The sequence below is a fragment of the Arachis hypogaea genome, chromosome 16, assembly GCF_003086295.3.
Source record: "Arachis hypogaea cultivar Tifrunner chromosome 16, arahy.Tifrunner.gnm2.J5K5, whole genome shotgun sequence".
Taxonomy (NCBI): Eukaryota; Viridiplantae; Streptophyta; class Magnoliopsida; order Fabales; family Fabaceae; genus Arachis; species Arachis hypogaea.
The window spans coordinates 24,327,986-24,400,074 of record NC_092051.1 but is presented as its reverse complement, the minus strand read 5'-3'; the positions used below and the strand labels follow the sequence as shown (position 1 = coordinate 24,400,074).

Here is a 72,089-nt window from a genome sequence, read left to right as displayed (position 1 = left end):
ATCAAATATATATTTATATTCAAGTACTGATATTGAGGTGGAAATCTGGATTTCTTCTGATTAGTTTTGCTGCTAGCATTCTTCTTGCTATATTATTTTCTGTTTTATACATGAATTTTTATTGAAGTTATTGGCTGGGTCCTATTAAGCGATTATTTCAGGGTCCTATTAAGCGATTATTTCATGTAATAGCCTTAACTTGCGAGAACTGTATGGTGAAGTCTAGATACTTGTATACTTTTTTACCTTAATTTAGTTTTCAGACATATTGAAGAAAGCTCAGCTTCTTTCCCCTCGTGCTGTTGATTCAATACAAACTCTTGATCCTATTAACACTGTTAGTAGTTTTATTTCAACTTTATTAACACTTTTCTTTTTCTATCATTTGCCAATGTCTTTGAATTTAACATTTTGTTTTGGTTTATGTATTCTCCAGTGGTCAGAGCAAAAGGTTAATTTGAATAATGCCGAGCATAAGTTAAAAGATCAAGGATGTCAACTAAAGGTTCAACAAAAAAGAATTGGTTCTACTAAAAAGATAATTCATGCTTTGTATAAAAAGTTGAATCCCCTACTTCCTTCAACTTTGTCTGATCCTGCAGAAGATGAGTTTGGGACAAGCTCTAGTGATGATGAGGATGATAACATAAGTGATTGAAGTTAGGAGTATATGTTTTTTCTGATTTAGATTAAGAAATTTTTAGGTGAATTAGTTAGTACATTTTATTTTATTCATGATATTTGACCTTTTTAAAGGCTTTTTTGTTTTAGTTTAAGTATTTTTTCTTATTTTAGTTTGATTACATTTATGGATAAAAGTATTTTAATAATAAATATTTTTTTTAACTCTTTTATGGTAATTAACTTTTTCATGACTTTATTATGTGTTTATAATTTCGATGATGTAATATGAAAAGAATGAGTATGGTGGTCTTAATATAGAAAGCAAATCGAATACAATTTATTTTCTAAAATATTTATATATTAAATAGCAAATTTTGTTTGAAAACTGTTTGAAATATTATATTAAATTTGTAGAAAATTTGTGCGAAAATAATTTTTTGTTTTGTATGAAATTTGTTTCAAATACGTCAATTCTTTTAAATTAAATTTGTCTGAAATTTAATTGAAAAGAGATATTTGATTTGTCTAAAATTTGTTTGAAAAAAATTTGTTATATTTGACTAAATTTCTTTAGAAATTTGTCTGAAATAAAATATATTTTTGTTTAAAATTTGTCTAAAATAAAATATTTTTACGTTTGAAATTTGTCTGAAATACATTATCTTTATGTTGGCTAATCTGTCTAAAATTCGTCTAAAATACATCATAATAGTTAGAAATGTAGCAGATAAATGCTTATTCGAAATCTGTCACAAAATCGTCTAAAAAAATTTCGGACGAAATTTCAGACAAAATGTAAATTAGCAACAAGGCTTTTTGGGACAAAATAAATTCGTCCCAATTTTGTTTGAAAAAAAAAATTTGTCTCTAATTTGTTCGAAATTTATTTCAATTTCGTCTCAAAATTCGTCCAAAAAAATTTATGTCCAATTGTGGAAACATGCTATTTTGTGCTTAATTTGATCAATTTTATTCCACTTTCATTCCATTCGATGCCTTGATATTTTGATGAGTGATTTCAGGGGTAATAGGTTGGAATGACTTGATAAGGGTGGAAGAGAAGCATGCGATTTGGGAGGCTTTTTGGCCCAATTTTGAAGGGTTTAAAGCTTATAAAGGAGGGGCTAGCAACCATACAACCTAAGAACTCATACCATACATAACACACTTAGGGTAGTTTTAGGTAGTTTTGTTTAGATTTTTCTCTCAATTTTTCTTAGGATGTAATTAGGGTTTATCTACAATTTTGCAATCTCCAATTTTGATTTTGTCTCTAGCTTATTTCCATTGTAAGTATTCCTTAATTTTCTCTTTTATTACACTACTTGTTCTACACTTTCTTATATTTTAATTTCCTTCATCAATACATATATACTTTTACAATTTTGAGTTTTGATTAATGAATTTGATGTTTAGTGATTTTTATATGTTTATTGAGTTGCCATTGTTGATTTTGTTCTTTTGTGGTTCATAGTTTTTTATCAATTTTTGAATTTCACCATGTTTTATGATTATGCCCACCATGTGTTTGATGAAAAGTCAATTTTGATTATAGGATAGATTTCCACCCCTTGACTTGGAAAAATGAGTATATGGAATACTAGAGTCATAATGTCCGACATTTAGTGATAATTCATGGGTTGTTAGTTGTTATTGTTTCCACTAATGCTAGTTTTTTACTAAGGTAATTAGTAAGTTAGCTAGGATTTGTGGATTAATAACAATTATACTCACTTGACTTACTCTTCAATGTTAAGGGTTGACTAAGTGAGATTAATCCATCATAATTATCATAGTTGTGGTTATGGCAAGGAAGGAATTCTATAACTCATCCCAAGTCAAGGCTTCCATTTATGTTTTGAACCACCTTTCCATCTTTTTAAGCTTTACTTGTTCATACAATATAGATAGTTCTTTAATTCCTTTATTAGTTTATTAATTACAATTTTGATCGTTCTTTAATTCCTTTAATCGTTTGACTCACTATTAAAAATCCCTTGATTTTCACAACTAAAATTGTGTGTTTGTTGTCACTAGTTTCTAGGAAAAACGACCCGAAATTTTATTACTCTCGGTTATTTTAATTTGAATTAAACTTTGATTAATGGGATTTTATTGCCGGTTTGGACTATGCTACCGATGAAGTGATTCTTGTTTTGAAAAATTTTAAACTGGCACAAAATCTCACTCATCAGTCAGCTATCTTTTGTGTGAAAAAAAAATTTATCTGTTTAGAGGAAAGTTTGTAATTTAATTCTGAAATATAAAAAATCTCAAATCTAAAAATGCAATAACGAGAGAAGTAATGTGAGTGAAAACATTGATTACTATTTATTATTAGGAAAATACTACTTTTTCTTTAAAGTTTATCCTTTACCCAACCTTTAAATCTAATTACTTTATTATATTATTTTTTAATTTTTATTTAATCATATTTCCTATATTTTAGGAATCACTAACACTTTTATTTAATTTAAATTTTAAAAATTTTAATGCTTAACACCGGTGAGTAACTACCTTTTCATATTTTACATTTTTTAGGAAGTTAGTCATTCAAGTTACTCAACAAAGAATTCAATGGTCCTAGAACGTTTAGACCATTAAATGGTGTCATAATAAGATATGTTTTTTAAAATTTTTAATAACTGCTAAATAGTCTATTTTTTATTTTAATTACAAATTAACCCTATATATTTTATTTAATCATAAAAATTATTTTTTATTTTATAAATTATTATTTTATTATTCATCTATTATGTTTATTAATAATAAAAAAAAACAATAACGAATTAGATCTTTCATTGATCGTAATAACTTTTTGGCAATTCCAATCGATTAAGAGTTTATATTTGATTCATTACATCCGTGGAGGATTTTAAAATCGTGTTTCTTAGAAAATCAATCATTTGGATTAACAAAACAATCGATTGAATTTCAGATTTCCCATAACTTAATCGGTTGGACTTCAGGTTACCACAAAACAATCGATTGAAAGTTGCAAGACAGTATGCTTTTCGCAAAAATCAATCGATTGATCATATTACCCAATCGATTGAACGATGACTAGAATGCGAATTTTTTATAATTCAATCGATTGAAGGCCGATATTAAAATGATATATGAAGGTTTAATCGATTGATATGATCATTCAATCAATTGAAATGTGACGTAAATAAGTTTTTTTCTGCATTCAATCGATTGGTAGGATAATCCAATCGATTGAATTTTGAATCGCGCCATGACTAATGGTTTATAAATCGATTGAGTTATGGGAAACCTGGAATTTAATTGATTGTTTTGTTAACCCAATCAATTGATTTTCTAAGAAATATGATTTCAAAATCCTCGACCGATGTAATGGATCAAAGATAAACTTTTAATCGATTGGAATTGCTAAAAAGTTATTACGATCAATGGAAGATCTAATTCGTTATTGTTTTTGTTTTTGATTATTAATAAACATAATAGATGAATAAGAAAATAATAATTTTTATAATTAAATAAAATATATGGGGTTAATTTGTAATTAAAATTAGAAACGGACTATTTAACAGTTATTGAAAAACTTAAAAAACATGTTTTTATTATGGGACCATTTAATGGTCTAAACGTTCTGAGACCGTCGAATCCGATGCCAAATTACTCCATTCATGTTATTTTATTTCCATGTGTGACTATTAGTGTTCGTAATTTTATTTTAGTTTTTCATTATTATGTGGTTCATGATTGTGATTCTTTATTCTTTTTTACAAGAAAAATAATCATTTATTTACATTTTTAGTTTTTTTTTCTTCATTTACTATTTTAATTTTTTTTACTTTTTATTATTGATGGAAATTTGGCATTTTTTATTCACAAAATCTACAACTTCAATTTTTTTATTCCTTAGTTTCATGAAGGACGTGTACCACCTAGGCAAGTTGATATTCAACATTACATTAACATTTCAAAGTTGCTGGTATGTCTCATGTGATTATTTTATTTATATTTTTTTATTATTTTATATATGTTCATAACATATCTAAAATAATAAGACAATATACAAAATACGCTCGAAAACACATTTAAAATTCGTTTAAATCTGTGTATATTTTTTTTACATAAATAATCTTTTAACACGTAAAAAATAATAAAATAACACAAAATACTTTTGATATACATTGGATTCGTTAATTTTGTACTTATATTTTCTTAGCATAAATATTTTTTTAACACAAATAATAAGAAAAAAGTGATTCTCTTTTGCAGCTTTGGTTTTGGAAACAGCTCAATATATATAGCACTTCTTCTGCATGCAGTAAAGTCAAAGAACGAGGTGTTAAACAAGTTTTTTGAGCCACGCTGACAAAACTAATGAAATAGAAATTTTCTTATACTCAAAGGAAAAAAAGATTGTCATAAAGCAAATGTAGTCGTCACTACTGTTAGGCTAATGTTCAACACTATTGTATACATTAAAAATACATCTAAAATTATAAAATTGCACACTAAATAATTTCTTGACACATTTAAAACTCATTCAAAAATAATTATGTTCATTACTCTTGTTAATTAGAACAAAAAAAATCATATATACCACCCTCTTAAAACCGAAAAAATTGATTTTGATAGTATTATTTTAAATTTTAATTTGGTTAGAGTTTAATTTTAGTTTGTTATTTTTGTTTTATTTGGTTTAAATTTAAATATTCTAACTTTAAGAAGATATAGTTTTGAATTTTGAATATATAAGAGAAGATTTGATATATAATTAAAAATAATTATTACAATAAATAATGACTGATTAAAGGATGAATTATGATGGATACCTAGTTGCACCGTAATAATGCTATATATCCAAATCTTTTTGTTAATCAAATCAAACTAAATTAGTCTAACATAACAAAATCAATTATAGTTAGCATTGTTAGAGCATCATGTTAGAGAATCATTATAATCAATTTAGATCAATTAGTATCGTCTATATTTATATAGTATATCTGTACATTAATTGTAGGATTCTATGTCTTTATTACTTTGATTCATTTAGCACCTATAAATACCCCTTGTATATTGTACCTCTGAACACAACTCAATAATACACTTTTCAGATTACTCTCTCAGTCTCTTGTTTCTAACATGGTATCAAGAGCTTAGGTCTTTTTTTTTTCAATGAATATTAGTTCATAACCGTACCCCATTGTTTTTTTTCCTTTCCAACAGTGTTCTTTGGCCTCTCTTTTCGTTCCCTTTTCGACGCTTTGGTTCGTCACCCCCGTAACCATCTTGTTCGTCTTGTCGCCATGATTCCAACGCAACCAGAACCGCCGCCATCCGCCGCCAGACGTGCCGCCACGCGCCGCTGAAAGACGCTGCCACGACCAGGTTGATCTTCCTTCCAGATTCCACATGTGCCTCTTTGCTCTCATTTTTCGATCTGTTTCTGACGCTTTGGTTCGTCACCTTCGGCATCATCGTGTTCTTCTCTTTGTTAGCTTTCCAACGCCGCCGAGAACGCCGCCATCAGCCACCGGACGCGCCGTCACACACCGCCGGAATCCTGCTGCCCGCCTCCATTGTTTCTCCTTCAGAAGGTTCAGCAGCCGTTGGATCTCGGCTCCAATCAGACGATCCTCGCACTGCCACGTGTCAACTGATCCTTGGCCGACCTGCGCGCGCACGCCCCTGACCCGCGCACGCCCGGCCCAACCCGCCTTTGACCCGCGCTTCCACCTGGCTGTCAGCGTGTCTCTCTCCCTCCTCTCAGGTGCCGCCACGTGTCCTTGTCTCGCTAACGTGGCGCTGATATGACTGCTGACGTGGCGCTGACGTGGTGGACAAATGAGACCCTCCCTAAGGTTTTTTGGTGAGCTCTTTTCGATTCTGCGCTCCGTTTTCTTGTTTTCTGCCCCGAATTTACAGTTTTCTTCTTCCCTTTGCTATTTCTTCTATTACTATAGAAAAATCAGATGTCTTTTAGCCTATCCCTATTATCCTTAATGGCTCGGGTTGAAGCTATGCGAGGATTTCTTAAAGGGCGAAAATTATGGTGATATGTGACTGGTGATATTGCTTGTCCTGTTAAGCCAACTATGACTGACAAATCCAAAGATGGTGCCTCTAAATCCAAGGAGGATGCTGAGAAGGAGAAGGACTATGCAAAGAAATTGGAAGATTGGGATAGTAAAAATCATCAGATTATCACTTGATTCCGCAACACTTCTACTCCTGGCATTTATTTACAGTTTGGGCATTTTGAAACTGCTAAAGAGGTATGGGATCATTTGGTGAAACGTTACACTATTTCTGATCTCTCTCATCAGTACCAACTGCTTAAGGAACTTCATAGCCTCAAGTAAGAACGTGGCCAAACAGTTTTTGATTTTCTTGCTCAGATGGAGATTATTTGGGATCAGTTGACCTCTTGTGAGCCTGTTCTTAAAGATCCCACTAATGCTAAGGCATATGAGGATTATAGGAACCGGACACGTCTCATCCAATTTTTGATGGCACTTACTGATGACTATGAGCCGGTCAGGGCTTCTCTTCTTCATCAGAATCCCTTGCCTAGTCTTGAAGATGCTCTTCCTCATCTCAAGTCTGAAGAAACGCGCTTGGGATTGCTTCGTTCTAGAAGTGAAACTATCTTTGCTGTCACTGACAGAAAGGGTAAAATCTATCGCAACTGTAACCGGCCTGGACATTCCTTCTCTGACTGTCCTTCTATTGAATGTCGTAAGTACAAACAAAAAGGCCACATTGGCTCCAACTGCCCGAAACTGTTCTGCCATTATTATAAGCTCTCGGGTCACTTGATTGCTACCTGTCCTACTCGACCACCACGTTCAGATCAGAACAAGTATCAACCTCGTCCCAACAACTCTCCGCATGTGCCTGCCTCTACTGCTGCTGCTGCTACTGAGTCCACCTCTTCCACATCTCTCAACACACCTTCTGTCTCTCCATCAGATATTGAAACCCTTCTTAAGTAACTTCTCTCTTTTTCTGGTAATACCCCCGCTACTCTTTCCACCCCTCCAGGATCGTCGGACGGGAAAGATCATCGGGACTAGCTGTAAGGTCGGACGCTTATTTGAGCTCGAGAACCTTCATGTTCCCTCTACAAATCTCTGTGCTGCTTCCTCTCCATCCACTTTTCACTTGTGGCACCATCGTCTTGCTCATAACTCCTTAGAAAAATTGCGTCCTCTTATATCTACAGGTGTTTTAGGTCAAGTTCAAAATGAGTCTTTAGATTGCATTTCTTGTCTCACTGCAAAACAACCTGCCTTATCCTTTAATAATAATTCCTCTATTGCATACTCTCCTTTTGATCTTATTCATTTTGATGTTTGGGGCCCCGCTTCCACCGCTTCTATGGGAGGGACTCGATATTTTGTCGTCTTTATTGATGATTATTCATGTTTTACTTGGGTTTATTTGATGACTAATCATTGTGAGTTGCCTCAGATTTACATTAACTTTGCTACTATGGTTCGAACTCAGTTTTCAAAGGTCATTAAAATTTTCAGATGTGATAATGCTATGGAATACCGTGACTCCAAACTTTTAAATTTCCTCGCTGAACAGGGTACTTTGTCTGAGTTTTCTTGTCCTGGTTCTTCTCAACAAAATGGCAGAGCTGAGCGTAAACACCGTCATATTCTTGACTCTGTCCGTGCGATGCTTATTTCCTCTTCCTGTCCTGAGCGTGCTTGGGGTGAAGCTGTTCTCACTGCTGTTCATGCTATCAATAGACTCCCTTCTTTTGTTCTTGGTAACACTACCTCCTTTGAGCGTCTTTATCGTACTTCTCCCAATTACAGTTCTCTCTGTGTTTTTGGTTGTGTCTGCTTTGTCCTTCTTCAGCCTCATGAACATAATAAACTTGAACCTCGGGCTCGCATGTGTTATTTTCTTGGTTATGCTTCTGAACATAAGGGTTATTGTTGTTGGGATCCTATCTCTCGCCGTATTCGTATATCTCGTCATGTTGTCTTCTGGGAGCATCACATGTTCTCTAGTTTTTCCTTTTTTGAGTCCATTCCTTATACTCCGTCACCGTTTTTTACTAACCCAAATGTTGATCTCTTTCCTAGTGATGATACTACAGGGTATACCCCAAGTCCACCCCTCGAGGCTCCTGCCCCTCCGCCTTCCCCATCTCCCGATGATTCCAGTCCGGACGGCGATCCCGCTCCTACCGTCATTCCTCCTCCTCCCACTCGTTCTTCTCGGGTAAGGAATCCACCTCCTCATCTTCTTGATTATCATTGATTTTCTACTATTCTTCATCAACATGAACCTAAGTCATTTAGAGAAGCCTCCACAAATCAAAATTGGCAAAAAGCAATGCAGAAAGAAATACAGGCACTTGAAAAAGCACATACTTAGGAGTTGGTTGATCCTCCTTCTGATCAGGAAGTTATGGGCAGTAGATGGGTATACAAGATCAAGACTCGCTCTGATGGCTCTATTGACCGTTCTAAGGCACGCTTGGTTGCTCAAGGTTGCACGCAAGAGTATGGTATTGATTATGAAGTGACTTTTGCTCCTGTCGATCGCCTTACATCTGTTAGAGCTCTCCTTGCCATTGCTGCGGTTAAAAAATGGTCTCTCAGTCAGATGGATGTGAAGAATGCATTTCTTAATGGGGACTTGAAAAAGAAAGTCTATATGAAACCCCCTCCGGGATATCCTTGTCCTTCTCGTAAGGTTTGTCTCCTTCGCAAGGCACTTTATGGACTTAAGCAAGCTCCTCGTGAATGGTTCGACAAGTTCAGCACTACCATATGCAGTCTTGGTTTTACTTCTAGTCCTCATGAGAATGCCCTCTTCATTCGTAAAAGCGAACGTGGAGTTGTCCTTCTACTTTTGTATGTTGATGACATGATCATTACTGGAGATGATGTTGATGGTATCTCTGATCTCAAGGCCTCACTTCATCGTACCTTTGAGATGAAAGATCTTGGTTCTCTCAACTATTTTCTTGGTCTCGATGTCATCTCCACAGATGATGGCATCTATCTCTCTCAGGCTAAGTATGCTTCAGATCTTCTTGCTCGCGATGGGATTACAGATAGTCGCACTGAGTCTACTCCTATTGAGCCTAATGTTCGATTTACCCCTATGGATGGCACTGTTTTGGATAATCCGACTCTCTATCGACAGTTAGTTGGCGGTCTCGTCTATTTGACTGTCACCCGACCAGACATTGCCTATCCAGTACATGTCCTCAGCCAGTTCTTGTCCGCTCCTCGTACGACTCACTAACACCACTGCTGAGGTTATCTCGGTTCGTTGTCCGCTCCTCGTCTATTTGAATACCGTGCTCTCGCTGACACCACTGCTGAGGTTATCTCGGTTCGTTGGCTTCTCGAAGATCTGGGTGCTCCTCAGTCGTCCCCTACTGATGTTTTTTGTGATAACCACAGTGCTATTCAGATTGCCCATAATAATGTGTTTCATGAACGCACCAAACATATTGAGATTGATTATCATTTTGTTCGGCAACGTATTCTTATTGATGCTGTTCGTCTCATTGCTGTTGGAACACTGGATCAGACTGCTGATATCTTCACGAAAGCTCATCACCCGACTCGTTTCCGGACTTTGTTATCCAAACTCAAGTTGGTCTCCTTAGCTTCCACTTGAGTTTGAGGGGGGATGTTAGAGAATCATGTTAGAGAATCATTAGAATCAATTTAAATCAATTAGTATCGTCTATATTTATATAGTATATCTGTACATTAATTGTAAGATTCTATGTCTTTATTACTTTGATTCATTTAGCACCTATAAATACCCCTTATATATTGTACTTCTGAACACAACTCAATAATACACTTTTCAGATTACTCTCTCAGTCTCTTGTTTCTAACAAGCATTATTCCAAATCTTATTGTTTAACTTGCTTTGACTTAGTTCATAAAAAAAATTAAGATGTATAGCATTATTCGTACCTTTATTATTAGCGGGAAATATTGGCAAGTTATTTTTGTTATGCGTGTCAAAATGTGAAGAAAGTAAATATTAAACATGTGTAAAAAATTATTTATTAAACATGTATAAGAACACAATTACAATTCTCATCCCCTTTCAAAAGCCTCTTTGTTGCCACTTAGACTTGAAGACAAGTGTCATGACATAGAATTGCAACTCCATTAATTCCAACCCTCCAAAAGTTTCAATTTCTTGCTCTTTGAGTTCGAACTAAACATATTGCAATAGAACAAAAACTTTTAGAATTTGTATAAATAAAAGTCTAACATACACAGATCTATTAGTTTTCAAATCAAAAGCAGGAAGTTAATATACAATTTCATTTATTATTAGCGTACAATTCACTAGATTACAACTTTCACCACAATCAATAATGTATAATTGACTATTCAATGAAACTCTGGTAGATGTTCTGGACACACCCTTCTTCTCTTCCTTTCCTATTCAATAAATCCTCTATGCTAACATAAGAAGGTAGCAAATAGGTTGGTTTGCACTCCAAATAAAATTTATTTAGTTGGTCAGCACATAACTTGTAGATCAAATTTGTTAATTAATTTAAATGTTAATTTTAATAGAAATTGTTGATTTTAAAACTATCTCTAAAAAAAGAACTCAATTACATATATATATATATATATATATATATATATAATGCAATTCTGGCCCTTCTCTCCTTAGAAACATAGTGCAACAACCAATATCATCAAAAGAGTTCTTAATTGAGGAACAATGCGGCAATTATTCGAAGAAAAATATGTAACAATAGCTTTTTATAAGTTCTTAATCAAGTCACTTACTCATGAGCAAGCCAATCACACACAAACTATGTTATTTCAACAAAATCAAACAAACACAAAACTAAAGATTATAACTGAAATAGAAAATCAGAAACCCTAGGCTAGAAAAAGTCAAAGATTCAGATTACCAGAAAATCGAAAATCAGACAAAAATCAGCAAAAATAAAAACCCTCCACATATAAGTTACATTTCATCATTGTCATTTGTCTGTCCTCCCTAGCTGAGGTTTCTTCATTGTTAGTGGTCTCGTCTTGGCTGAGCATTCCAGTGGCATCGTCCTTAGTGACGATAGTGATGGACAGTAGCGGCATCGGCGGTTCTTCTCTCTAATTTCGTCGGTGACTTACTCGATCCATCAGCGACAATGATCTCAACAGCCATTGCAACTTTGTGTTTGTCAGAAGACTCACTGTCGCCTTCCTCTGTCTCCACTATATGAAAGAAAAACACAGCGAACAAATAGAGTCAGCACTTACTTGGATGAAACCAACGCAATACGGTAAGGAACTCCTCCCTCAGGGGGGGTGCAAATTTCAAAACCATTGCCTTGCGACGGCAAGAATCTAAACCTAATTATGAACATCACCCATACTATCCAGAATAACCATCCGGGTACTAAGGATAATAAACATATCATCCGTTCACCAAAAATCGAACTCTTGACCTTTTGGATCTAGAGCTCTAATACCATGTCATGATACCACTCATCCTAAAAGCTTCAGCTGATAGGAAAAGATAACACTAATGGTTATATCTCTAATACTGAATCGGACATCCCTAAATCTCCATTGTACACATTGTACAAATATTCCATTGGCTCCCTATACTTTCTCTTTGATCAATCTAATTTTTCCTTTTACTTCTTTATTTGTTTTATTAATTTTTTATTTAATTTTCTTTTTATTTGTTAAATTCATCTACTAAATTAACACTCACTTAATAATTTACCATGTTTCATTAAGAGATTTACCCTACCTTTAACCTGGTCAAAATCTTGGTCAATTTCTATTATACCTTCCATGCCTTACTTCCATTGGTCTCCACCATATAGCCACTACAGAAGTTACCATATATATATATATATTCAAATTTAGACCTTCAAAATTAAAAATTTAACCTCAAAATATATAATAAATTAAAATAGTCACTACAAGAAAACGTTGAGTAACGATAAATTTACTGTCGAAAAAACGAATAAAATTTGACGGTACACAATTTATCGTCAAATTTTGCGTCGAAATTTATCCGACGGAACAAACCTCGTCGGTAACAAATTACCATCGGATTTATGTATCTGACAGTAATTTGGGTCAGATTTTGCGGCGAAATATGCATATCAAAAAAAGAAAATCTGTTGCAACTTACCGTCAGAAAATTTTCAATGGTAACATTGGCGCCAAAGCATACGGCTTCGCGCGCCCTTAATCCGACGATAAAAGCCAACGGAAATATTTTTTCTAAGTTTTTTTGGAAAATTACCTGGGCTGTTACCGTCGGTATATTTCGACAGTAGATTTTTCTTTTTAAATAATTTTTTCTGTCCATCTATAATGTACCCCGATAATTAATAATTGAAACAATGCTTTAAACTTGATGTGAAATATCAAATATACAAATTAAAAATACGGAATAATGGTATTTGGAATATCTGAAACAATGCTAATTATATTACATTCTTCTCAAAGTTTGGTATAGAAATACATAAGATAGAACTATATTTACATTAACCCTATTCAGATTCATCGTCGTCTTCCTCTAGTTCACCATCCACCTCTTTTAAAGTAGTTTCCTGATCATTGAACTCGTCTTCCTCTTCTTCGTCGCCATCGACCCCATCTTCTTCTTGAAGATCATCATCCTCTGGTGGTTGTGCGTCATCATCTATTTAAAGGTCAATGATATCATCATCCATAACAGGCAACCTAAAGGTGATTGGATCACCGGTATCAACCACCATTTTTGAAGGAGTTAGGTCATCAATCTGGCAAGCTTCTTGATCTCTGTCTCATCAGACTCGATGTGGCCTCTTTGCTTAGTCTTAACCACAATCATCCAACTAGACTTGCATGAACCTGAATAAGGCAAATAGTATATCTGTCGTACATTTTAAGGTAGAATAAAAGGATTTTAGTGCTTATATTTTCTTGTTATATTACCTTCAGTGATATTGTAGTCCTTGTGCTTTCGTGTTCTCTTGTTGTTACTATTCCAGGTCATGTGAGGGGCCGAACTCATCGATGTATACAATTGTTTCAACCTAGGGATTAAGGGTAAGTAGTGCATCTGTTTCATTGGAACTCTCTTTAACTGTTGTTTACCAATCTGTTCTCTCTTGACAAAATCTACATTCAGTTAGGTCTACATCCCTCTTGTAGTACAACATACAACAATTTAAACAACAATCAATTTTTAGACCCAATTTCGAAACTAACTTCTTTGCTTCGTACGGGCTCTTGGGGATGCTAGTGGTCCTGACAGGTACCAGTTTGTTGCAAAGGGTGGCCCACTTATCAAAAGACTCTTGGGTATGATTTGACTCTGACTCAATACTCATCATTCTAGCACATGCAAAAAACTTCGAATAAACGCACCCCTCGAACAAATGTGTCGTGGCAGATTCTAACAGATGATAAAATCTCTTTACCTCTGGGTTAGGCTCTTGTTCAACCTCTTCCATTTCTGTAACACCTATTGCATCAAACACCATCTCATTGTATCTCTCTTGGTTACACTCCCAATTCATTTCTTCCATGTTTAGTTCTCTCACCACCCGAACCCTCATTGATCGACCATCGGACCTATTTAAATTCGAGGGAGACCGGTTAATTTCCTACTCGTCCACTTCTTCATGTTCTGTCCACATCTAATACCCATCCTTGAACCCATTACGGTAGAGGTGGAGCGTTATATCGAAGGTCCTAACCACTTAGTCAGCCGACACCTATAACACAAACATCTGGATACCCCTTCAGACCTAAACGGTTCCATGTTGAAGACATGCGCAACAAATGCGTCCCCCTCAGAGAATTCAAGTTTTAAACCCCCTCCACTATTATCCCTATCTACATCCATAGACAATGACTTGAAATCATATTGCAACACACACTCTAGAATTAAACCAACAACACAACTTATTAAAAGTTTTAGAAAATTTGGTAGAGTGTACCTTATAATTAGAATCTCTCGCCAAAAAGAGACCAGTAGTTTTATCCATTCTTTTTAGTTAAAGAAACCGATGGTGATTGAGTCGATGTTAAAGATACAAAAGTTCCAATTACAGAGTTCCATTTTGGGATTATTGCATCTTCAATCTGTTATTGTGTGTTATCTTGTTTAGGAAACATTTCAGTTATTGATTGAAATGCTTGCTTAGCGGGCCGTAGTTGCTAGCATGAGTTCCTTGGGAAAGTATCTCGTGATTCTTGGGGGTGTCACACCTTCTTGTAGGAATATCTGGGTAGACTATTTCCTGTGCAAGCAAATACAAAATTCAAACAGAAATATTGTTGTATTTATAAGGCTAACGTAGAAAGATAAAATTCAAATACAAAAATAGTTTGCACTGCAGAAGTGGCCATTTGCTAGTCTTTCAAAAATTGCAAGTCAAGTTTGAGATGGACCTGCTTCTCAATAAAAATAATACCAAGAAAGAGCCGTATTTTGATTAACTGTTTTTCCTTTTTTTTTTCTCCACCAAAACAGAATTATTACCTAATTTTTACACGACTAATATGTAGTGAGCAATAGTAATGATATATAATGTACAAGAGTTAAGCATTATTTCTCCCCATCTCTAACCTATTTGTATTATAACTCATGAATTAAAAAATGTAAATAGAAGGAGAAAACAAAACAATTGCACTATATTCTTCCATAAATTAGAATACATTTACCTTCTTCAACATGAACTGGAATAGGGTGGATCTACAAAAAAGTTAAATTGTGGTATGTAATTAAAATTTTAAAAGTTAATTACTACATTAAAGTTTTTTTGGTTGTTACCTTGTTGGGAAAGCTGATGCAGTCAAACAGCCTTGTTCCTTCAAAGAATCTTGTCCATCCCATAACTAACCTATAGAAGAATCAAATTTTGTCTGTCTTATCAGTTAAACATATTCGAACTCGGCATAATTATATAAAGAACGAGATATAAAAAAGCATCATCTTTGAGAAATTTAATTAATAATTGCTAATGTGTGTATTTGGCTGTAGTTTTATCATATGTGTGCATATAGTATTATCCTAACTATGAATGATTCAAAATGCTTATGTATACATATATATTAGTAGTTTACTACTAAAGCACAGTAGCACTTTATTTTATATCCTAATTGATTATTTTGGCAGCTAAGTACTATTTTACATTGTTATTATTTTAATTATTTCGATGATGTATATATTACTAAAATTTAAATGCAATATGTGTTGCTAATCTTATAAATTTTTATGTTGTTTTAGATGTCAGGTTATTAAAAAAAAATACTTGTTAATTAATGTGCGAAAATCTGTTAATAAGAAGGTGATTAGTGCACACAAAACTAAGCTTTCACACCCTAAACCTACAAAATCACGAGCTCCAGTTCCTTCACATGTATCTAAAAAGCCTTCAGCATTACCACCCTCTTCTTCGCAGCCACCACAAAAATTCAAGAAAATGTTATCATTTCATGCCGATTATACACCATCACCATCACTATCACCAGTTGAATCACAATGTTGTTCACCTATCCAACCTCAATCATTTGATAATGATCCTAATATTGAACAAAATTTATATCATGCTCACTCATCATATAAAAATCATCAAGATAAATCTCTTAATCAAGAAGGCAAACCTGTCACTCAAGAAGGGCTCTTGAAAATAGTGCATTTTGGAGATGAGTAAGTACAACCATCACCTTTGTGTTTTAATGTTCTCTCTATATTATTTTTATTGTGAATGGATGTGTAATTACTTATTATTTGACCTGTTTATAGGTTTAATCCATGTATTACTGTTCGTTATGTAACAACTGCCATTAAAAGCAAATATTCAGAATGCTACCCTACATGGAGACATGCCAGTGATCAAATGTGAGATTTGTAGTTTACTAAATTTAAGGTAAGTATTTATTATCATTTTTTTTGCATATTTTGATATTATACATAGTGGGTAATTCATTGTATATGTATATTTTCTTTTAGAGAAATATTGTATGTGGGATCCTCAACACAATGCAAGAGTTTGTCAAATTTTTTAGATTAAAGAGAGTGCTCGAGTAAAAGGGTTGATGAGTCAAGAGAGAGTCAAGTATTCAAAAGACTCTGACTATATACCAAAATATATTCTTGCACCAGTTTGGCATCAACTATTGCATTATTGGGCTACAGATTCACATTTTAAGAACTGGGCAACAGCAAATACTATGAATCGAGCATCAAATCCTGGAGATTTCATGCACACTAGTAGTTCCATATCTATGGGTGAACATGCACGAAGAATGGTAAGATAAAAATAGTTTAAAATTTTAGTCTTGTTCTTATTATGAGCAATGTTTTCTTATTCTTTTTTTTCTTTCCTATGGATTAAAACTATAATATTATAGGAGAAAGCTACGGGAGTAAAACCTTCTCTATAGGAGGTTTATACTAAATGCCACATCAAAAACGACAAGAGTTGGATTGATGAAAGATCTCAAAAAGTCAATGTATGTGATGCTAGTTTGTTCTTCTTTTGTCTTTTTCAAAAATAATTTTCACTATATGTTAGTATTTGTTCATGGCATATTTAGTTGCGATTAAAATGAATTAGTTTTGTAGGGTGAATTCAAAAAGCGAAAGACAGAACTTTCTCAAGTAGCTTTATCCTTAGATAATAAGGGACATGTTGAGGCATCTAAGGAAGACCTAGATATGCCAGATGATTACCCTATTTGGAATGAAGTTGTAACAAAAGGAAAAAAGAAAGCTGCTTTTTGTTTAGATTCTTTTGGTTTAGATCTCTCTTCAAAGTTGGGTTCCAGAGATTGCCCAGAGACATCCAAAGACGATATAAATATTGAGCAAGAACTTCACATATGGAAAGAAAAGGCAAAGGAGCAAGAAATTATCAATAAAGAGCAAAAGGTTAAGTTGAATGATATTGAGCACAAGTTAAAAGATCAAGGACGTCAACTAAAAGCTCAATAGAAAAGAATTAGTTCTACTAAAAAGACACTTGATACTTTATATAAAAGTTGAATCTCCCAATTTCTTCAACCTTGTCTGTTCCTACAGAAAATGAGCTCGGTACAGGCTCTAGTAATAATGAGGATGATAACATGAGTAATTGATGTCTAGAGTATATATTTTTTCTGATTTAGATTAATAAATTTTTAGGTGAATTAGTTAGTACATTTTATTTTATTCATGATTTGTGTCCTTAAAAAGAGAAAAGGGAAAAGACGAACGTCGCTGAATGAGGGTGAAAAAAGAGATTTTTTGTTCGAATCTAGAGGGTAGAGGTAGTCTGAGGTGCGAGAGTGGAGGCTGGAGCAGTGGCTGTCGTAGCGTTGAGTGCGAAGCACGAGCGGTGACCACAGAAGGCAGAGAATGCAGAAGGAGGGAGCACGCAGAAGGAGGGAGACGGAGATCCAAAACTGACGCTGAAACCAAAAGGGAATGCTGAAAAAATGTTGGGTTTTTGGAAGGTAACCTAGCTAGTTATGATACATACGAGCGAGAAAGCATTCAAAAACTAAAATATTTGGAACTAAAAAGGCGGTTTTGAATAAATTTTTTATTTTTGGCGCAAATTAAATAAGTGACTTTGAAACAACTGCATATAACAAATTTTAAAATTAAAATTATATTTAATTTTTACTAACAAATTAAAAAAAGATAAGATTGCAACAAAAATATATCCAATAAATTATGGAATATTGATATCTAAATGATAGATATTTAAAAAGAATTATATCTAATATTAATTTTAAAATTTTTAAATTAAATTATGTTCTTAAATCTTTGTTATATAATAATCTTAAAAGATAAATATTTAGTAAAATCAATATTTGAAATTAAAAATTCCTTTTATATTAATAGATAAGATAGATAAGATAAGATAACTGTATCGAATTATATAAAGGGGAGCCAGAGGCCCCTCAGTTACATTCCTTATTCCACACACATATATTTCATAAATCCATTCTAACTTGAGCGTCGGAGTGTTCTTGCTAAGTACTAACCCAATCGCTCCAGTAAAAAAACTAACAACTGTTTCGACTCATAAGTCTCCAATCCATCTCATAAGCCATACCAGAGACTTCTAGATAAGTAAAATTTTTTTTGAGCTACTGTATCTATATATAGTGTGCTAAAAGAGTCAATTGAAAAAAATTCTTCATAGATAAATTCTTTTTTAATAACTATCATTATGTGATTTTTTTTGTGACTTATCATTATGTGGTTTAATGTTCATTACTATAATTTTCATTATTAAAAATTTTAATATTACTTTAAGGGTAGTTCTTTATTTAATTTATCTTATTTAGTTATCAAAACCGAACCGGTAATCGAACTAGTCAGATTACTGGATCACTGGGTCATTAGTTCAACTGATGGATCACTGGTTGAACCGATTGACTCAGTCCTATATAAATATAAAATAAAAAATAGTCAAAATTTTAAAATTAAAATTTAAAATATATATTTTCACTAATATTTTAAGAATATCTAGCTATTCTATATTAATTGGAACATGAACAATAAGTATTTTGTTAATTTTACTCTATCATAAATATTTTTATTTTATTTTTATTTCATTTTGTTAAAAGCAGAATGGTGGTTTGTATTCAAGACTAAAGCAAGAGGTGAGATTGAGATTGAAACACAGAAGATTTTGCATATCAAGAAGATGTCACAAATCAATCTAACAATCATATCTCAAATAATATTGACACTATTATTGATTTATTGGATACCGATAGTACAAGATATGAAGATGATGATGATGATGAGACATTTGGGAATGAGGACGAGGACGAGGATGAAGACGAAGACGAGGACGAGAACAATGAGGACGAAGATCAAACAGAATAGTATGAAAAAATGCACCATAAAATGTATTCATTTGTATTTTTTTTTAATTTTTAATATACTTTAATCTTATATGAAAAAATATATGATTTTTTTATTCTACGTGATTTTTTATTATTATTTATTATTTGTATTATTTTTTTAGAAGATCGGATATAATTTATTCTTAAGTTTTTATATATGTGATTCTTTTAGATACCCTTTATCTTAAATTTGTTACAAAATTAAATTTTGAATGATTATAAAGTAAATAATTAAAAGAATAAATTAAAAAATAATAGACTAATTTAAAATATAAATAATATTTTTATACTAAATGTTAAAATTTTTTAATAAACATTTAAAATTTGTTTGAAAACTGATGCACTTCCAAACAGAATTTACAAATGATGTTATTTTCGTCCCAAATTTGTGGGAAAAAATTTTAGCTACTTCGAAGGGTTAGCTATAGTAAAAGCATTTAAGACTAATTATAGACAAATTTGGGATAGAATTAACATTTTTCAAAATGCGTCCCAAATCCGTCTGAAGTTATTGCGCATATTCAGATAGAATACGGACGAATTATAGTTTTTGTCCAAAATGTGTTGCTAATCTGTATGAAAATTTTGGCGCCATCCAAAAAAAAATTGGCGCCAATATTTAGGACAAAATTTAGGCAAATTTAGGATAGAATATATTATTCCAATGTCTCTACTAAAAATTGTTCTACATTTGTCTCAAATTTGTTCGAAATGAAAAAGTCATTCAGACGGAATAAATTTCGTTTGAAATTTTCGTCCAAAAACACCCTATTTCTAGTAGTGATATATATATATATATATATATATATATATATATATATATATATATATATATATATATATATATATATAGGCAAGCTAAGCGAAGTGTAATATAATGAAATACTAACAAATATTCACCAAATTCATAACTACTAAAAACTAAAAAAAAATAGTGCAAAGTGTTAGAAAGAGAAATTTATACCCTAAAATTGTGGATCCTCCCCCACACTTAAAACTAAAAAAAAAATAGTGCAAAGTGTTAGAAAGAGAAATTTACACCCCAAAATTGCGGATCCTCCCCACACTTAAATATTGCACGGTCCTCTGTGCACGCATGTAATCCGGGGGATGAAAGACTCTAAGAGGCTCCACCTTCATCTGGTGGGCACCGGACTCGGGTTGCTGTATAAAATAATTAAACAGGAATTGAGGAAGAGTTCAAATGAGTGTGGTATGATAGACGACAATGTGTGTATCTAAGTGTGCACGGTTTAGAACAGACGCATTGGCCGGGTAAAAACAAAAACCACACAATAAAAAAGAAATAGCATGTATTCCTCAATTAAGTAGCCTAGGTTGCAAGTAAAGCATTAGCAAGAGATAAGGCACATAAAAACCTAGGTAACCACAACTAAAGTAAATTGAATATTTGAGATATTGGATATTGAAATTGTGCAAGGGAAAGTGCAAAATTGATATAGAAGCACAATAAACAATAACCAATCTAATAATGAAAAGAAAACTCCTTATTCATCATGAAACATAATGAAATAGTCACATGGTAAAGGTACTTGTTGCAAAAAGTGACAAGCTTGATAAGAATCAAGTCGAGTCACTCAAACAAATGTATAACATTAAAAACAAACAAGTACCGTGTAATGTGATTATATGAGAGGCATGATGAACAAGTAATTCAACTCAATTCACTAATATTCAATGCACTTACAAATAATTTGTCCTAGGGTGTAATCAAAACATGAATTTTTAAACCCACTAGATACTTAGTAAATTAAGACAAAGTATAAGTGCATTGATGAACTTCAATCTTAAATAACATCAATGATCATCCAAGGTGCACAATTCATGATTAAGTTGCCAAACAAGGATATAGTCTAATACATATGGTAGCTACAACATATGAATCAAACTCACAATTCATTTAGGCAATTAAACAAAAACTTAATGCTTAGTGCACATATTAATAAAAAATTAAGCCAAAATTGCAAGCAAGAAGCAACCTAATCAACATCAAGAAAATACTTGCAACTTATTTAATTGACAAACAACTAAATCAAACCTAATAAAATTACTAAAATCAAAATGAAATGCAAATAAAACTAACTAGGATAAGTAGAAAAAAGGGTAAAAGAAAGAAAAGAGAGAGATGGAGAGGGGTGGAAGTGCCTTAGGGTTTAATTCAAAGTGAAATCAAAATTTTGCCCAAAGCAGCACTTGTGCATACGCACATACAGGTGTGTGCATGCACACTGGGTGAAAAATGGGGGGTGTGCGTCCGCACAGACATGTGCGAATGCTCCGAGCAGAGAGGGAATTAAGATGTGTGCGTACGCACAAAGGTGTGCATACGCACAGAAGACTTTTTTTTTTTACAGATCATGTGTGCCTGCGCAAGCATGTGTGCATACGCACAGAGAGCAAAAAGGCCAAGGTGCGCACGCACAGAGAGGTGCGAGCGCTTCCAACAGAAGGGATGCAAATGAGTGTGCGTATACACAAAATGAGGAATTTGGGGTTTTTGTGCGTACGCACAAGCTTGTGTGCACATACAAGGAGCAAAAACTGGGATGCACACACGCACAAAAGCGTGCGAGCGCTCCCAACAGGGGCTGTGAAGACAAGTGTGCGGCGTACGCACAGGACGCAGAATTCAGTGATTGTGTGAGTACGCACAACTGTGTGCGCACGCACAATGCCTTGTTTTTCCAAAAAAAAAATTTCTTAATTTCTAAGTCCCTTAATCCTTAGCTCAACACAAATTTCAACCCAAAACATCCAGAAATCCATAAATTTATGATCCATATGAAAATCAACCTACCTATGCTCAAAATTAAACTAATCCTAATCTAGCTAAGACAAACAAAAATGCAGTTAAGGCAAATTATAAACAAAGAGAAGGGTTGAAACAATGTTACCATAGTGGGGTGTCTCCCAACTACCACTTTTATTTAAAGTCCTTAAGTTAGACTTTTTGAGGAGACTCTTGTTAGGGTGGCTTATGTTTCCACTCCTCCTTGAATCTCCATCCAAGCTTGCACTTCAAAGCTCCTCCGGGATCCTATATTCTAGTTTCCCATTCTCCTTCTTGTTGATCTCTATGCTTCAAGTCGGATGGACAAACTCTTAAATTACCCTTGAAGTAACCCAACACTCTCTGGAAATCACATAATTGTGCCTTGCATCCCACTTGAACTCCAACTCTTGAAATGGTTTTCTTGAAGAACCTTGGATTCACATGGCAACCAACACCCCTTTCTCCACCATGTACCAACCCAAGAAGAACCTTAGGTTGGTAATCCGTCTCCAAGATAGCATATTGATGGGGCCAATGAAGTTCATCGGTGAAACTGCCACTAATCTCTGAAATCACTTAACACACATATCAAGGCATCTAATGGTAATAAGAGAGGATTAAACGTAGGGAACTTAAGGCCAAAGAAGCATGTTTTCAATCATATCACAAAATCAAGAATGAGAATGTAAACTCATGCAAATAGTATGAATAAGTGGGTAAAGAGTTGATAAAATCCACTCAATTGAGCACAAGATAAACCATAAAATAGTGGTTTATCAGCCACCCACTCAATATGCTCTTGGAACGGAATTGATTCCTCACCAACTTCCTCTTCCCCATCACTCAAATCATAAGAAGGAGGTTGTGAGAAGTCTACCTCCGTATCTCTTTCAAACTTAATGGGAAGAGGTTCATTAAGATCATTAAGGGGATTGACCAATGTGGACAAAAAATTGTCGATGATGGAATCCACATCTAGATCAATCTTCCTCAATTCTCCCTCTACCTCTTCCGGTTCACTCATCCCACTTTCCTCCTCTTGTTGCGGTTCCAACCTTAGCTCCTCTTCTTCCACCTGAGGCTTCATGTTCTCCTCTTCACTCCATTCTTTAGTTGGTCCTTCACATTCTTCAAGAGGAGTGCCTTGATCGGATGAGCGTAGAAGGACTAAACGGTTCACTGCCTCGGCTATGGTAGACATGAGTTTTCCTTGTGTCCTTCGAAGTTCTTCTTGCTCTTAGAGAAAGACTTGAAGGTCTTGTTGCTCTTGGGTCAAGGATTGGAGAATTTTACATTGTGGTGAAAAAGGGGTTTCATTGTTTGGGAGGAAGGTTGTATATGTGGGAGGTAGTTCACGTTGATGAGTATCTTGAGATGGTATGTAAGGAGGTGGATGATGGTATTGGTGTGGTGTTTGAAAATGTGGTGATTGAGAATTATGTTGGGGGTATGGGTCATAGGTATATGGTGGTGGAAGTATGTAATCATTGGGAAATCCACCATATCCTTGGTTTGGGTATGCATATTGGGGAGGGTTTGACTCATTGTAATAAGGAGGAGATTGCGCCTTCCTCAATTGAATTTTCCATTCCATAATGCAATCCAAAATTGAAGTTATCAAGCCCTACAAAATGATCATAACTGTTCTCCAAGTAAAGAGAGTGATAACTCATAAAGAAAAATAGAAAATAAAAACAAAAGACATCAAGTAACAAAAGAAACAAAATCCTAATTACTTACAAAAGCAAACAAACAACCCAAAAAGTATCTATTCACACTATTCACATATGCACAACAATCAAAATTATGGCACTCAATTGCACTAGCTCCCTAGCAACAGCGCCAAAAACTTGATGAGTGAGATTTTGTGCCGGTTTAAAATTTCTCAAAACACGAATCACTTCGTCAGTAGCATAGTCCAATCTGGCAATTAAATCTCATCAATCAAAGTTTAATTCAAATTAAAATAACCGAGAGTAATAAAACTTCAGGTCGTTCTCCCTAGGAACTAGTGACAACAAGTGCACAATTTTGGTTGTGAAAATCAAAGGGTTTTCAATAGTGAGGCAAACGATTAAAGGAATTAAAGAATGATCAAAATTATAATTAATAAACTAATAAAGGAATTAAAGAACTATCTATATGGTATGAACAAGTAAAGCTTAAAAAGATGGAAAGGTGGTTCAAAACATAAATGGAAGCCTTGACTTGGGATGAGTTATGGAATTCCTTCCTTGCCATAACCACAACTATGATAATTATGATGGATTAATCTCACCAAGTCAACCCTTAACATCAAAGAATAAGTCAAGTGAGCATAATTGTTATTAATCCATAAATCCTAGCTAACTTACTAATTACCTTGGTAAAAAACTAGCGTTAGTGGAAACAATAACATCTAACAACCCAAGAATTATCACTAAATGTCGGACATTATGACTCTAGTATTCCATATACTCATTTTCCTATGCCAAGGCGTGGAAATTTTTCCCATAATCAAAATTGGTATTTCATCAAACACATGGTGGGCATAATCATAAAACATGGCAAAATTCAGAAATTGATAAAAAACTATGAACCACAAAAGAATAAAATCAACAATGGCAACTCAATAAACATATAAAAATCACTAAACATCAAATTCATTAATCAAAACTCAAAATTGCAAAAGTATATATGTATTGATGAAGGAAATTAAAATATAAGAAAGTGTAGAACAAGTAGTGTAATAAAAGAGAAAATTAAGAAATACTTACAATGAAAATAAGCTAGAGACCAAGATCAAAATTGGAGAATGCAAAAACCTTAATTACATCTTAAGAAAAATTGAGAGAAAAACCTAAACTAAACTACCTAAAACTATCCTAAGTGTGTTGTATAATGTATGGTATGAGTTGTTAGGTTGTATGGTTGCTAGCCCCTCCTTTATAAGCTTCAAACCCTTCAGAATTGGGCCAAAAAGCCTCCCAAATCGCGAGCCATGTGACTTTTTAATGAAGTCATGTGCAGGGACTTGTGCGTACGCACACATGCTGATTTCTGCACTTGTGCGTACGCACAGAAAGTTGTGCGTACGCACACTTGGCTGTGTGCTTCTCCTTTGTTTCTTTCATGTTTTCTCCTAATTGCATGCTTCTTTCCACCCTTATCAAGCCATTCTAACCTATTACTCCTACAATCACTCATCAAAACATCAAGGCATCGAATAGAATGAAAGTGGAATAAAATTGATCAAATTAAGCGCAAAATAGCATGTTTTCAAGATTGGACATAATTTAAAGAGAAAGCACAAAAGCATGCTATTTAGGTGAATAAATATTGGTTTGTATGATGAAATCCACTCAAATCAATTCAAAATTTATCATCAAATATGGTTTCATCACTGACTTCAATAAATCGACAAGATATTTTGTTTCACAAATCCATAACCACTTATATTATACCAGTATTAGAAATAATAAAAACCATAACAATTTATTTAAATTTGTCCACTTACTTGCAAAGCCCAAATGTAAAAGGTATTTTTTGGGTGACGTAATTACAAGTCTTCTCTATAGTAAACTCCCGCAAGTTACTATCCTTTACACGAGCCTAAGGCATTCATTAACACTAACCATTAGTCAAAGCAGCACCTACTGTAACACCCTACCATACAGAGACTTATGCTTAAGTCATAATTCAGAGATGGCAAGGTATTACGACCTCTAAAACAAAAATTTAGTACGTATAGTAGTATGAATAATTGATTATAACTAGGAGCCTTTGTAGAAAAAGGGGTAAACAAAAACCGTAACTCGAACGCGCAACACTCCGATCGATAACGTAACGAGCAAAGGATAAGCTAACGCGAGATTATATATATACAAGGGAGTGTGAAAAACAGGAATATCAAGACTCAAAATCCGGCTGCGAAGATAACCGGTCCGAGCATAGCAATATATACATATAATAAAATAAGAAAAACCCAAAGGGACACAAATACAGAAACCTATTCTCCAAAACCTCCTATAAGAGGAGTCATCACAGTTTGTATTATTTAATGGAGATAAAAGTATCTAAACAAAATATATAACCCAAAACAGAGTCCCGAGAACAAAGGATCTTCGCTAATCCAGAAGTCTCCAGCATGCCTCAACGAGAAGCCTCGCGTCCTGCATCTGAAAATCACAAAATTCACATGGGTGAGAACCAGAGGTCCCCAGCATGGTAACAGCTTCCACATATATAATACATAATAATAGAGGAAAGCCGAAGGAAATCCTAGAACTTCCTCCAGATAATATCAAAGCTTATAAACAAGCTAAACCGTAAGTGGCAACTGACTAAAGATTATTCAGTCTAACTAATACTTCCCTTTCCAATTCCTTCAGACCTCCCAACCACCAGCAGGAGTATAATATAGCAAACACAGTTATATCAGACAAGAGATATACAAGTAAGAACAATTAAGGCATTTAGACAAATAGCAAGTAATATGCAGTCAAATAGGCAATCTCAAACAATTCACATAGTATGCATATGATGAATGCCTGTCCCTAGTGGCTGATGATATCATCTGTCGGTTATAGAGCCAACCCGACAAGTCCTGGTAGCTAACCTTGGACTGTCCCTCTGTCGCGCATCCCCAACTCGAGTTATACTCATCATAAACTTGATCATAATCATGATCCATATCCATCACCCTCACCAGTGAATATTTACGGGGGCGAGCTCATCCGGGACTTTCACAGTGCCCGACCACACTTACGACATAGGGTCAACAGAGCTTCGAGTCTCAACCTGGGGCACGTGGGGGCTAGCCACTGCTTCCTCCCAGGGAAACCCTCATCTCCGATAGTGGAAGTGCAAACATTCACAATTCATTCAACAGCATATATGCATTTATACTTAGCCATAAACATGGCTCTGCCGTAACACGGCGATAATCTAGCCATCCGGCTCACGGTTAAATCCATAACCAGCCAATTTATTTACAATTACGGCCCTTCGGCCCATGGCATAACAAGCACTTCCACCGCCATCCTCCACATCTCACATAATCATCTTTGATCTTCATTGATCATTCATTTTTCCCTTGCTTCACTCGCAAGTTACCACATTCACTAGCCCCTTATCTCATAGCTAGACATATCATAATGATTTAAGACATAAGTGGTGAGATTGGAGGCTTAGAAGTATGAAATTTGGCTTTTAAAACTCAAAAATCAACTTTGGGATGAAAACAGGGCCACGCGTACGCGCACTCCACGTGCCCGCGTGGATGGCCTTAAAACTCATTGACGTGCAAGCGTCATACGCGCGAACGCGCAGATTGAAAATTAGCCAAACGACGCGCACGCGTCAGCCACGCGTACGTGTGGGTGCTCTTGCGCTCCAGGCACAAAACTGGCACAACTTTGGCACAACTCTCGGGAAAATGGCTGGGCATTTGGTGCAGCGCATCAACGCGCCCGCGCACACCACGCGCACGCGTGGATGTTTTCTCGAAGAACGACGCGTATGCGCCAAGTGCGCCTACGCGCGGGGGGTCATTTTGCTAAAAATTTTCTAAGTTAAAAGCTGCAGAATTTACAGATTCAACCCCCAATCTTCCGACGGACATAACTTTCTCATTTTAAATCGTTTTTCACCCGTTCTTCGAACGGCATGGACATCCCGGATCCAATTCCATTTCTAAATAGATTTGGCAGAAAATAGAGATCCGCAGTCTAGGTTATCTTCCGTCAAAGTACGCCCAAAAACCATGTTTTCATACAAAACCATAAAGTGCCATTTTCAAAACAAGCCACTTTCAACTCTTTTCGAAATCAATCAAAACATGCCAATTTCATCCCTTTTCTTTGAAATCAATCAAAATGTACCAAAATCAACATCAAGCCATCCTCAACTCACACATTGACATTTTACCAAAATTCCCAAAATCACATCCAACCATTTTAACACTTCTCAATCCAATGGCTAAAGGACAAACACAATATCATGTCATACATCCTTCCTCATCCCAATTTCCAATAATACCATTTCCAATCAACCATCATTATACATGATCAACATCATACTCACCATCAACATGGTACCACCCATCAATTCAACCTCAATCATCCATCAAGCATATATCACAACATGCATTTCTCATATATCACACAATCAAGGCATCAATATTCATAATCACATATATGAACACATCATATATCTCAACCATTCAACAACACCAACAATTCAATGCCTATCTTAGGGCCTCTAGCCTAAGTATTTCCTACCACATTACATAATAGATACAGAAAACCGAAACCATACCTTAGCCGATTTCCCAAGCTCAACCGGAGCACTTCCAAACCACTTTTCCTCAAGCTCTCAAGGTCTCAACACCTCCAAGAACATATTTTGTCACACAAAACCCTCTCCCAAGCTTTCCAAAATCACCAATCAAGCTCCAATATTCACATATACACAACCTAAGCCACAATCATCATACCAAAACACAAGAGCTCAACACCCACAACCACAAGTTCAACATTCTCACTAGGGTTTGAGATATCTTACCTTACTCAAGGTCCAAGGAGACAAGATTAATCTTCTCCTTCAAGAGAGTTGGGTCCTATAATATCAAAGAGCCCAAAATCTCAATATTTTTACTCATGAAACTCGAAATCAAGGCTGGAAATTCGAAGAGCAAAACGTAGCTTATCTCAAGATTGATTGTATGGGTTTTGTAGAGCTCTCTGCGGTGAACGCGTGCCCACAAACGGTGCGGCAATCGGAGCTCTAGATCAAAAGTTCTGGTGGTTTGAAGATCAAGTGAGAGAAAGAAGTTGAGAGAGTGTTCTTCCCTTCCTCTCCACCATTTCAGCGTGTTTGAGTGTGTTGTGAGGAGAGAGAGTGCTGAAAACTAGAGTTTTGGTTTAGTTTAGTTGGGCCAAGGGCCCACTTTGGGTCCGGTTGGCCTGGTTTGGCCCGTTTGGTCCAATCTTGGTCCGTTTTCTATAAAATTGGTACCGAAATTCTCGTCTCAATCTCCTCTATCACATTTAGCCATAAAAAATAACATTTTTGGCTTTCTAGAATAAATTCTCATTTATGGGTTAATTAGCCGTTAATTAACCGGGTCTTACATTCTACCCGCCTAATTGAGAATTTTGCCCACAAAATTCAAATTCAATTACCTGAGAATAAATGCGGATAATCCGTTCGCATCTCCGACTCAAGTTCCCAAGTGTGTTCCTCAACACCGCCTCGACTCCAAGCCACTTTGACTAATGAAACCTCTTTTCCACGCAACCGTTTGATACTAGTATCGTCAATTCTAACTGGAGCCATTGGAAGCGTCAAATCTTCTCTTAACTGAACTGATTCAGGTTCTAACACATGGCTAGCATCAGGAGTGTACTTCCGAAGCTGTGACACGTAAAACACATCGTGCAGGTTCGAAAGATGAGGTGGTAGAGCCACCCGATACGCCACCGGCCCAATCCTCTCCAGGATCTGAAATAGACCAATGTATCAATGATTCAACTTCTTTGCTTTAATCGCTCTACCTACTCCTGTGGTCGGAGTAACCTTCAGGAAAGCATGATCTCCTGCCTCAAATTCCAAGGGCTTCCGCCTCTGATCGGCGTAACTCTTCTGGCGACTCTGCACCGTAATTATTCTATCTCGGATTTTCTTGACTTGTTCTGTGGTCTCAGCTATCATTTCCGGCCCCAACCAGCCTTTTTCTCCAGCTTCATACCAACATAGCGGAGATTGACATTTCCTCCCATACAATGCCTCATACGGAGCCATTCCGATGCTTGCATGGTAACTATTATTGTATGCAAACTCCACTAACGGCATATACCGATCCCAACTCACCGGTTGGTCCAAAACACAAGCTCTCAACATATCCTCTAGGGTTTGGATCGTCCTCTCGGATTGACCATCTGTTTGAGGATGGTACGCTGTACTCAAGCTTAATCGGGTTCCAAAAGCTTTCTGAAATGCACCCCAGAACCTCGAAGTGAAACGAGGATCTCTATCAGAGATTATAGTAGCAGGTACACCATGAAACCTCACAATCTCCTTTATGTATAACCGTGCTAGCTCCTCAAGGGTGTAAGTCATCCGAACGGGCAAAAAGTGAGCTGACTTCGTCAGACGGTCCACAATCACCCAGATAGCATCAAAACCAGTCATAGTCCTTGGCAATCCCGACACAAAGTCCATTGCAATACTTTCCCACTTCCATTGCGGAACCTCTAAAGGTTGCAACATCCCAGAACGTCTTTGATGTTCAATCTTTACCTTTTGACAAGTTAAGCACTTTGAAACATATTCCGCCACATCATTCTTCATACCCGGCCACTAAAACATCGCCTTTAAATCATGGTACATCTTAGTACTTCCCGGGTGAATGGAGAATCCGCTTTTGTGTGCCTCCTTTAAGATATCTTGCCTCAAAGTACCAACATCCGGCACAATGATCCTACCCTTGAATCTCCATAACCCATCTTTTTCTTCCGACACTCTCCACTGTTTTCCTTGCTCGATAGCCGGTAACACCTTCCATAATGCTTCATCATTTTCATGAGCCTTTAGGAGTTCGGACTTAAAGTCACTCGAGATTTCTAATCGGCTCAACCACAAGGTTCCAGATACTTCTCGAACACCAATTTTTAGACTCTCGAATCCCTTGAGCAACTTCTCCTCTTGAAGCATCATCCAAGCCGCATATAACGACTTCCGACTTAACGCATCTGCCACTACATTTGCCTTCCCCGGATGGTAATTCAACTCAAAGTCGTAGTCTTTCAATAATTCCATCCACCTCCTTTGCCTCATATTAAGCTCTTTCTGATCAAAGAGATATTTCAAGCTCTTGTGATCAGAGAAGACTTGGAACTTAACCCCATAGAGATAATGTCTCCACACCTTCAAGGCAAACACAACCGCAGCGAGTTCCAAATCGTGCGTAGGGTAACTAACTTCGTGAGGTCTCAACTGTCGTGAGGCATACGCCACCACATTATGATGCTGCATTAGCACGCATCCTAGACCCTTTAATGAGGCATCACAGTACACCTCAAAAGGCTCGTTCGGCTCAGGTAACACTAACACAGGTGCAGTGGTCAACTTTTTCTTCAATGCCTGAAAGCTCTCCTCGCACTCAGGAGTCCAAACAAACGGAGTGTCTTTGCGAGTTAACTTTGTCAACGACAAGGCTAATTGCGAAAATCCTTTGATGAACCTTCGGTAATAGCCAGCTAAACCCATAAAACTCCTTATCTCAGTTACTGTAGTTGGTTGCCTCCAATCCATCACAGCTTCTACCTTAGTTGGATCTACGGCTATTCCCTTCTTACTCACCACGTGACCCAAAAACTTCACCTCATCCTTCCAAAACTCACACTTAGACAATTTCGCATAGAGTTTCTTCTCCTTTAGAATTTGCAACACGGTCCGCAAGTGTTCTGCATGCTCTTCTTCAGTCTTGGAGTAAATCAGTATGTCGTTAATAAAGACAACAACGAATTTATCCAGAAACGGACGGAACACTCTATTCATGTAATCCATAAACACTGCAGGAGCGTTCGTCAACCCAAAAGACATTACAGTATACTCGTAATGACCATAACGAGTCCTGAAAGCGGTCTTAAGGATATCCTCACCCCTCACCCTTATCTGGTGATAACCGGATCGCAAATCGATCTTAGAGAAAACCCCAGCTCCTTGTAACTGATCCATGAGATCATCAATCCTCGGCAATGGGTACTTATTCTTTATGGTGACCTTGTTCAGCTGCCTGTAATCCACACAGAGCCGCATACTTCCATCTTTCTTCTTTACTAGTAACACTGGAGCACCCCACGGGGAAACACTTGGTCGGATAAAGTTCTTACCCAGCAATTCCTCTAACTGAGACTTTAGCTCGGCCATCTCTAACGGTGACATCCTATAAGGAGCACTTGAGATTGGTCCCGACCCAGGCACCAACTCAATAGCAAACTCGACCTCTCGGTTAGGTGGAAATTCCTCAATATCATTGGGAAACACTTCCGGAAACTCACACACTACCGGAATCTGATCCAACCGTTGATCATCACCCAAAACACCAGCGGTTAACAACAGGATACCCTGACATTCGATTCCAGAACAGTTCACCATCATCGAATTCAAGTAATAATTATTCACCACGACTGGCCCTTCTGTATCTTCCGGCATAAAGTACACCGACTTTGTAGAGCAATCAAGCAGGACATGGTTCTCAGATAACCAGTCCAATCCCAAGATAAGGTCAAGACCGATCATCGGTAAGCAGATTAAATTATGGACAAAATGATGCTGCTTGAATCTAAACGAAACTTTCGGGCATCCTAGCCTAGTTACCATGGCTTCATGGGTAGCATTATACACTTTTAAGTTATAACCTAAGGTTACGATCTTCAATCCTAACTCATGGGCTTTCTCAAATGCAATGAATGAATGCGATGCTTCCGAATCAAATAAAGCATTTAAAGTTTGACCAGCCATTTCACAGTTACCTCGAATGAGTGTCTCGGATCCCTCTGCACCCACAGCTGAGGTGGTGAACACTCGACCAGTCTGTTGTGCTTTCCCAGCACCTTGCTTTTGTTTCTCCGGACAACTAGTGGCTTTATGCCCCGCCTTTCCACAATTGTAGCACAAATCCCATCTGGCCTTGCATGGTGCTCCCGGATGGTGACTTCCACACCTAGTACAAGCTTGATCATTCTGAGGCTGCTTCCCAAACTTTTTCCCTTGGGAGTTGTTGTTGTTGTTGGGCCTCCTAAAAGAACCTCCCCTCTTAAAAGGTGGACCTCTAGGTGCAAAGCTCTTCCTTCGGTTCTGTGGGAATGATCCTTTGTGACTTCCTTTCTCAGCGGCTGCCCTCTTCACACACTCTTCAGCAACCCTACACTTGTTCACCAATTCGGAGAAAGTCCTAATCTCCATTGGTCCCACTGAACTGAAAATATCGCTCCGGAGTCCTCCTTCGTACTTAACACACTTCCATTCCTCATATTCCACCGGAGTCCCTTGACACATACGAGAGAATCTGAACAGCTCCTCAAACTTGTCAGCATACTGATGCGTGAGCATCTTGTCTATCTTTTCCTAGTGAATTTGCATCTAATTTGTTGAGTTTAATTAAGAATTAATTATATTTTAGCCACTATGGATGCTATTTTGAGTTTTGTACAATACTGTTTATTTTAGGGAGCATTTGGCGGAATTTGATGGAGTTTCTGCAGAGAAAGAGAAGAAGCCAAGGAGATGACCAGCGAATACCGACGCGGACGCATGGCTCACGCGACCGCGCGGAATGGAGGAAATCGCAATGACGCGATCGCGTGCCTGACGCAAACGCGTGGACTGGAATCTGCACAAATGACGCGAACGCGTGGACGACGCGGATGCGTCACATGCGCCACGTGCAGAAAATGTAGAAAAACGCTGGGGGCGATTTCTGGGCCGTTTTGACCCAGTTCTTAGCCCAGAAATCACAGATTAGAAGCTGCAGAATGGACAAATCAAGTGGTCCCCACCCATCAACTGAAGATCTATTAATTAATTCAAATTTAAATTCAAATCTTAAAGTAGGAAAAGATATTATTTTAAGTTTAATTTTAAATATTAGATTTTAAATTTATTAGGATTAGTTATAAAAAGAGATCTGATGCCATCAGATTGGAAGGCGGTACATTCTTACCTGAATCCTTATTTTCTCTTTTCCATGAGCAACTAAACCTCCACTGTTAAGGTTAGGAGCTCTGTCTATTGTATGGATTGATAATATTATTTTTCTATTTTAATTCATGTTTTGATTTATATTTCAATAATTGTTTTTGTTCTTTACTTTATGAATTTGGGTGGAACGGAAGTATGACCCATGTTCTATTTGAGTTCTTGTAAAACTTGGAAAAGCTCTTTACTTGAACAATAGCTTGAAAACATATTATCCTGAATTTCTAATTGTTTGTATTTAACGGGATACGTGACATATAATCCCTTTATCTTTGAATAATTAGGATTCTTGTGGCATATAAACTAGGATTCGATCATCACCCTCTAATTGGAATTAATTGACCAAGGAATTGGCAGTTGATAAATTTTAGAGAAGACTAGGAAAGGTCTAAGGAATTAGGGTCTAGTCATAAATAGTTTGCTATGAATTAAATCTTGCGTAATTAAAATAGTTAATAAGAAAAGTCAATCCAGAAAATAGATAACTCTGAAGCCTTAACTGCCTTCTCCATATATTACTCCCAACTTAATTACTTGCCTTTCTTCAATATTTTTTATATTGTTTAATCTCTTTTATACTGCATCTCAACACCAATTTTTGTTTGTCTAACTAAGCCTATCAAACACTATTGTTGCTTAGTCCATCAATCCTCGTGGGATCGACCCTTACTCACGTAAGGTATTACTTGGTACGACCCAGTGCACTTGCCGGTTAGTAAGTGTGGTTGTAAAATACCGCACCAAATTTTTGGCGCCGTTGCCGGGAAATTGACTGTGATTGACAACTACTCGTTCTTTGATTGCTTAGATTAGATATTTTTTTTCTTTAATTATATTCCTTTAGTATTTTTATTTTTTATTTTTTTTTATTTTATTTTTCATTTTTTTCTTTCTTTGCGTTAATATTTCCCATATCCCGTATCCCCTGTTTTCTTTTTTTTTTTCTTTTCTTACTTCCTTTTAATTTCGTTTTTTTTTCTTATTCAAATCTCGTCGTTCTTTCCTTTATTTATTTTTCTTTTTAATTCCATTTTTTTATTTATTTACTTTCGTGTTATTTTGTTTTTCTTTTATTATATTTTTTATTTTCTATAATTTTTTAGTTTTACTTTATTTTTGTCTAAAAAAAATTATTTCTGAATTTAAGTTTGGTGTTACCCAGTTAATTTTATTTTTCTGTTTATTTTTTTTTAATTTTTGAATTTATTTATTTATTTATTTAGTAGTTTTATTTTATTATTGTACACAGGTTACATCACAGGGACTTCTCTGCACTCTGACGTAGAGAGTCCCATTTTTTCTTGTTTTCTGCTTGTGTATGCGCAGGAACAGAGACAAAGAACATCTCTTAGACTTTGACCCTGAACCTGAAAGAACTTTCAGGCGACGTTTACAACAAGCAAGACTTTGCAAGACTGCAGAATCCACCATGGCAAATAATAATGCTAATGCCAATGTGGTAAATCCGAATGGGGATGATCAACAGAAGAGAGTGCTTGGCTCTTATTCTGCCCCTACTGCGGATCTCTATGAAAAAAGCATTGTGGTGCCTCCTATAACTGCAAACAACTTTGAGTTGAAGCCACAATTGGTCACCCTGGTGCAACAAAACTGCCAGTATCATGGACTTCCTCATGAAGATCCAAATCAATTTATTTCTGATTTTCTGCAGATATGTGATACTGTGAAGACAAATGGAGTGAATCCAGAGGTGTACAGACTCATGCTTTTCCTGTTTGCTCTGAGGGATAAAGCAAAGCTATGGCTAGACTCCCAACCAAAGGAGAGTCTGAATACTTGGGAAAAGGTCGTTACTGAATTTCTCACTAAATTTTTCCCACCAAAGAAGCTGACTAAGCTTAGGTTGGAGGTTCAGACTTTCAGACAGAAGGAGGGTGAAACTCTTTATGAAGCTTGGGAGAGATACAAGCTACTGACTAGGCAATGCCCTCCTGGCATGTTCTCCAAGTGGACCCAACTGGATATCTTTTATGAAGGCTTAGGAGAGATGTCAAAGATGAGCTTAGATACCTCTGCAGGCGGTTCATTGCACAAGAAGAAGACACCAGAGGAGACTATTGAGCTGATTGAATTAGTTGCAAGCAACCAATATCTCTACTCATCTAACAGGAATCCTGTGAACTCTGAGACCGCTCAGAAGAGAGGCGTATTGGAAGTGGAAGCTATTAATGCCCTTCTTGCTCAGAACAAGCTTATGTCTCAACAGATAAATCTACTTACTCAACAGATGGGTGGCATGCAAGTCTCAGCTATCAACACTCAAAATCCACCCCAAGAAATCTCCTATGACATGGCAGGTAATTTTATTCAAAATTATAATCATGATTATGCTCAACCTTATTATGAACAGGTGAATTACATGGGGAGTGGTCCTAGGAATCCCAACAATAATCCATATTCTAAGACATACAACCCGGGATGGAGAAATCACCCAAACTTTGGGTGGAGGGACCAACCTCAGAGACCTCAGAACTTCAACAATAGTTCTCAGGGCGGTTTCCAGCAGAACAATGATTTAGAAGCAATATTGACAGGTTTTAGACAGGAAACCAGAGCATCCATCAAGAACCTGGAAATTCAAATGGGTCAATTAGCCACAAAGGTTAATGAAATTGATCAGAGGACCACTAACAGCCTTCCTGGTAACACAATTCCAAATCCAAGAGAGGAATGCAAGGCTATCACTGTAATAAGTGAACAAGTGGCAAGTACGGAAGCACAAGTTATACAAGAAACCAAATCCTCTATTAGAAACTTAGAGGTGCTAGTGGGCCAACTGAGCAAGCAAATACTTGAGAGGTCTGCAAGTACATTTCAAGAGGATACAGTGGTGAACCCAGGAGAAGATTGCAAGGCTATTCAATTGAGAAGTGGTAAGGTAGCTGGCTCTGAGACCAAGGTCAATAAAGATGTAGTTGAAAAAGAAGCTCCAGATGAGAAGAAGGAAGAAGTAGAGCACGCCCCTCCAAAGCGTGCAGACAACCCATTCCCAGACTCTCTTGACACTTATCCTACACAGCCAAAGGCTCCTGAGTACAAGCCTAAGATGCCATATCCTCAGAGACTTCAAAAGGAGACCAAGGACAAGCAGTTTTCAAAGTTCTTGGAAATCTTCAGAAAGTTACAAATCAATATTCCTTTTGCTGAGGTTTTGGAGCAAATGCCTATCTATGTCAAGTTCATGAAGGAGCTGTTGTCAAAGAAAAAGCGTTTAAAGGGAGATGAGACAGTAGTCCTGACTAAGGAATGTAGTGCTGTCATTCAGAATAACTTACCAAGGAAGATGCCAGATCCAGGGAGCTTTCAAATTCCATGCACCATTGGGAGCACAACCTTTGAGAAAGCCCTATGTGATCTAGGGGCAAGCATAAATCTAATGCCCTTATCTGTGATGAAGAAGCTACATATCCAAGAGGCACAACCCACAAAGATAGCATTACAGATGGCAGACAAATCTATGAAGCCTGCATACGGATTAGTGGAGAATATCTTGGTCAAAGTGGGTAAGTTCTTTCTCCCAGCAGATTTTATGATTCTTGATACAGGGGAGGATGAGAATGCCTCTATAATTCTAGGAAGACCATTCCTAGCCACTGGAAGAGCTCTGATTGATGTAGAAGTGGGTGAATTAGTGCTTAGAGTGCATAATGAGCAACTGGTCTTTCATGTCTTCAAAGATGTACATTCAACAGGTGAAGAAGAGAGGTGCATGCAGGCTGAACTCATTGATCCAAACCTTCAAGAACTCCCTGATGATGCACAGCAGAATTTGCAACTCAAACCTCCTGTGGTGACAACCGATAAAATTCCGCCTGACATCAAACCAAAGTTTGGTGTTGGAACTGCATCATCCACCAAGGAGGAGGTCCCCAAAAAGAAAAAAATACCCAGAGGATGGAGAAACAAAAAGATCCCCACTGAAGGTTTCTCCCCAGGAATGAAGGTGGTGTTGACCAGCAATCCAGCATGGGTTTATACAGTAATCAGAATCCTCTCTCTGGAGCATATTGAGCTACGTTATGGAGACACAGGAAAAAAGTTCAAAGAGCTGAGCCCCTATGATCCTCCTCCTTAGAGGAGCTGACCATCAAGCTAATGACGATAAAGAAGCGCTTGTCGGGAGGCAACCCGATAATTTCGTATCCTTAGCTATTATTTTTTCGTAGTAGTATTTTTCTTAGTTATTTTATTTTATTTTTTATTAAGTTCTCACTAATTTTCTGATCATGCAGCTATGTTCTTCCAGGAACCGAACACCTCAAGCTATATTTCAAAAAAAAAAAAAAAGCTACGCGATGCGACTGCATCAGCGACGCGTCCGCATCGCAAGGGGAGAAGAGAAAAATAAAAACGAACAGAGAGTCACGTTGGAGCGTGGCTGGAGGCGTGCCAATGGCACAATTCATCCCACGCGACCGCGTCGCCGACGCGTCCGCGTCGTATGGGCGTAATGGCCTCCCACGCGACCGCGTGACCCACGCGGCCGCGTGCCCTGATTTTTGACGTAAAACGGGTGCACAGCTGAAAGTTGTGCTAGAGTGGTGCTGGACTGGCGCTGGACACGCAATTCCCTTCACGCGACCGCATGCCCCACGCGGCCGCGTCGTACCCCATTAAATGCCCACTCGCGCGATCGCATGCCCCATGCGATCGCGTCACCCCAATTTTGGCAATTATATCAATTCAAACAGAGAGTTGTGCTGGCGCGAGGCTGCACTCGCGCCAGAAGCACAAACTGGGTCACGCGACCGCGTGACCGACGCGATCGCGTCAATCCGTATAAGAGCAATGCGCGCGACCGCATGCCCTACGCGGTCGCGTCGCTTGTGCCGCCCAGTTTTCTTTCTCTCTCTCTCCCAATCCTACTTCTCTCTTATTCTCTTATCCTTTTATTTATTTATTTTTTTTCTTTTTTTTTTCATTTTAATATTTATCTTTTCTATTTTCAGTTCTTCTTTGCTTGAGGACAAGCAAACCCTTAAGTTTGGTGTTGACGCCGCGCTTACAGGTTTTCTAGTACAAAAGGGAGGCGAATCATCTTCGCGAAGGAGCACAACCTGAAGAATAAAGCGACCGCTAGGATAATTAAGGTGGTTGAGTTCCTTTCATTTTTTATTCCTCCCCTCTTTTTCTATATTATGTTCCAGTTTCCTGTTATTTTTCTTTGTTTGTTGCATGATCCTTTATTAGTTAGAATCCTAGGACTAGTTTAGTTTTCATTTAATTGCTTTAATGCTGAAAAGATGTTTCATATACCACTCACTGAACTTGAACCTAAAAAGAAAAGAAAAAGAAGTGTAGTGCATGAGAAATTGAGTTAATTTTAAAAAATAGTCTGATTTACTTAAATGTGGTGGTATTTTTTGTGATTCTGAATGCATGACATAAACAGTGCATATTTTTTGATAGTGAAGTTTATGAATGTTAAAATTGTTGGCTCTTGAAAGAATGATAAAAAAGAAAAATGTTATTGATAATCTGAAAAATCATAAGATTGATTCTTGAAGCAAGAAAAAGCAGTGAAAAACACAAAGCTTGCGGAAAAAAAGAGAGAAAAAAAAAAAGCAAGCAGAAAAAGCCAATAACCCTTTAAACTAAAAGGCAAGGGGTAAAAAGGATCCAAGACTTTGAGCATTAATGGATAGGAGGGCCCTAAGGAATAAAATCCTGGCCTAAGCGGCTAAATCAAGCTATCCCTAACCATGTGCTTGTGGCGTGAAGGTGTCAAGTGAAAAGCTTGAGACTGAGCGGTTAAAGTCGTGATCCAAAGCAAAAAGAGTGTGCTTAAGAACTCTGGGCACCTCTAACTGGGGACTCTAGCAAAGCTAAGTCACAATCTGAAAAGGTTCACCCAGTTATGTGTCTGTGGCATTTATGTATCCGGTGGTAATACTGGAAAACAAAATGCTTAGGGTCACAGCCAAGACTCATAAAGTAGCTGTGTTCAAGAATCAACATACTGAACTAGGAAAATCAATAACACTATCTGAATTCTGAGTTCCTATGGATGCCAATCATCCTAAACTTCAAAGGATAAAGTGAGATGCCAAAATTGTTCAGGATTGCAGTTGTAAACCCCACTATAAGAGAAGACATGGGCTTAATCGAACTCTCATTCTCATGCAAATTCACATCCTAAGCTTATATTAGTTTTGGTTGCTTGAGGACAAGCAACAGTTTAAGTTTGGTGTTGTGATGCGTGAGCATCTTGTCTATCTTTTCCTAGTGAATTTGCAGTTAATTTGTTGAGTTTAATTAAGAATTAATTATATTTTAGCCACTATGGATGCTATTTTGAATTTTGTACAATACTGTTTATTTTAGGGAGCATTTGGCAGAATTTGATGGAGTTTCTGCAGAGAAAGAGAAGAAGCCAAGGAGATGACCAACGAATACCGACGCGGACGCATGGCTCACGCGACCGCGCGGAATGGAGGAAATCGCAATGACGCGATCGCGTGCCTGACGCAAACGCGTGGACTGGAATCTGCACAAATGACGCGAACGCGTGGACGACGCGAACGCGTCACATGCGCCACGTGCAGAAAATGTAGAAAAACACTGGGGGCAATTTCTGGGCCGTTTTGACCCAGTTCTTAGCCCAGAAATCATAGATTAGAAGCTGCAGAATGGACAAATCAAGTGGTCCCCACCCATCAACTGAAGATCTGTTAATTAATTCAAATTTAAATTCAAATCTTAAATTAGGAAAAGATATTATTTTAAGTTTAATTTTAAATATTAGATTTTAAATTTATTAGGATTAGTTATAAAAAGGGATCTGATGCCATCAGATTGGAAGGCGGTACATTCTTACCTGAATCCTTATTTTCTCTTTTCCATGAGCAACTAAACCTCCACTGTTAAGGTTAGGAGCTCTGTCTATTGTATGGATTGATAATATTATTTTTCTATTTTAATTCATGTTTTGATTTATATTTCAATAATTATTTTCGTTCTTTATTTTATGAATTTGGGTGGAACGGAAGTATGACCCATGTTCTATTTTAGTTCTTGTAAAACTTGGAAAAGCTCTTTACTTGAACAATAGCTTGAAAACATATTATCCTGAATTTCTAATTGTTTGTATTTAACGGGATACGTGACATATAATCCCTTTATCTTTGAATAATTAGGATTCTTGTGGCATATAAACTAGGATTCGATCATCACCCTCTAATTGGAATTAATTGACCAAGGAATTGGCAGTTGATAAATTTTAGAGGAGACTAGGAAGGTCTAAGGAATTAGGGTCTAGTCATAAATAGTTTGCCATGAATTAAATCTTGCGTAATTAAAATAGTTAATAAGAAAAGTCAATCCAGAAAATAGATAACTCTGAAGCCTTAACTGCCTTCTCCATATATTACTCTCAACTTAATTACTTGCCTTTCTTCAATATTTTTTATATTGTTTAATCTCTTTTATACTGCATCTCAACACCAATTTTTGTTTGTCTAACTAAGCCTATCAAACACTATTGTTGCTTAGTCCATCAATCCTCGTGGGATCGACCCTTACTCACGTAAGGTATTACTTGGTACGACCCGGTGCACTTGCTGGTTAGTAAGTGTGGTTGTAAAATACCGCACCATATACTCAGATACGGACATAGTACCCTACTTCAGCTGCAACAATTCAAGCTCATTGGCCGTCCTAGCAGAAGTCGGAAAGTACTTCTTATAGAACTCCTCTTGGAAGACGTCCCAGGTGATATAATCATCACCCTGCTGCAGGAGGCGTCGGATTCCTTGCCACTAATGCGACGCTTCCCCAGTGAGCAAATAGGTAGCGAACTCTACACGCTGCCCTTCAGGTACCACCTGCGCTTGCAGTGCTCATTCCATGGCCTGAAACCATGTATCGGCCTCAGTCGGGCTAGTAGTTCCCTTGAACTTCGGGGGATTAACCTTCAAAAAGTTTTCCAGTGTCATCGGGCCCTGAACTCCACCTCCGTCATTACCATGGTTGTTCATCTGTTGGCCCAGAGCCTCAGCAGTGGCTTGCATAGCAGCAGCCATGTTCTCCAACGCAGTCATAAAGTTCACCGGATCATTAGGGTTAGTCTCCGGCGCACGAGCATTAGTACGACCTCTCCCACGACCTCTACCGCGTACACGAGGCGTCATCTGGTCCCTATACACACCAAACAATCGATATTAAGTTGATCAGTCTCAATATCGGAAGTCTAGTGCTTCAAAGTCCCAAATGCATGCTCATGAACGTTTATGCCAATTATATCAAGCAGATATACTAGTAGCACATAACACACACACAGAGAATGCACAGAAGTATAGTCAGTCCATTCCTCAGGCTCTACAGGAACGAACTGCTCTGATACCATAATGTAACACCCTACCATACAGAGACTTATGCTTAAGTCATAATTCAGATATGGCAAGGTATTACGACCTCTAAAACAAAAATTTAGTACGTATAGTAGTATGAATAATTAATTATAACTAGGAGCCTTTGTAGAAAAAGGGGTAAACAAAAATCGTAACTCGAACGCGCAACACTCCGATCGATAACGTAACGAGCAAAGGATAAGCTAACACGAGATATTATATATACAAGGGAGTGTCAAAAACAGGAATATCAAGACTCAAAATCCGGCTGCGAAGATAACCGGTCCGAGCATAACAATATATACATATAATAAAATAAGGAAAACCCCAAAGAAAACCCAAAGGGACACAAATACAGAAACCTATTCTCCAAAACCTCCTATAAGAGGAGTCATCACAGTTTGTATTATTTAATGGAGATAAAAGTATCTAAACAAAATATATAACCCAAAACAGAGTCCCGAAAACAAAGGATCTTCGCTAATCCAGAAGTCTCCGGCATGCCTCAACGAGAAGCCTCGCGTCCTGCATCTGAAAATCACAAAATCCACATGGGTGAGAACCAGAGGTCCCTAGCATGGTAACAGCTTCCACATATATAATACATAATAATAGAGGAAAGCTGAAGGCAATCCTAGAACTTCCTCCAGATAATATCAAAGCTTATAAACAAGCTAAACCGTAAGTGGCAACTAACTAAAGATTCTTCAGTCTAACTAATACTTCCCTTTCCAATTCCTTTAGACCTCCCAACCACCAGCAGGAGTATAATATAGCAAACACAGTTATATCAGACAAGAGATATACAAGTAAGAACAATTAAGGCATTTAGACAAATAGCAAGTAATATGCAGTCAAATAGGCAATCTCAAACAATTCACATAGTATGCATATGATGAATGCCTGTCCCTAGTGGCTGATGATATCATCTGTCGGTTATAGAGCCAACCCGACAAGTCCTGGTAGCTAACCTTGGACTGTCCCTCTGTCGCGCATCCCCAACTCGAGTTATACTCATCATAAACTTGATCATAATCATGATCCATATCCATCACCCTCACCGGTGAATATTTACGGGGGCGAGCTCATCCGGGACTTTCACAATGCCCGGCCACACTTACGACATAGGGTCAACAAAGCTTCGAGTCTCAACCTGGGGCACGTGGGGGCTAGCCACTGCTTCCTCCCAGGGAAACCCTCATCTCTGATAGTGGAAGTGCAAACATTCACAATTCATTCAACAGCATATATGCATTTATACTTAGCCATAAACATGGCTCTGCCGTAACACGACGATAATCTAGCCATCCGGCTCACGGTTAAATCCATAACCAGCCAATTTATTTACAATTACGGCCCTTCGGCCCATGGCATAACAAGCACTTCCACCGCCATCCTCCACATCTTACATAATCATCTTTGATCTTCATTGATCATTCATTTTTCCCTTGCTTCACTTGCAAGTTACCACATTCACTAGCCCCTTATCTCATAGCTAGGCATATCATAATGATTTAAGACATAAGTGGTGAGATTGGAGGCTTAGAAGTATGAAATTTGGCTTTTAAAACTCAAAAATCAACTTTGGGATGAAAATAGGGCCACGCGTACGCGCACTCCACCCGCCCGCGTGGATGGCCTTAAAACTCATTGACGCGCAAGTGTCATACGCGCGAACGCGCGGATTGAAAATTAGCCAAACGACGCGCACGCGTCAGCCACGCATACACGTGGGTGCTCTTGCGCCCCAGGCACAAAACTGGCACAACTTTGGCACAACTCTCGGGAAAATGGCTGGGCATTTGGTGCAGCGCATCGACGCGCCCATGCACACCACGCGCACGCGTGGATGGTGTTTTCTCGAAGAACGATGCGTACGCGCCAAGTGTGCCAACGCACGGGGGGTTATTCTGCTAAAAATTTTCTAAGTTAAAAGCTGCAGAATTCACAGATTCAACCCCCAATCTTCTGACGGATATAACTTTCTCATTTTAAATCGTTTTTTACCCGTTCTTCGAACGGCATGGACATCCCGGATCCAATTCCATTTCTAAATAGATTTGGCAGAAAACAGAGATCCGCAGTCCAGGTTATGTCCCGTCAAAGTATACCCAAAAATCATGTTTTCATACAAAACCATAAAGTGCCATTTTCAAAACAAGCCACTTTCAACTCTTTTCGAAATCAATCAAAACATGCCAATTTCATCCCTTTTCTTTGAAATCAATCAAAATGTACCAAAATCAACATCAAGCCATCCTCAACTCACACATTGATATTTTACCAAAATTCCCAAAATCACATCCAACCATTTTAACACTTCTCAATCCAATGGCTAAAGGACAAACACAATATCATGTCATACATCCTTCCTCATCTCAATTTCCAATAATACCATTTCCAATCAACCATCATTATACATGATCAACATCATACTCACCATCAACATGGTACCACCCATCAATTCAACCTCAATCATCCATCAAGCATATATCACAACATGCATTTCTCATATATCACACAATCAAGGCATCAATATTCATAATCACATATATGAACACATCATATATCTCAACCATTCAACAACACCAACAATTCAATGCCTATCTTAGGGCCTCTAGCCTAAGTATTTCCTACCACATTACATAATAGATATGGGAAACCGAAACCATACCTTAGCCGATTTCCCAAGCTCAACCAGAGCACTTCCAAACCACTTTTCCTCAAGCTCTCAAGGTCTCAACACCTCCAAGAATAGATTTTGTCACACAAAACCCTCTCCCAAGCTTTCCAAAATCACCAATCAAGCTCCAATATTCACATATACACAACCTAAGCCACAATCATCATACCAAAACACAAGAGCTCAACACCCACAACCACAAGTTCAACATTCTCACTAGGGTTTGAGATATCTTACCTTACTCAAGGTCCAAGGAGACAAGATTAATCTTCTCCTTCAAGAGAGTTGGGTCCTATAACATCAAAGAGCCCAAAATCTCAACATTTTTGCTCATGAAACTCGAAAACAAGGCTGGAAATTCGAAAAGCAAAACGTAGCTTACCTCAAGATTGATTGTATGGGTTTTGTAGAGCTCTCTGCGGTGAACGCGTGGCCGCAAACGGTGCGACAATCGGAGCTCTAGATCAAAAGTTATGGTGGTTTGAAGATCAAGTGAGAGAAAGAAGTTGAGAGAGTTTTCTTCCCTTCCTCTCCACCATTTCAGCATGTTTGAGTGTGTTGTGAGGAGAGAGAGTGCTGAAAACTAGGGTTGGTCCGGTTTGGCCCGTTTGGTCCAATCTTGGTCCGTTTTCTATAAAATTGGTACCGAAATTCTCGTCTCAATCTCCTCTATCACATTTAGCCATAAAAAATAACATTTTTTGCTTTCTAGAATAAATTCTCATTTATAGGTTAATTAGCCGTTAATTAACCGGGTCTTACACCTACTGTGTCGTCACCTGTCCTCTTATCATAGGCAAGTCAATTCTTAGCCATTCTTGACCACCATTCCCCATGCCACCATAGAACTCCCTATATATATATATATATATATATATATATATATATATATATATATATGTATGTATGTATGTATGTATGTATGTATGTATGTATGTATGTATGTATGTATGTATGTATGTATGTATGTATGTATGTATGTATAAGAATTCATAACAAGTAAACTCGAACGAGTCTACAAGTCAAGTCTAAGTCAATTCCACGAGTTTACTTAGATTCGTGAGTTTGATAACCTTGAACCACCATCCTAGCAAATAAGTCAGAACTCACTCAAAGGCGTTTAAATCTCACGTTCAAACCCAAATCCACCTTAGTTTCAAATAATACCTTGGAACAGAATATATTTCTCTTTTGTAAGAGTAAAATAACATATTATTTAATCAATTTGACTAAAATACTCATCAATAATAATTATTTGGTTATTTAAATATAAATAATTTTATTCATTTTTATATTTATTACATAATATAGAATATTTTAATTTGTTACAAAATATTTTATTTAAATTTTTTTATATGTTTCTTGAATATTATATGTTTTTTAAATATAAATATAGATTAGAGTCCTAATCCTTCTATCCCTCGGTAGAAATCGGCTTTTTGGTGAGTCCTTGTCTTCCAAGGGCCTTGTCATTTATACTACACCTTGAATTTCTTAGTTAATATTTCATATATTACAGGCAATATCTTTAATGTTTGATAGTATTATATATTTGTATATATAAACTCGTATTTGTGATATATAATAGATGCAGATTTAAATTATTCATTTAAGAATTATGCAATTAATAGGCTTATTAGAAAACTTTTTTTTATTGCCGGTTACTACTTAAATTCGGCTGTGACAAAGTTGGTATTAGAGTTTAGATTTTCTTGTGTAATATGGAGCAAATGTCTTTTAATAAGTTTACGATTGTGCAAATGGTTGTTAACCCATTTTCACAAGTGTGATGTTACCAAAAGCCTGTAGGAAGTTAAACTTATATCTGTGTCTTCGATAAAATTCTTGTCCTTTCTTTGGATATTATGTGACCACATTCTTTGCTTACTAGGTGAAAAGATGCCACCTAAATTGCATGGTGGAGCCATTCATGCTCCTAACACTACAACATCTAATAGGACTAATCTCTCACCCTTACAAGAGCGAATGCTAGGACGAGTCAAAGAATAGCCAGTAGAAGGACATGAAAAGTACTTCAAGAAGACGAACACTTGGAAAATATAACTCAAGCCGATATAGTTCCATAAGAAATACAAGAAAATCTAGTAAATAGAGAAACACCTGCAAGCTTGGTAGCAAAACTTAGAACAGTTAATGATAATCTGTGTGTTGTAGTTGAATTTTTGGCAAACCGAGCTAACGGCAGTGTGCAAACACAAACCCACCTTAACTTTTTCTCCATGAATGTTTCCTTTTATTTTTAGAGATAAGAAACCTACCTTCAAACAATACCTAAATATTAACTCATCCACTTTCAAAGGAGATTTCCTGGATGAGGATCCTCAACAATACCTTGAAGATGTGAGAAAAATCCTGTGAGCCCTTAGATGCAAAAAAGATTACGCTATTGAGCTAGTATCATATAACCTTCAAGTGATAACTAGATATTGGTACAAGACCCTTATTGAAAGTAAGGAAGCAACTGGGCTGCCTACTCTTATATGGGAAGAATTCATTAAGAAATTTATTGAAAGATTTCACCCTGCTAGCAAGCAAGCAGAGGATGCCATTGCAATAGAGAGATTAAGGCAACGAAGCATGACTGTGACAGAGTATGCTAAAGAATTTTCAGGCTTTCCAAGAACGCTTCTTATTTAATACCTTCTGAAGAAATTAGAGTTCGTAGGTTCGTGAGAGGCCTGGAAGAACCCATGTATATTACTCGAGTGCCAGAGATTTGGCAAATGAACTTCAATAAAATCCTAGATTCTACCTATGCAATTGAGGTTATAAATAGTGAAAGAATCACTCCTAAACAAGCAGATAAGAAGCTTAAGACAAAAAGACAGCTCTTTAGTGGTTTTAATTTCAGACGAGGACCAAGTTATAAAGGTCATCAAGACAATCAACAAGCACCCATTATTGAAGCTGCGCCGTCTGTACCCCTCTAACAAGCCTCTCAGGCTCAAAGAGTTTCACTGGAGGGACCTATCAATCTGGTGATTAATCTATGCATGGCAAACCATACTGCCAACAATGTGGACATCCTCATTCTGGAGTATGCTTCAAGGCCATTGGTGCATATTTTGGATGCAATCAAACTGGTCACCTAAGGAAGGATAGTCCAAGTTCCAGGGAGGAATTATTTAAGGTCATGCATATTCTACGACACCATCACCTTCACCTTCATACTCAACTACGTTTCTTGGAAACTTTGCTAGCCAAGGTAGAGGGATAGGAGGGTGAAATCCTGGGGGCAAAGGAACAAATTAGAGAGGTAGAGGACAAGCACGTGTATATACCTTAATTCACCAAGATGCACAGGCTTCAAATGCAGTTGTAATAGGTACTTTATTTTACAAGTTTTCTCTTTGGATGCTCAAGTGCTATTTGATACGAGTTCTTATTATTCATTTGTTTTCCCAACTCTAGCAAACCATTTCAACATGCAACTTGTGTTATTAGACAACCCCTTCCAAGTCGATACTCCGCTCAGTTTTCACTATGGTTCAATTTGTGTTTCAATCTTGTTTCGTTACTATAAACTCTGTGGACACCTTGGCTAATATAACCTAATTCTTCTAGATCCGATGGAAGACATTGATGTCATTTGAGGTATGGATTGGCTAGCAGCTTATCATGTTAACGTGATTTATTATTCTAAAATAATGAAGTTTAATGTTCTAGATATTCTACCTTTTACTTTTAAAGGTGATGGATACTTGACCCCAAACAAACTCATCTCTCCTCTAAAAAAAAGTCATGAACCTGATAAACAAAGGGTGTCATGGTTTCTTGCGGTAGTTAGAAACATTGAATCCATGATGCGTAGCATTGGTCATATTTCTGTGGTGAAGAAATTTTCAGATGTATTTTCTGATGACTTACCAGGCATACCACCTGATGGAAAAATTCAATTCTCCATAAACTTAATCCCGGAAGCTCATCGCATATCAATTCCTCTTTATTGTATGGAACCAAGAGAGCTGCGAGAATTAAAAGACCAAGCTATAGATATGTTGAATAAAGGGTTCATTTGTCCTAACGTATCTTCTTTGGGAGCCCTTGTTCTCTTCATAAAGAAGAAAGATAGATCAATACACCTATGTATAGATTATCGACAACTTAATAGAGTGACCATTCACAACAAGTATCCATTGTCTAGAATCAATGATTTGATCGATTTACATTTGGAGTAACATCAATTGAAAATCAAGCAGGAAGATATCTCCCAAAACCGCTTTTTGTATTTGCTATGGACATTATGAGTTTATTGTAATGTCATTTGCATTAACGAATACTCCTGCAACCTTTTTATAATTTTATGAACCTAATGAATCGAGTGTTCAAACCCTTCTTAAATCACTTTGTCATTGTGTTTATATATGACATCTTAGTATACTTCAAAAGTGTGAAAGAGCATGAATATCATCTAAGGAGAGTATTGAAAACCCTTCTAGAGCACCAATTTTATGCCAAATTCTCTAAGTGTGAATTTTGGTTAGATCAAGTGGTATTTTTAGGACATGTGGTGTCGAAAGATGAAATTATGATATATTCGAAAAAAGTTGAAGCCATTAAAAAATGGCCAAGACCAATTTCTGTGACTGAAATTCGTAGTTTTCTTAGTCGAGCAAGATATTATTGACAATCCATAAAAAAATTTTAAAAATCTCATCACCATTAACTAAGTTAACCCAAAAGAATGTCAAATTTTAGTGGACAGATGCTTGTGATGATAGCTTCCAGATGCTCAATACTTACCTCATTTTAGCACCCGTTCTTGTTCCACCTTCTGGGACGGGTTTCTCCATCTTCTGTGATGCATCTCGATTTGAGTTGGAATGTGTGTTAGCGTAACATGGTCGAATTATTGCTCATGTCTCATGCCAACTCAAAAAACGCAAGTAAAACTATCCAATACACTATATGTTTATGATGAGACATGCGAAATCTATACGGATTACAAAAATTTAAACTATATATTTCAACAAAAAAATTTAAATCTGAGGCAATGAAGATGGATAGAGCTGCTTAAAGATTATGATTGTACAATCCTTTATCACCTATGAAAAGCTGATATCATCGTAGCTGCTTAAAGACCACTGATTGGAGAAATTCATCAGCTCGAGGTTAAAGGAATACTGTTCAAACTTAGAAGATCTGGAATTTTTCTTACTCATGTGAATGCTCAGTCATCCCTCATCAAAAGAATTAAAACCCTCTAAAAAGAAGATTTAAAACTGCTTAAACTTTTTGGTGATGTTAAGAGCGGAATTAACTCTACCTTCACATTGGACCAAGAAGGAATTCTTCGTTTTGGTAAACGATTGTATGTACCAAACATTGAAAATCTTCGAAAAACAATCTTGGTGGAAACTCATAACTCTCGCTATTTTATACATCCTGGTTCTATTAAAACATTAGGATTTGCGACAGTTATTCTGGTGAGAAGGCATAAAAAGGGACATTGGTGACTTTATATCACGATACTTAGTGTGCCAACAAATCAAAGTTGAACATTAAAAGCCTGCGGATTTACTCCAGCAAATCGAGATACTAAAATGGAAATGGAAAAGAATCACCATAGATTTTGTGACAAGACTAGCTCATACCATCAAAATATGGATCATAGTGAACCAAATAACCAAGTGTCACACTTTCTTCCAGTAAAAAGTGTTTTTACGACTCATCAATACGCTCAGTTATATGTTGATGAGATAGTCAAACACTTAAACTACTTCACGAGGCTTTAGGAACTCGCCATCTAAATTGTAAAAATTGGATTTACATGAGCAAGTCATCAATGATCATAAGCAAGCTATATATACCATGCATGTCAAAATTGAATTGTCACGATCTTATAGTGCTTGAATAGAAATCCTAGCTCATTATAGCTCACCCTCAACAATTACTCGGATTTTCGGAGTTACATCAAAATGTTAGAGCATGCTGTGTTGTTGATATTCTTTTCAAGTTTGTTTTATCACAAAGAAAGGGGGATACAAAGACAAATGTGGCGTGCGTGAGACCATAACTTCTTTTATTATTCATGTTTTTCCCGCAAAAGGTTTTCTCCATATCTGCTCATTGCACATATGTTACATTCCGATCTTAAACAAAAAGGCATCAATGCCCCTTTGTATTCTTATTCATACTAAAAATTAAAACTACATTATTCTTCTTATTATTATATTATTCATTTGTGGCAAAAAGTATGTAGTGGATAACACGCTTGCAAAAGATACTGGTCGTTTTTAAGCCACAGCCCTCGGAGACTGCTGAAAAGGTGGAACGAAGAACTTGAAGGGGTTGTTGTTCTTAAGCTGCCTTGCCTGCTCCCTTGGGAGGCCATATGAATTTGCAACCACCTCCTCCGGCAGGTTATCTATGAAGGAGTTTTCACCGGCGAGGTTGGCTATGCTGGGCCTTGAGTCTGTCTTGAATGCCACGTATTCGAAGTTCTCGCTCTGGGACTTCCCAGCCACGGCGAAGTTCTGTGGCACCACAAGAACGTGACCCTCTTGAAGCTCCTCGTCGTACACTCTGTTGCCGTTGCTGTCCACCACTTGCACATGAGCCCGTCCCCTCAATGCATATATGATGCTGTGTGCGTTCGTGTTGTAGTGAGGGACAAACAATGCATTCTGCAATCACATTTCAATGGGTAAATAGATAACCAAATCGAATGCCTAATGTAACACTACAAGAAAAGAAAAATATCAGTATCAATACTTTTTATCGATATTAATCGATAGTTAAGTAACATTATATTCTTATACCATTAGTATTTAGTATTTAAAATTTAGAATTTAATACTTAATGTTTAAGGTATTAGCCAAATCTTACTAACAATGATAAATTTTGTTAATAGTGTAGTATGCTAAAAAAATAGATAGAAAAAGAGAAAGTACAAACCCTGTAGAGATTTCCATATTCAGCACTAAGTCCAAGCCACCTAAGGATTAGAAGGTTGAGCTCGTTGGCAGTTTTGAGTGAACCAGCTTGAGGGTTGTAGATGTCAGGGGATCTGTTTCTACCAATGTTCTTTTTAACAGTTGCGGTGCAGATGGTCTCCTCAATGCCATTGCCGCTGCCTCTGCTTCCCCTGCCACGCCTTCTATCTTGTTGCCTCTCCTCTTCAGCATATTCGTCTTCATCGTATTCCTCTTCTTCGTCGGGACTCTTTCTATCTGGGCTCAAGATTCTGAGGCCTCCCTTCACTGTCACAATGGCTCCCTGTTCTTCACTCTCGTTCTCGCCTCTTAGATTTTGCACTATCTGTCTGTCGTCAACCTGGAAGGCTTGTGCCAGGAACTCCGACGTGAAGCCGCTGAAGATGTTTCCACCTTCGTTTTCTTGTTCTTGTCCTGCTCGTTCTCTGCGGCCGTGCTGTCCTTGAGGGCTAAATTCACGGTCTTCTTGTCCAGGCTGAGGGCTGTATGGGCTTAATGGTAAGCTTCTTCGTCTGCTTTGTCTGCTTTGTTGCTGGTATCTTAAGAACTCTTGCTCGTGGTTCCCAGCCAAATTGAATCTCTGTTATGTATTATTAATTGTCACGGATCATTTATATATAAATGTGGCATGGTTTATTGATGAGAATTCATAAGAAATAATAATAGACTAATACTCAATATTCATGATATATGCACATGCCAAAAATAACGAATGAGATTTGAGCATATATATACCCTGGGGAACTGATCAAGCTGGTTGTCGTTGTTGTTGGTGTCAGTAAGAGAAACAGCAACAACATCAGTGTCGTGGTCGTTGTACAGCCAGAAAGCAACACCGGTGGGAACTGCAATGAGATCACCCTCATTGAAACGGTGCACCTTCTGGTGACTATCTTGTTGCTGTTGGCTTTGGTCTTCTTCTTGCAAACGTCTTGGTGGTCTTTGGGACTGATATCGGCGTCCTTGTTGTGCAGGCTCTTCATATGTGCTAGGACAACCAGGGAATATCAACCCAAAGTATCCCCTTCCTGTATGTGTTCATTCAAAATGAAATTAACAAACAAAGATCATGGAAAAAAAATAAAATTCTCAAATACAGATATGCCTTTTTTTTTTGTGTCTCAATCGTAAATTGTTGTAAAATGTTAGTACGTTTAGTGAGTGTACAAAATTATTTTTACCGTCAAATAATTAAATTCAATCATTGACAATAACAATATGAAAAAGTAGTAATAACTAATAACCTTGCTGGATGAAGATCTCCTGGGGAGCATTGGAGTAGAAAGGCCTACGAAGGGCGTTGCGGCGGAGGACTAAGCGAGAGAGGGCGACGCCGGCGCATTCGAACTCCTGGTTGTTGGGGTTCCAAGTCTCAATGTAACCGCCCTCCGATTCAATGCGGTTGTCAGGTCTCTGCGCATTGAGGCGCTGGAACTGGCACGCATTCTCCTCCGGCTGCTGCCTGAAGGAGATGCTGCTAGCTCCCAGAACTAGAAAGCAAAAGCAAAAAGAAAGCTCAAGAAGCTTAGCCATGGCTGCTATTATTGTTATTGCTGTGGTTGTGATGAAGGAGAATGAGAAGCGAGGTGATTTATAGGGGGCGAGAGGAGGGTGAAGGAAGGGACACGTCGGAGAAAGTGAGTTGGTACACTGAGCATTTGGGACACTCTTCAGCATGCATGGCTATGGCACCCTTCCTTTGTTACACCTCGCAAAGCATCTCTATAACATGATAAGCATACAAAGAGAGCAACCTTGTCTCCATGTACAGCTAAGCATTTATCTGCGATTTCTTCACAACGGGGACCACGCATGCACGGCTTCAGTTCTTCTCTTTTCTTGCTGATGCCTAATTCTCCGGTTAGATGCATTGTTTAATGTTTATGGAATGGAAAAGTATAGGTGAACAATGAAAATATTAAACAAGGTAAACAATAGATATATCGGATGTTTATTTTACTAGTGTACAGATGGTTATTTTAATATTAAAATTTAGAGGGTTAAATTGGAGATGTAGTGTGTTTTTATTTGATTGGTGGTTGTTCATATTGTTCACCAAAGTCATTGTCCCCCTAGCATTCCCCGGAATGGAACACTCTCAGTCTCAGGGCAATTAGGTATTCATTATTATTTATCATAATCAATTATTATTTATAAAAATTTAACAAAATAATTATAATAATTATTTTTAAATATCATGTCTCAGATTTGTTCTTTTATATATTTAAAATTTAAAATTATAGCTTTTTAAAATTAAAATATTTAAATTTAAATTTAAATTTAATAAAACACAAATAACAAAAGTATTTATCGTTTTTCCAATTTTAATTTTTTTGTTAATGGGAATATGGGATTGTCAAATAATTTTTATTTGTGAATGAGTTTGTACGAATTTTAATTTTTAAATGTGTTTAAAAATTTATTTTTTATTTTATAAATTATTATTTTATTATTTATCTATTTTATCTTTAGAATTTTATCTTCAATAAAAAAAGATAGATACCAATTAATATCTAACAGTTATATAAATCTATTAGTGTTTGTAGGTAAATGTCTAAGATAGATTTAAACAAGATGCAATACTATATTTATAAACTTATGCAACCCACTACTAATTTAAAATTTGTAAGTTTTTTTTTTGTCTATTCTTTGGTATATATAATTTTTCCTTAACAACATATATAACATTTATATTACAATTTTATGGTTTATATATATGTTCTCATTTAAGAGAATAAACACTGATATCTAATGATAATTTCTGTTGAAAATTGCACAATCTATCACTTGGACATCTATTTTGATAATGACAAAATTTTTTATCATACCTGTTATTAATACATTAGTAATGCTAACAAAATATTTTTTAAACTTCGTTTATTTGTACATATTAATTCGCATGTCTCTAAAGATATAATAACACATACTATGAAGAGAGAAGTTTTTTAGTTTTAGAGAGAGAAAAGAAGTCATGTAAAAATGGAAACTTTTGTTAAAAATAAGGAAGGCTGTTCAAAAAAAGGAAGGCATGATATATAGCGCAATACTCAATTCAATTAATTGTGTTATCCTTCTAATTAATTGAATAAAAAAATTTTATATTTCCGTGCAAAATTCAATTGATTGTGTTATATTTTTAATTGTCCAATTCAATCGATTGTGTTACACTTTTAATCGATTGAATAAAAAAAATCTATATTATCATGTGAAATTCAATTAATTGTGTTATATTTTCAATCGATTGAATATGAAAAAATTCATATTCTAGTGTGCAATTCAATCGACTATGTTATACTTTTAATCTCGTTTTTTTTAACATTACTCGTTTCTTATCAATTAATTGGTGTCAAATAAATAGATTGAATTAACAACAAACACAATTTTTTTAATTTTTATCAAGAGAAAAATCCGTTGATTCACGTTATCAAAATATGTATAAAAATCACGATTAATAGAAGATTTATTTCGTTGTTATTTTTAATTGTTAATAAACATAAACGATGAATAATAAAATAATAATTTATAAAATAAAAAATAAATTTTATAATTAAATAATATATATAAAATTAATTTATAATTAAAATTAAATAAAAATTATTTAATAATTATTAAAATATTTTAAAAATATATTTTATTACTAAAACTATTTAATAGTCTAAATATTATGAGACGGTCAATTTTTTTGTCCACAATATACTCATTGAGTTTAAAAAGATAAATTGATTATATGATAAAAAAATATTAAATGATTGTGTTTCTTAAAGTTATCACCTCATGGTACCATTTTTTCTAAAATATCGTTTATATATAGATTTATATAATATTTTGTTATTTTTAAACAAAATAGTGAATAAATAGACATAATACAAGTCACTGGTTTGATTAAACCAAGCATTGGCAGCCACCGTCCAAGGCCAAGGCGGGAAATGAAGAGGAGTGAATATCTCGATTTTTTTTCTATCAATAAATATTATTGTCAAGTATTTTTTTGTCTTATTTAAAAAAAATGATAAAATATTGTATTTGCACTAACAATTTCTTTTTTTAAAAAAAAGGGATAAATTATCTTCTAAAAATCTATACCCAGTCAAATTGTTGAAGAATTACATTACAATACACCGTCAAAAAATCTGTAATACACTTTCTATTGTTATGATCCGACTGCATACCGCTTCAATTTAACTATTAATATGGCCGGGCCGGGCCCCAGAAGTAAGTAACAGAATTATAGAAGAATCAAAGAAAATATAACAATAGTAATAATTTAATAAATAATGTTGAGAGTCTCGTTAGGGAGACAATAGATTATTTGTATAATGTGTACAATGAGTTATTGAGTTATAAAATAAACATCCCTCATACTATCTAGAATAACTATCCGAGTACTAGGAATAATAACTTAAACTGATTTTGGAGTTCACCAAAAATCGAACTTTTGGCCTTTCGGATCTAGCGTTCTAATACTATGTTATGATACTACTCATCCCAAAAGTTTCAGCTCTGATGAGAAGAGATAACACTAATGATTATATATTTAATACTTCCTAAACCTTCATTATACACATTATACAAATATTCCATTGACTTCTGGTAATTTCTCTAATGTTGACTATTCATCTATCTTTTTTAATTCATGTCCAACTACTCATTCTACATACACGTTACTGTAAATACCTTCACAATTCGCCCTTCCAACTTCAAACACGCAGCCGCACGCCATGGCTTATTTCCACTTTCGTGCAAATGACACTGAAATTCTTGTATAAATTACTCACCACCGTTTCTTTTACAGTTATTATATATTGTCATTGAGTTTCTTATAAAAAAAAAAAAAGAGGAGTATTCCATGCATTTCTCTGCAGTTCCGTCGAAATGCAGTAGCATTTCTCATGCAATGCTCATCAGCATGAAGAAACAGTAATCTCTTTCAACAAAAAAATAAAAAATAAAAGTAATGACCGTACACGCCTCTCTTAGCTACCATGAGTTTCCTTAATTATTTTAGTTTTCTCAAGAAAGCTAAGGAAAATTCCCAACAACGCACCTGAACTATACAATTAATATAAGAATACAACAATATCAAAATATCATGTTTTTACAAGTTAAATTTCATGCAAAGTTTACAAATGTTAACACGCTCATATATATCATACATGTAAATGTACCCTAATGTACACATGCATGCATCAAAAACGTCTATAAATACGAAATGGCAGATCAAATACAGTGTTAATTAGTCCATTGATCACAACATTTTACTAATAATTACATTACATTTCTCACAATGAATCGACAAACTAAACCCGAAAATGTGGACCAGCTCATATCCCTGCGCGATCCACCCGGCAGTCCCGCAGCAGCAACCAGCAGTCTCGCAGCAGCGGCAATAGCAGTAGCAACCAGCAGTCTCGCAGTCAGTGGCGGAGCTTGAAACAAAATTTTGGGGGCCAGATAGAAAATAATTATCAAGATGCTTTTGATATGAATCCCATTTAAGATAAACTCGTCTAACATCATCTCTCTGATTTGGGTGATATTGCCAAATTTAAATCCGTTTTTCAGGGTCTCGTTCCAAAAAATTAAGGTCAAATTCATCAAATGCAACTCTTTGAACTTTTGGAAGTTGTATCTCACTTTTTTCGTGATTCATTAAAGTAGAAGAACTATCTACATGTGTTGATATTGTAAATGTTATATGTTCTCCTTCTTGAATATTAGCTTTTTTCTTAAAAAATGCATCAATTCTTTAATTTTTCATGATTATTTTATATAAAAATTTGAATATATATCTTCTAAAATATGTAAAAAAGAAGTTAGAATTACAAATATTAAAATTTATAATATTTATTGAATTTTTTTATCAATTTATACAAATACAATAATATCAATACTTATTGAATATTCTAATATTTTTTATCATATAAAAAATTAAATTAAATAAACAGTAAAATATAAAATAATATTAAATTACATAAATAAAAAAACCTAATTTTTTATATTTGAACTCAAAGGTAGAGATAGTGTTGCTTATTGAATAGAGAGTTGCGAAATGCGAATACATTCAGTTCAGTCCAAATCCAACATGTTTTTAATATTTAAAACTAAAAATTACTATGCAATAAAAGCAAGAGATGAAGATTGAACTTTGGTATTTTAAATCATAGCAAAATATTTGAATCAATTGAACTAATTTTTTATTTTTCGAAAAAGTATTACTAATTTTTTTATCAAAAGTTTGGAAAACCATGGCCTCCTTATTTTAACTAAGTTCTGTCCCTGCTCGCAGCGACGGCGGCAGCAGCAGCAACAACAGAGCAGCGAAAACTGAAGACATGGCCTATACGCCTAACATGACCACAAAACCCACATGATCACTAGGAAACAAAACAGCTACTTAAAGTATATATATTATTATCTCATCGTTATATATTAAGCATGATGTTAAGAAGATGATAACTAAATATTATTCATCCTTTCAATATTTTTGTTGAAGGTACATCCGTACATGCATATGTGGAAGTGGGAATAAGCTTGCAGCAGCAGAGATTGTTATTGTTGATCAAAGATTATTCATTATTTGGTTAATTAATTGTAATTCGTTAATTATTATTGTTCGTTTCGTTCTTATTGGTCTATCTGTTTAATTTGTATAGCTTTTGACCATTATTATATAGAAAGCGATTTACGAAAATATTTGTTAACCAAAAGAAAATAATCATAACTCATGTTATTTAATATTTATTAATTATTGTAATAATTAATAAACATTCAATAATGTAAATTTTAATCTTTTTTTTTCTTCTTAGCATTACCATTATATTTATAGGAAAGTTTTGAAGATTTAATTAAGTGATCATCACTAACTCATTTTCTTTGAATAAGTCTCTCAATTACTCTTTATATCATATCATCCCACCCATTTTAGAGTAAACACTCAATTCAGTCCCTATCAATTTTTAAGAAAAATAAAGTGATTTCTGTTAAAAAAAAAATACGTTCCGACTTCTGTTTTTATATTTTGTAAGACATGGCGGTTCTTCTGTGCCTTCCGACGTTAAAAACAAATGAAATAAGTATACGTGTCACTTAACAGTGATGAGTTGGCTGTCAGGTATCCATTAAGTGTCAAGCTGTCAATTTAAAAATAGAAAAGAGTCGATCTGTCCCTGCCTCTCAAACAAAAACGCTATTGTTTTAAGTGGGTATAGTTGATTGAATACTCTTTTGGGTAACTATATTAGTAAGGGCTGTAATGATGATTCCCTTATTCTATTATTATGGTATCATGTGTTAAGTTTCAACTTTCAGCAGATGGCTTCTTACTTTATTCAACAAATTTATAATGCCTTATTTTATTACAAAATTATGTATACTACTGCATTCTTTAAAATTGAATAATAAACGAACATATAAAAACAAAAGCAGGTTAATTATATTTATATTCATGCATCAAAAGTGATCAATAGCAACAAATGTTATAGTCTAAACAACTTAACCATAATCACCATGTTTCACAATACTCCAGAAACAACATTTGATCTCTCTAAACTACACCATTAAACAGGTTTTCAACTACAATTCCAACAACAAATGCCAACATAACACATTCAACATGAGTGCATCTAATTTGACTAAAATTAAATCTAACTTTCTTCAAATGAATTTTTAAGCCAACCAATCTTTTCTCTAACTTTCTAATTTTGTTATCATCCGCAGAAGAATGACCTTCTTTATGATTCTGATTCAGCTTCAAACCTCCGAACAAAAGAGTCTTTGCAGCATCCTCATTGAATGATGCAACATAATCATTAAGCCAACAAAAGTATTTGTAATGAAGTGTTGGAGTCTACAAAATAATATTTTTTATTATAAATCTAATGAAAAACAAAGTGAACATAATTGAAATTCTTGATAAACCTACCTTGAAATATGAGCATCAATGAAAAACAAAGTGAACAAAATTTTAATTGTTCATAAACCTACCTTGAAGTATGAGCATCGAAAGAATAGTCTGTTTGGGTTTATATCGGTTCCGGACATGAATAAAATTGCATAAATTCCACAATTACACTCTAGGACAACCCTCTTTTTCTTCCACATTGATTCCACACTCCCAATAACTTTCAAACTCCAACCTGATTCGTTTTCAACTCTCCCACTTCACCGATTTGATGTCGACCCACGTTCTTTACTATCAACCATGCCGTCTTAGGGTTTACAGTTGAACACAGTGATACATTTTCAAAGTATATAGTGAAGCAGCGTATCATTTGAACCTCCCATCCCACTTAAAACAACAGCGTTTTTGTTTGGGAGGCAAGGATAGATCAACCCCTATCCATTTTTAAATTGACAACTTAGTATTTAATGGACACCTAACAACCAACTCATTACCGTTAAGTGATATGTATACTTATTCTATTTGTTTTTAACGTTGAAAGGCACAAAAAAACCGTCATAGCTCATAAAATATAAAGATAGGAATCAGAATGTACCTTTTTTTTAGACAGAAATTACTTTATCCTTCTAAAAAATAAATAAGAACCGGATTAAATATTTATTCCCTATTTTATCTAATTTCCCACATGCTGCAACTCTATATTATCAGTTTATCACTCTTATCAACCATTTAAGAAAAATTATTTCTCTTACTTGGCCAAGTTTTATTCAACCTCAATAAAGTTTTATTTGTATGTGCACCTTGATTATGTGTACCAATTATTCACGTGTTTTTTATTATTAAAATTATTTTAGAATTTAACAAAGATTAAATTATAAATTTTTTAATCATAAAAATTCTAATAATATATCATAAAATAAATTAAAAAATTAAACTAATAAAATAAAACCCATGAATAATTTTATATATTAACAAAATTAAAAATATTAAACCACATACATTTGACTAAACAATAAAACTGTATCAGAGAATATTTTTATTTTTAGTCATATTATTTTATTTAAGAGAAAATATAATTAGACAACAGTTATCAATTTATTATCAAATAAATATGTTTTCGCCCCCATCTTATCAAAATACATGCTCAATGATGAGTTTTTGAGTTTAATGTATTATCAGTGTAAAATATTTTATTCAATCATATACTTACATTTATATTCTTGGATAATTATTTATACATTCAATAAAAATAATAATTTTTTAAAAGATAAACGTTATTAATTGAATTCATGAATAAAATTACTTTATATTAATAATAGATTAAAATTAAATTTCGTTTAATACCAAATATAATTAAGTTGCATTCTTAAATACTTCCTCTTTCAAATAGTATCTGCATATTCGAAAAAATATTAAGATCAAGTAATTTTGTGAAACTAACTACTATTCAATAATAATGTTGCATTACTAATCAAATTGGTGTAAAATAAATAAATAAAGAAAAAATAAAAAATAAAAAAACATAAATAAATAAATCTAGTATTAATGTTCACCACAATTAATATTTCAATATAATAGAAATGATTCATATATATATATATATATATATATATATATATATATATATATATATATATATATATATATATATTACTAATATATGAATATATGTAGTAACGTATATATAAAAGAACGAGAAAAAAGAGTGTTTAGATATTATGGTAGCATATAAAGAAGAAGAAAAGTGTTTTGTTATTATTGTGTAATATGTTTCAAAGTTTACTATTATTTATATAAGTACAAAATATTTATTTTTCAAATTCATAAAATTTAGTCTTTTTTGAGTAATTAAATTTTTCTATTAAAAAAAGTTAGCCGCCCAATATTGTGAAGAAAATCACAATGTATTAAATGGGCAACATTTTTCATTGGATGTCCATTTAGGATTATGTCTTGTTAAAATCTTACTAAAGAAAATTTCAATAAAAAAAATTTTAGTAAAGAAAAAATAGTACAATATCCTTTGTGACGAGGACTGCCTCATTAAAAACTTTGTAAAAAAAAAATCAATATGGAGAAAAACCTGACCAAAGAAAAAAGAGTACAGTCTCCTCCTTTTGCCAACATTATTTTATATCTTGAAATTATCACATCCCAATCTGATATACCAATTTTTTAAAGGAGGATTTTGGAAGTGATTTTGTAAATAAATCTGCCAGATTATCACTTGAGCGGATCTATTGGATATCAATTGTTCATTGATTTTGAAGATCATGAGTGAAGAAGAATTACTTTGATTGGATTTTCTGAGAAATGTGCTTTTAATCGAATAATTTGCGCAAGTAATCTCGTAAACGCCAGGTTGCAGAAGACAATAAGCACACATGTGACCATCTCAAATATGCGTCTATTAGGACCATAAAATATCTAAAAGATCCACATGGTGGATTAATAGGTCCACATATATTGCCTTGAATCCTTTCTAGAAATTTAGGAGACTCAAATCTAAGTTTTACTGGTGATAGCCTTAAAATTAGTTTTCCTTGAGAACATGCAGCACAACAAAATTTACTAAATTTAAAAATCTTCTGGTTCTTTAGTGAATGTCCATGGGAGTTTTTAATAATTTTTCGCATCATGGTTGTTCTTGAATGACCCAATCGATCATGCCAAATTTTTTAAATTCATTTAGGTTAGTAAACTTTTGCAGGTTTATAATGGCATGTAATTCAATTACACTCATTTTAGTATAATATAACCCAGATGAAAGTGAGCGTAACATTTTTAATATAGTCTTTTTATTTGAATCATGAGTTGTGATATATAATTACTCATGATATTCCCCATTCATTGTTTCAATATGATATCCATTTGGCAAATACCTTTAAAACTCAACAAGTTCTTTAGAGACTTGGTAGACAATAGTACATTATTTATTATGAATTTTGTTCATTTGGGAAACAAAATTATAACTCTTCTAGAGCCTTCTATCATATTGCATGAGCCAATAATAGTATTAACATATTCTTCTTTTGGTATAAGATGTGTAAAATATATATTATTTTTTAGAATAGTATGCGAACTTGCACCTATTCGCAAGGCAAACATCTTCATTATACGTCCTTGCTATTTTTTTCAAAGAATAATAATAATAATAATAATAATAATAATAATAATAATAATAATAATAATAATAATAAAATGAGTAAAAGTATATGTGCAGTAAAATTATTATTTTAATAATTTTAAAATTCATAAACATAAACATTAATATTTTATTAAACATTATTTATATACATCATATTTAAAAGGGATAAGTATTGTTTTGGTCCCTAACATTGAGGGTCAGAATCGAAACCGTCCCCAACATAACTTTTTATTTAGAATCATCCTTAACTGTTTTTTTCGTATTAAAATCGTTCTTTTTAATAAAATTTTTAATCTTATTCATAAACTATCCATACTTTAATAAAAAATTATAAATTTTTAAAAAAATAAAACAAAAGAATGCGGGGGGGGGAAGGAAAGGAAAGGGAAAGGACGCGGGGGTAGGGGGAGGAGGAAGGGGAAGGGGGGGAGGGGGACGGTGAAGCTTGGAGCCGCCGTCACCGTCGTTGTGGCCGTCGTCGTTGGGAATCGTGAGGGAGAGAGGAGACGCGAGCCACTGCCGCCGTTGACCTCACTGCTGCACCTCGCCGGCCGCCTCGCCGCCTTGCCGCCTCGCCGTTTCATCTGCACCTTGCCCCTCTCTTTTTGCTTCTTGCTTCTTGTTTTTTGGTTCTGCTTCTTGCTTTCTGCTTCTGCATCTTGCTTCTACTTTCTTACTTTTCTGATTTTGCTTTTTGCTTTTGCTTCTTGCTTTCTTGCTTCTGCTTCTTGCTTTTTGCTTCTACTTCTTGCTTTTTGCTTCCCGATTCTTGAATTTGCTTCTGTTTTTGCTTTCTTGCTTTTAATCAGAAATAAAATCAAGGAGCATGATAAGTTTTCTAATTCTGTGACTGCCTTTGCTTTCTCTACTTCTGTGACTGCCTCTGCTTCTGCTTCTGATTTTGATTTGTTGTTTTCTGATTTTAATGTTATTATGTGTTGATTTGATTGTTAAATTTGTTGAATTTGTGTTGATTTGTTGAATTTTCGATTCCTTGATTTGTTGAATTTATGTTGATTTCATTGATGTTGTTTTTCTTGGTGGTGGAGGTAAAGGTGCTGGTGGTGGTGGAAGTAAAGGTACTAATGGTGGTGGTAGAAGTAAAGGTGCTGATAGTAGTTGAGAGTATTTTTGTCCAGAAAAAGTTAAAAAAGACGATTTTAATACGAAAAAAATGTTAAGGATGATTCTAAATAAAAAATTATGTTGGGGACGGTTTTGATTCTGACCCTCAACGTTAGGGACTAAAATAATACTTATCCATATTTAAAATCCAAACACGTAGAAAATAAAATTTAACAAGAAGTTTCTTACATTATTTATTTACATGAGTACTGAACAAACCCACATATTAGACTTTTTCATCATTGATCAGATGACCAATATTTCCTTCAAGATCCTCAAAGAAATCAAATACTTCATAATGAGTGGTGTAATTTTTAGCAACATCATTTGAAACAAAATTTGTTTTCTTTCCTTTTTCATTCTTTTTCAAAGATGCTTAATAAAGATCAACTAAGTGCCTTGGGGTACGACAGATACGTGGCCCTTTCCACCACAATGGAAATATTTATCCACTGTTGGTTTATTTTGCCCATTATTTTTTTTCTTTATCCCACTTCTGATGAGATCCTTTCTTGTGAACATAATTTTTCTTGTTACCAAAATCATGCCATTTATCTCTTTTGAAGTAATGATTTACTGCATTTGCTTTAGAAAATGGGGCGACGCCAACTGGGCGCGCTTCATGATTTTTTAAAAACAACTCATTGTTGTATTCAGCAACAAGAAGACAAAAAATTAGCTCAGAATATTTTTTAAATTCTTTTTCTCGATATTGTTGTTGCAGGAGCACATTCGAGTCATAAAAGGTCGAAAAATTTTTTTCTAATATGTCATTATAATTTATCTTTTTCCCACATAATTTTATTCATGAGGTAATTCGGAACATTGCTGAATTGTGTATTTATTTATGGATATATATAAAATCCTGTAGACGTAAGTGTGTCCACTCATATTGGGTTTGAGGAGTATCACTATTTTTTTTATGATTATACCTTTTTTCAAGGTTTTTCCACAGATCTGTAGAATGTTTTAGTGGGAGATATTTATTTTTCAATCTTCCGTCAAGGTGACGACGAAAGAAGATCATAACTTTGGCTTTATCTTTTTGAAACCTTAATGGCATCTCTAAAGATCCATTGAATCAAGATGTATTTCGGCACCTAGTATCCATGATAAGTAGTTGTTTTCAAATATATCAAGAGTATTAAATTTAAGATAAGAGAGCTTTAATTTGACATAATAAAAATTTATTACCTGAGTCTTCCTAAATTTTGATCAGAATCTCGTGCTGATAGTGTGTTGTAAAATAAATAAATAAGAAAAAGAAAATAAATATAAAATAAAAAATGTAAAAAAATAAATCTAATATTAATGTTCACCGTAATTAATATCTTAATATAATAGAAATGATTCATATATATATTACTAATATGTAGTAATGTATATATAAAAAAGAGAGAAGAATGTTTATATAATTATCGTAGCATGTAAAAAAAGAGAAAAGTATTTTATTATTGTTGTGTGTCATATACTTCAGATTTTATTACTATTTATACGTGGACAAAATATTTATTTTTCAAACTTCATAAAGTTTAGTCTTTATTGAAAAACTAAATTTTTGTATCAAAAAAATTAACCGCCCAACATTGTAAAAAAAATCACAATATATTAAATGGACATCAATTTATATTTATCACAACACAAATTACCAAATATTATATTAAAATTTCATAGGATACATCTACTAATTCATCAGTAGGCCAGGTATTAGGGGAAAAATTACTGTACAGACTTATTTATCAGTGTACTCCTTAACCATATATATAACTCGCATCTCTATTATCTATTAACAGAGAGTTTTCTCCCAACCATAATAACAGTCAACGAATTATTATGGCCAAAACTCTTGAAGCCTTTGGAATACGGAGCAATTGCGATGCTAAAATACGACGCATCTCCACCGTGTTAGGGTCATCATTCTTGTTCTTCAAGACATTGATGCTGAGCTTCGTCAAAATTGAAGCCGCACTGATGAAATAGGAGCATGCATAGAGTTGGTCGCTTGTTGCTATAAACCCATTCATTTCCACTTCCCTGAGGCTTCTTCTGAAGCAAGTTGGCACTGGCAACCTCTTCCAGAAATTCTTAAGATCCACATCATAAGGGGTTTCATATTCCTGCTAACACAAAAAATTATTATTATTATATTCAAGTTTTAATAATATGCTTACAGTTAAGAATCTTGTTAATATGTAACAACATATTGTAAAAATATTATAAAAACTTTATTAAAAATATTGAAAAATAAAATTTTTTATTACAATAAATTAAAAATATCAGAAATTAAAAACATGTTATTATTATATTTCATAAAACGTGCTTCTCAAAATAGCTAAATCCTATAATTAAAATGAAAAGCATTTGACTTGAAATGACTCACGGAGAGGATATTGCAGTGGTCAAGGTCTATTGTAACTTTGGTCAACCTAGGACAACTGTTGAGAAACCAAAGGAATCCGCAAAATTCTTGGGGATGCATTTGGATTTTCATCTTCAAGTGTCTCACCCTCAAACCCCCTGGTAGCCTCACGGGTTCATCTCCCGAAGGAATCACCTTTCATTCATTAACAAATTAATAAAATTATAAAAAACGTTTTAGTTACTATATTAGTATTAGTATATATACTTAAATATAAAGCTAGAAATTTAGTAATGAAATATAGTCTTACAGTCTACCATTTCTAACTATTACTATTCCCAAAACCAAAGAAACCTTTGCAATAACACACATATACGAAGTACCTGAAGAATCACGCTGCAAACTGTAAGAACATTGACCGCAAAGAAATCTTGAAGAAAATTCTGAAGTTCGTTGCCACATTCAAAGAACTCATCCATGGGGCTTAAATCAAGATCTGCCTCCTCCATGGTACCAGCTTCCACCTTCACTTCAGACACCGGCGGCACTGAACCACAGTACTTGAAAACCTTCAAATTTGGCGCCTCAAAACCAATATAATCTGTTCCAATTATGCACCTATCAATCACCAACTTCTTCAGTTCCAATTTCTTTACATCAAAGGATTCAATATCCCAACAGTTCTTCAGGCTCAAACTCTCGATCCACTCGCACGTCGATAACAGCGTCCTAATCGATTCCAGTTGCAACGGAATCCAAGCAAGAGTCACATCTTTCAGTGCCACAAACTTGGCGAAATTTGCAGGCGCGAAACTGCACGAGTGCAGTTTCAAACTCTCGAGCATCTGGTGCAGTTTCTTGTTCTCGTAAAGGTGTCTCGGAAATTCAACCGAGGCATCGTGGATATTCTCTTCAGGATGTTCGTCCTCCCACTGCGCTTCGGCGAAATCGAGTTCCAAATCTTTCACGCCGTCCTCTACGGCGAAATCGACGGAGGCTCCAACGATGTCACCGCAGTTCGAAGGAGGAGAAACCTTGAGGGTGAATTTGTCGTGGAGATGGTGATTTTTGTACAATGTGATCCAGATCTTGATGAAGTTCTTGAAAGACTTCCTTTGCGGTACTTCAACGGCTCCATAAGCTTCTACGTTCTTGCATTCGAGTTGGTTGTTCTTCACTGTGTTGGTAGATTGCCACATCTTGAACCACTTCTTGGAGAGGATACATGTTTTCGCTGCTTCTTTGAAAGGAAGCGAGGAAAGAATGTTGAGAAGAAGCTCTTCGGGTAATGAAGAAATTTGGTCGGTTTCTTTTTCTGCCATCTTTCTAGTTCTTGAAATGGTTATGGAATGATGGAGCTATGAAGAATTATTAATATTTATAGGGAGGTTTTTCAATATGAAGTGGTGCAAATTAAAAGACATAACCTTTTGAAGGGAAGAGTTTTGACTTTTGTGTAGTAGTTTTAAAACAGTGCAATGATTGGTCATTAGTAGAGAAAATACCACTCTTCTCCTAGGAGATACTAAAATAATATTTTTTTCTCTTTATTTATAAAATGTATATTTTCCTCTTTTATAGATTTTAAAAAATCTCATTTTAATCTATTTTAAATTCTTTTGTGTTAACTAATGTCTTTTATCTATTTTCAAGAAAAACTAAATTATTTTTTACAAAAATATCTTTTAAAAATTTTTTATTTTTTTCATTAAATTTTGGTTAACAAAATACTCTTTAATAAATTATTTTTTATTAATTAAATTATATTTTTACCAAAATATTTTTTTAAAAAATTTAATAATTAAATGATTTTTTCTAAGATATTTTTCGATAATTTTTTAATTATTAAATTATAATTTTACTAAAATTTTTGTTAACAATTATTTTTATATTTTATTATTAATTTTTTGATATCAATATATATTATTTTAATATTAAATAAAAAAATCTTACTATTGTTAATATACATAACAATTAATATATATTTACATTGAAAAATAATCTTACTAAGATTTTTTATTTGATGTTAAAATAATATATATTGATATCGAAAAATTAATAGTAAAATATAAAAAAATTGTTAACAAAAATTTTGGTAAAATTATAATTTAATAATTAAAAAATTATTGAAGGATATCTTAAAAAAATTAAATTATTAAATTTTTTAAAAAATATTTTGATAAAAATATAATTTAATCAATAAAAAATAATTTATTAAAAAGTATTTTGGTAAGCAAAATATAATGATAAAAAATAAAATTTTTGCTAAAGGATATTTTTATAAAATATAATTTATTTTTTCTTGAAAAATGGATAAAGTTAACATTAATTCACACAAAATTTAAAATGAATTAAAGATGAAGTTTTTTAAAAGTTATAAAGAAGGAGAATATACATTTTATAAATAGAGGGGAAGGGAGTGACATTTTAGTATCTCATAGGGAAGGGGAATGATATTTTCTCTAATTAGTAAAGAGAAATGTTTCGATAACCAAAGAAAATTAACCAAAAATAACTATAACTTGTCTTATTTAGTATTTATTAATTATTACGATAATTAATGAATACTAAATAAGATAAGTTCTGGCTGTTTTTTTTTTCTCCTTAGCATTATAATAATAAAAATAATCCCATTTTATTTATTTGTCTTATATTATTATTATTTAAACAAAAATAAATTTTAAATCTTTAAATTATAAAAATTTTGATGTTATATCATATGATAAAATTATTTTATTTAAAATTTTAAATTATAAAAAAAATACATAAATCATTATATTTCTAATAGTACTGTTGAACTATAGAATAAATATTTAGTGTTTGTTTGGATGTTATTATCTTGATAAAAAAAGATTTTTTTATTGAAAAAAGTTCTTTCTTTATTTTTTAACGTATTTGGCAGATTTCTAGTAATAAAAGTAAAAGTACTAGAAAAAAATCTTTTTTAAGAAGTTACAATTTACATCTTTTTTAAAATATATTTTTTTAAAAAAAATATATTTTTTACATAATAAATAAAAAAAGTACTTTTATATTGTTAATTATACCTAAACATAAAATTATTTTTACTTTTTGATAAAATTTTTTAAAAAAAATAACTAAAAAAATATTTTTTTTAGAAACTCATCCAAACAAATTCTTAGTAGGGATCAAACCAGTTATGGTGCTTATCTCCTTTGACAAGTTAGGTTACACATACAAATTAAAGCACATTTTGCCAAAGGAGAGTTGCCCTTTTAATTGCTACTATATGCCACGTCAGTCATGTATAAAACCCTAGCCGCTCTCTATATATAGTCATTTTGTGGAGTTTGAAGAGCACACCAAAACAAGAATATTGTATTTCAAATTGAACATTTTCATTGATCACAATCACAATATTCACTACCAGAAACACGATAGTTTACCACGGGAAAATACTCACGAACAAGAAGTAGTGGCAAATTTTCATGATCGTCGTAATCACTTGCAACGTTTTGCTTTTTTGTGGTTAAATTGTGCAAAAATTTCTCACGTTCTTGTTTGTCTGTGGCCAATTTGAATTGGACTCTCTCAATTACCACAGACCCAATGTTCACCGTGGCGAAATCAAACGATGTCTACTTTTAAATTACGCGCGCTTCTAGTGTTTCTTTCTATCCCTTTCAAAAATTTTATAGGCAGTTCCTATTTTTTCCAAATTTAAACTTTAATAATAAATTTCAATTTTTAAGGGTGCAGACTTATCTAGTTTGTCGATGATTTTTTCTCTCTCCTTCCCAGCCATTTTCAATTGATAAGATATGCATTAGTTGGAATAATATAAAAAGAGTACATACTTATAACTCTAATTAATTGAGAATGGATGATAAAAATATAAAATTCATAATAAAAAGAGTACATTTTTTTGTCCTTAATTCACAGTATGTATTAATTTTTCTAAATTTTATTTTTCTATTTTTTATTTTTTTATTAATTTAATAAAAAAATATCCGACATAAGTTAACGTAGGTTTATTTTTGAAATAGTTACAAAATTTTAATATTTTTTTTCTCCGGCAATCTTTTTTTATTTTTTTAAATCCGAGTTAAAATCCATAATCCTAATTAGTATGTACCGTCTTTGAAATATGATATATAATTATAATTTTGTATTTTTTATTATAGTTAATTATTAATTTAAATTAAAAATCTTAATTACTTGACTGAAATAAATTCAAATGAACATTTACAATACACAAGTAAAATTTTAGACGGAAAAAAATAACTTTCACTTAGCACCAAAGTAAAGCCCACTCACTAGAAAATCAGAAGAATTCTCTCACATGTTCAGACTATTGTTCAGTTTCTCCGTATCCTTAGTAAATTCAGCATTGAGTAACCGAAGATGCATTAGTTTTTTTTGTGACTAGAAGATGCATTAGTTAAAATAGTATAAAAAGAATACATACTTATTGCTTTAATTAATTGAGAATGAATGTTAAAAGTATATATAAAATTCATGATAAAAAAGAGTACATTTTTTTTGTCTCTAATTTACAATATGCATTAGTTTTTCTAAATTTAATTTTTTTATTTTTTTATTATCTTTTTATCAATTTAGTAAAAAAAAATATCCAACATAAATTAACGTAACAGTAATTAGTATGTATCGTCTTTGAAATATGGTATATATTATAATTTATATATTTTTTATAGTTAACTATTAATTTAAATTAAAAATCTCAATTACTTGACTGAAATAAATTCAAATGAACTTTTACAAGTGAAATTTTGGGCGAAAAACTTAAAAGTAATTTTCACTCAACACCAAAGTAAAGCCCACTCACTGGAAAATTGGAAGAACTCCTTCACAGTTCATACTATTGTTCATTTTCTCTGTATCCTTAGTAAATTCAACGTTAAATTACCAAAGAAGGTCCCAAAATAGCGAAAATCGAAGATTTTGCAGGTAATCCTGAATTACAAAGAAGAATGGAAAGAACCCTAAGCAGCTTTTTTTATATTTATCTAATATTCTCTTGAATCTTTAATTTTTTTTGTATTTAAAAGACTATTTTTTTTTACCATTCACTAATTCTTCCCCAATATTCCTGTGTAGGAACTAGATCTGTGTGTATCAATGCTGCAACTTTGTCTCTTGTCGATGCTGGGATCTCCATGCAAGTTTGTGTTTTATTTTAAATTGTTCAACTTTTAATTTAGCTTTGTAACTTTGTAATTATTGAAACTTATATGAATATGGATAAATTTGAACTAAGTAGAAGACAGTGTTAAAGGTCCTGATACCAACGTTGAATAAAGTTGCACTTCTTTAAGTTATTATATGTGCTCTCACAATTTTCGAGTACATAGTATCTAATTATCTATTTCTTTGTATTATCAATAGTATTTTTGCTTTAGTGTTTGTTTCAATATTTAAGCTGCTAATGGATGAATATGTCAATAATGGTAACTTAGAGTAATGGATGCATGTTGCCATGGAACAAGGGACACTTACCTGGGAGGTCCGCATGAAAGTTTTATTCGATAGTTACCTGGTAAGCTCAAC

General features: G+C 34.7%; 2 protein-coding genes and 1 non-coding gene across 3 annotated transcripts; all 3 read right to left on the bottom strand.

Moving 5' to 3' along the window:
• Positions 1-35,875: 35,875 nt before the first annotated feature.
• On the bottom strand, positions 35,876-35,979 carry LOC112760179 (small nucleolar RNA R71). The gene has a single exon (XR_003180631.1). It is a non-coding gene; the product is annotated as a small nucleolar RNA R71 (small nucleolar RNA).
• Positions 35,980-51,100: 15,121 nt separating this feature from the next.
• LOC112758547 (arachin Ahy-3-like) lies at positions 51,101-53,735 on the bottom strand. The gene is made up of 4 exons (XM_025807254.2): positions 53,273-53,735; positions 52,764-53,056; positions 51,991-52,608; positions 51,101-51,719 (listed from the first exon to the last, which is right to left on the bottom strand). Exons 1-4 carry the CDS (start codon positions 53,703-53,705, stop codon positions 51,330-51,332), a joined length of 1,734 nt encoding a protein of 577 aa, XP_025663039.2. The 5' UTR covers positions 53,706-53,735; the 3' UTR covers positions 51,101-51,329.
• Positions 53,736-66,021: 12,286 nt separating this feature from the next.
• Positions 66,022-67,882, bottom strand: LOC112756877 (putative F-box protein At3g29830). Its single transcript, XM_072220454.1, has 3 exons — positions 66,944-67,882; positions 66,708-66,755; positions 66,022-66,318 (listed from the first exon to the last, which is right to left on the bottom strand). The coding sequence occupies exons 1-3, from the start codon at positions 67,880-67,882 to the stop codon at positions 66,022-66,024; spliced, it is 1,284 nt and encodes a 427-aa protein (XP_072076555.1).
• Between the last annotated feature and the right edge of the window lie 4,207 nt (positions 67,883-72,089).

What these genes read in the sequence shown, in the direction of transcription:
- LOC112756877 (XM_072220454.1), bottom strand. Translation starts at nt 67,882, where the DNA reads ATGGCAGAAAAAGAAACCGACCAAATTTCTTCATTACCCGAAGAGCTT. An exon ending in TTTGCAGCGTGATTCTTCAG is followed by an intron (nt 66,756 to 66,943) that starts GTACTTCGTATA and finishes AATGAATGAAAG; the next exon opens with GTGATTCCTTCGGGAGATGA. An exon ending in GGCTACCAGGGGGTTTGAGG is followed by an intron (nt 66,319 to 66,707) that starts GTGAGACACTTG and finishes TTGTGTTAGCAG; the next exon opens with GAATATGAAACCCCTTATGA.
- LOC112758547 (XM_025807254.2), bottom strand. Translation starts at nt 53,705, where the DNA reads ATGCTGAAGAGTGTCCCAAATGCTCAGTGTACCAACTCACTTTCTCCG. An exon ending in GGAGATCTTCATCCAGCAAG is followed by an intron (nt 53,057 to 53,272) that starts GTTATTAGTTAT and finishes GAACACATACAG; the next exon opens with GAAGGGGATACTTTGGGTTG. An exon ending in AATATGGAAATCTCTACAGG is followed by an intron (nt 51,720 to 51,990) that starts GTTTGTACTTTC and finishes ATGTGATTGCAG; the next exon opens with AATGCATTGTTTGTCCCTCA.